The sequence below is a fragment of the Bradysia coprophila genome, unplaced genomic scaffold (assembly GCF_014529535.1).
Source record: "Bradysia coprophila strain Holo2 unplaced genomic scaffold, BU_Bcop_v1 contig_138, whole genome shotgun sequence".
Classification (NCBI taxonomy): domain Eukaryota; kingdom Metazoa; phylum Arthropoda; class Insecta; order Diptera; family Sciaridae; genus Bradysia; species Bradysia coprophila.
In genome coordinates, this window is record NW_023503409.1 from 8,987,501 (window position 1) to 9,048,448 (window position 60,948).

At 37.9% G+C, this 60,948-nt stretch overlaps 4 protein-coding genes and 1 long non-coding RNA gene across 8 annotated transcripts; 2 read left to right on the forward strand and 3 right to left on the reverse strand.

Annotated features, from left to right (window-relative positions):
• Window positions 1–18,794: 18,794 nt before the first annotated feature.
• On the reverse strand, window positions 18,795–21,481 carry LOC119073963 (caspase-like). Its single transcript, XM_037179867.1, has 5 exons — window positions 21,281–21,481; window positions 20,954–21,210; window positions 20,570–20,878; window positions 19,972–20,109; window positions 18,795–19,900 (listed from the first exon to the last, which is right to left on the reverse strand). The coding sequence occupies exons 1-5, from the start codon at window positions 21,328–21,330 to the stop codon at window positions 19,803–19,805; spliced, it is 852 nt and encodes a 283-aa protein (XP_037035762.1). The 5' UTR covers window positions 21,331–21,481; the 3' UTR covers window positions 18,795–19,802.
• A 3,530-nt stretch (window positions 21,482–25,011) lies between these two features.
• LOC119073964 (lipid storage droplets surface-binding protein 1) lies at window positions 25,012–27,278 on the forward strand. Of its 2 annotated transcripts, none has more exons than XM_037179868.1 (6): window positions 25,012–25,165; window positions 25,222–25,343; window positions 26,211–26,393; window positions 26,456–26,645; window positions 26,704–26,879; window positions 27,036–27,278. In XM_037179868.1, exons 1-6 carry the CDS (start codon window positions 25,162–25,164, stop codon window positions 27,252–27,254), a joined length of 894 nt encoding a protein of 297 aa, XP_037035763.1. In that variant the 5' UTR covers window positions 25,012–25,161; the 3' UTR covers window positions 27,255–27,278. The 2 variants fall into 2 exon arrangements, with proteins under 2 accessions (XP_037035763.1, XP_037035764.1); XM_037179869.1 differs by having other exon boundaries at window positions 26,456–26,639.
• A 6,672-nt stretch (window positions 27,279–33,950) lies between these two features.
• Window positions 33,951–36,022, reverse strand: LOC119073966. Its single transcript, XM_037179870.1, has 2 exons — window positions 35,948–36,022; window positions 33,951–35,584 (listed from the first exon to the last, which is right to left on the reverse strand). Exons 1-2 carry the CDS (start codon window positions 36,005–36,007, stop codon window positions 34,052–34,054), a joined length of 1,593 nt encoding a protein of 530 aa, XP_037035765.1. The 5' UTR covers window positions 36,008–36,022; the 3' UTR covers window positions 33,951–34,051.
• An 8,171-nt stretch (window positions 36,023–44,193) lies between these two features.
• Window positions 44,194–59,897, reverse strand: LOC119073967 (ATP-binding cassette sub-family A member 3). 3 transcript variants are annotated; one of them, XM_037179873.1, is made up of 24 exons: window positions 59,619–59,897; window positions 51,928–52,048; window positions 51,559–51,863; window positions 51,339–51,488; window positions 50,795–51,170; window positions 50,549–50,727; window positions 50,264–50,474; window positions 50,024–50,199; window positions 49,793–49,947; window positions 49,410–49,728; window positions 49,192–49,343; window positions 49,055–49,131; window positions 48,883–48,995; window positions 48,583–48,820; window positions 48,296–48,524; window positions 47,965–48,230; window positions 47,777–47,902; window positions 47,543–47,707; window positions 47,362–47,477; window positions 46,034–46,423; window positions 45,745–45,972; window positions 45,340–45,684; window positions 45,093–45,233; window positions 44,194–45,029 (listed from the first exon to the last, which is right to left on the reverse strand). In XM_037179873.1, the coding sequence occupies exons 1-24, from the start codon at window positions 59,799–59,801 to the stop codon at window positions 44,976–44,978; spliced, it is 4,815 nt and encodes a 1,604-aa protein (XP_037035768.1). In that variant the 5' UTR covers window positions 59,802–59,897; the 3' UTR covers window positions 44,194–44,975. The 3 variants fall into 3 exon arrangements, with proteins under 3 accessions (XP_037035768.1, XP_037035767.1, XP_037035766.1); XM_037179872.1 differs by having other exon boundaries at window positions 44,194–45,233; window positions 48,883–48,992; XM_037179871.1 differs by having other exon boundaries at window positions 44,194–45,233.
• LOC119073972 lies at window positions 46,609–47,197 on the forward strand. The gene is made up of 2 exons (XR_005087125.1): window positions 46,609–46,757; window positions 46,812–47,197. It is a non-coding gene; the product is annotated as an uncharacterized LOC119073972 (long non-coding RNA).
• Window positions 59,898–60,948: the final 1,051 nt, after the last annotated feature.

The window sequence follows — 60,948 nt, forward strand, 5'->3', positions numbered from 1 at the left end:
GAAAGATGTTTTTCTGTAATAGTGAGAGTGTGTTGGTGCATTCCTTCCCAACCGTTACTTTCCTTCTCGACCGTTTGCTTTCCCTACCGACCGATTCATATCATAGCTCACCAATACACTCTCACGTATACAGAAAAATTAATTAATTAAGCATGTTGTTTTAAAACGCATTCACAACAAAAAAAACAGAGAATCCTTTATTTACTTACTCACACACATACTATCCACCTCAACATTTCGTTCAAATAACATCATTCCGACTACTCTGATTATTTGATCGATGTAGAAGTGACTAACGAACCACTACCGACACCAATTGCATCGCGTTATGTGATTTGTTGGCGTAGTGGTCAGCATGTTTGGTTGATATGCTGCTGGTCCCGTGTTCGCTTCCGCCGTTCGGCGATTTTTTTTTTTTTTCAAATATGTAGATGGAAAGTAAATTTACCCTAGGTGGGTTATGTGTGAATTATCCAATCGTATAGGCTGTGGTTATGTATGTGTTTGTGTTTATATGCAGAAACGCGTAATGTATGAAATATCAGCTTGCAGGAGATAAATTGTTTTTGTGCGCAACCCGGACAACCCGCACGAGTTGTGGTTGACTACTTGGTTATTTGATGTTCATCGAAGTGATTGATTTATTTGAGTGTTTGTCTATTCTAGTTGACCTGTACACAAAACGTTGTTTGTACCTCGACAGGAAAGTGATTTTTTCAGTACATGTCCTAAATTTCCTCAACCAGGAAAACTTAAGACTGGTACTTAAACAATTGACTATTCCTTTCTTGGTACAAAAGGTACTATTCTCACTTGATTTTCGTGTACGTCGGTCACTTCTAGTAAACTTTATACGGCTCAATCCGTTCCAAATGAGTTCGCAAACGAACACAATTACGCTCGCAATCCAGCCGCCCCAAACAATAGTAGGCACAGAAAAATCATCCGCTTCCAATTCGTCGTTACAATCCAATTGAGCACTCAATTTCCGTTTCCATAGGTCCTGTGTCTTTATTTCCACGTCGTCTCTCGTCCACTTATCGAACAGTCCTCCATCGTTCAGCCGGAGAATGACATCGGTCATTTGTGCCATAAATGGGAACGCTGGATACATGTAGTACGATGTCAGATATTTAGCAAACGTTACATCCTTCACAACATGATACACTTCTAATCCCAAGCGTTTCTGCACTTTTATTAGACTGCGTGCTAGCTCTTCTCTCACAAAGAATGCAATTGAATTGTTGAACGTCTCGATTATGTTACGCAAAGTCGTTACAGCGTGAACTTTGTCATTCCATCCGCCGTAATTTGTCATATTTTCCATTATTCTAACATACAAATGATTCGTGTACGCCATTGAGAGAATAGGAACGGAGGACGTGTACAAGTCTTCGATTGTATTGATTTGCCGCTGGTAAATTGGCGATGTTAGATAACTCTGAAACAGGGACACGATGCCATTCATGACAATCAACCCTGTGAATGTTAACGGCACGATGATACTGATGTCTGCCCAACGAAGGTTTCGATATTTGATGCCGGCGTTATCGTTCATCAAGAGATTGAGTACATCAACCACACATTCGAGTGGCAAAATTTTCTTTCCTTGTTGTAAATACCGCGACACTGTGAGTAGAAGCGACGACATCACAATAACGATGGAAGTGAAAACGAAGATTTGCGTCCATGTTCCATTTTTTATATATGCCACGAAGTCAGTATATGGTTGGGCATGGGGAACAATCAGAACTCGCACTGTCTGCCCATGTGGGTACACTGGATATTCATCAGACATACGAAGTTCAGTATACGCATAATTAAATAAGTCTTCGTCTATCTTATCGATCTCAGGATTCATGATTCCAGTTCTCTTCATGCCGTCCGGCATCGTTGCATTAAAGACGGAAAGCAGAATGGGCCAAAATTGAGCTTCAATAACATCTAACGAGCTTCCCACGACATAGGATCGAAATCGTGTTCCACAATGGTTGGGCACTTTATCTGTAAAATAGTTCTGAACTGATTCACTGCCAGTCACATTAATCAAGCGAAATGTTATGAAAGGATTAAATTTGAAGACGTTGAATGACGATGAGTTACCGTCGCCATTATTCAAATAAAATGCGCAAAATATGTTAAAAATGCGACCGTCTTCCCAAATCCAATTTAGCAACTGTTTTACATCGGCCAAAGATGTGACATTTTGCATGATAAACAGTCCAACTTTCATATTGACGACTTTGTGAAGGACCCTAACGTGGTAAGACGTATGCGGAATACTTAACCGGTCGACGACAACAATCATAAATGGATTTTTGTCGGCATTCTCAATCAATGTTTTCCGCATCGAAATATCATTGGAAGTGTGAACAGTTCGCTGCTTAAAGTTCACTAGTTCAGTGTTGGATGACGCCGTTGGCAACCACCTACTCAAATCGACTGTGGAGTCAACAAGATAGTGGTGAAGATCGAAGTGAAAAAATTCATCCAGACGATTGATGAGATGTACACCGTCCGGATACTGATCAAGCGAAAGTATCACCTTCGACAGAACAACGATTGGCGTTATGGCGAGAACCATTTTGCTGTAAAACATAAAACTGTTAAAAGAGAACTGCCACAATGTCCGATTTAAATCAAGCACAGCACCATAGCATTGAACACTTCTTCGACCAATGTCCGAATTGGAGGTTTTTGTTATAAGACCTATACCGCTTCACTGAGTGCTGTGATTTGATCAGCCTCCAAATATTTCCTATGTTCAAGGAGCAGATCTGTGACAGCACCTTTCACTTGCAAGTTCTACGAGAATATACGGATCTTTGGGGAAGCATCAGTTTATCCAATGGACAGTTGTGAATTTGTATCTGAATCTTTTCGAGAAGTACCACACAGCGGTACAAGTAACTGAAACAAGAAATTGACTACAGAAAAATCTTAATAAAACGACGTCGACAGGCGGTAGGAATCAAAGAGAAATCTACGAACGTTGTCTATGAATGAGTAAATCGTACAAATTGTCCCGTTTCGTTCACGGTTGATTGACATAATTAAGCGCTTGGGGTTAATGGTAAAAATTTTATTGAAATGAATTATGCAGTAATCGCGTGTTGACTTTATGATTATACGATTTTCAGCCGTGACTGATTCGTTTAACTGATTTAGGTTTGAAGTTTTTAGCCCCGTACGAAGTACAAAGGGGCTTATAGGATTACGATGCCGTGTGTAATTGATGGAATTCGAAGCAGACGGTAAGGGCAAAGTGTTTGCCTATGTTCATAGATGACGAATCTGCAATAAAAATTTTGTCTGTCCGTCTGTCCGTCTGTCCGTCTGTCACGTCGATATCTTGAGTAAATCAAATCCGATTTCAAAAAAAAAAAATTTCCCTGAAAGATAGTCGAAATAGTGAGGCTAAGTTCGAAGATGGGCATATTCGGGTCGGCCCTTCGTGAGTTAGGGCCACCTAAGTGATTTAAGGTCTTTTGGTGATATTTATGGCAAAATAAACGATGGAAATGTAAATGACACGGCAAATGATAGGTATTGTCAATACCAATCCAGGAAAAAAAAAGTTTTTTAAAATCGGTTGAGTGAACCGTGAGTAAGGGCCTTAGAAGTGAAATGCTACTAGGGCCCTATGTGTATTTTACATAGAACTCGAGTAAATTTCATTCGTTTTTCGTAATTTTTGTTTGATTTGGAAGGTAATCGAATGCCGAATAGAATGTTGTTGAAAAAAAATTAAATTTGGGTCCTTGGCCTAAGGCCGCTACTAGGGCCCTGTGTGTATTTCACATATAACTCGAGTATATTTCATCCGTTTTTCGTAATTTTTGTTTCATTTGGAAGGTAATCAAAGGCCGAATAGAATGTTGTTGAAAAAAAAATTAAATTTGGGTCCTCGGACTGAGGCCGATACTAGGGCCCTATGTGTATTTTACATATAGCTCGAGCAAATTTCATCCGTTTTTCGTAATTTTTGTTTCATTTGGAAGGTAATCAAAGGCCGAATAGAATGTAGTTGAAAAAATTTTTAAATTTGGGTCCTCGGACTGAGGCCGATACTAGGCCCTTCAAAAAAATAAAAGTTTAGGGCGATTTGAAATTTTTGTTTCATTTGAAAGGAACGTCGTACGGGGCGTCGTAATTGCGCTATGCGCAATTTGTAAGATGTACATATTACATAATAATTTTACTTTAACTACATTAACCGGCGCAATAGGCTTACGGTCAAAGTAGGGTGACAGACGCACTAGGGTCACGTACGCAATAGATATACGGGTTTGTACGGGGCTCAGTCGCAGCAAACGCTCCGACTGTTCTGATGGCTCGTTTTTATTGATTTTGGTAGAGGGGTAGGGTGTGAGTCAATAATTTGCTTTGATGAGTAGATACTGTAATGCTCCAGCCCCTTACCGACTATACTAGGCGCCACCGTGTTGAGCTGAACTTTCGAGAGCGTTGATCATTAAGGTGGTATATGAAAGAAGCTTAAAGCTCTCGATCGAAGGGTCTTCTTTCATTCATTATCGCCATATAATGAATTCAGAGTTGAGATTTTAAACGGCTGACATATCCATTCATCATTGGCATTTCCTACAGTTATGGCAGCCTTATAGTGAAATGAAAGATGCTCCTGTATGCCTGCATCGGACCTAATCGGTTACGCCAGAGTCACAAGCAGTTTTAATTAGCAACCTGCTAGTTATTTTGCGGAATGTTCGGACAAACTGTTCGCTAAAGATATCAGACACTTTAAATTCGATCACCACAGTACCCAACAAATCTGTTTTCTCACATCGCGCCATTTGCAACGAAATATTCTCAAAGAAAATTATAACAAAAAAAAAAAAATTGCGTCAACAAGTGGCAGATGATTCGGCTTTCTTCCGTTTGAATTCCATTCTTTAAAGCAATATATTTCACAATTTAACGTTTGCAATTTGTTCTTTTGTATTGAGATTGATGTATATGCACCATACGATAAATAACAATTTCACAATTTTAAAAATTTTCCTTCCTCAACATCTGTAACTTATGACGCAATTTTTTTTGTTATAATCTTCTTTCTAAAATTTTTCTGGTAATAGTAGATTACGTTGGATGCTGCGAAAGTAATTCATTACACAAGGACACAATTTTGTGATACGAGCAAACTCACGAGTAAGTTTTTGAGCAACAAGCTTCGGTAACTATTTTCGAGGCAAGTGTAGAGTTTGCATATCCGAGCCGAAGGCGGGAAAACAGTTACCGAAGCTCGTTGCTCAAAAACACGAGTGAGTTTGCGAGTTCTACAAAATTGTGTCCGAGAGCAATGAATTACGTCGCAGCATCCAACGTATTCTGGTTTATTGCCTGCTCATGCGAAAATTGACTATTACACGGCTGTTTTGCAGAAATTCTACATCAATTCAGTATCTCAATAAACCAAAACCAACAAAACAAAAATAAATCTGTTCTTGCGGTAAAACGTTTACAAACAAATCTAGTGTACTGACGAAATCGGCTCACACGCTACACGTCTCCTAAAAAATTGATCCCGAAAACAGCACTCATGTTACATTAGTATTGTCGCAACAGTAGTTACAATTGCGTTGGTGACATGTTGACATTGAATAGTTTTTCGCAGTTAGTATCGATGAAGACGCATTGTTTGTGCAATTATTTTGTTAGTCCTTTTTAATGTTTTCAAAAAAATGTGCAACAAAGTGTAGTGTTTGTACTAAAAGCAAAAGCATTTAGTGTTACAAGTGAAAAATACAACGAAATGTGTGGCCAGTGTTACTTCGGAACATCAAAATTATTGTTACAATAAATATGGCCGACAATTCTGTGTTGCGAATTCTTCTAAAAGTATGTTGTAACCAGATTACTTGCGTAACAAGTTTTTCTGAAATAACTGTGTTCATCGATCAATATTTTTATCAAAAAAATGTTTTTTTAGCGACATTTCTTACATTCTTTTTCGATCGATCGATTCATTCAACAAAAAATATAAAATGAAATCAAGGCACATTTTACTTGAAAGAACTGTCAACTTGAAATAAACCCCAAATATCCCTAGTGTAATGGATCACTTTCGCAGGGGGTAAACAGCCGTGTAATAGTCAATTCTCGCATGGGCAGGCAATAAAATTTTTGTTGATCAAACTTTTGCGTGCTTCACAAGAAGCACATTTCGACACAAAATCTGTAATTATTCACATCGAAATCACCGAAATTATTTCAATTTTCACAACCGACACTAAATTTTTGTGTTGGTGATTTGACGTTTCAAAAACAATACTCATGTTACGATTTACGACTTTAACGACGATTTTCTTCGTTAAACCATATTTGACTATGTAAGTTCAGAGTGGATGTGATTTGGGTGTGAAATTGAGTGGGAAGTGCTATTTTCATCGATTTTCTTTTTGTAAAATCTTTTAAATGAGACAATATTTTGAGAATGCCCGATATATGAGTTTCTTATTTTTCGTGTTTTTGCTAATATGTGACAAAAAATCACGAAAAAAAATCGATCCGTCCCTTCCTTATTATAATTAACGGTGAATTTCGCACTAAATTATTTCACCAGAAACGTACTGGTATTTAAATTATAGTCACGTGTCACAATGAACGACAATCTTGTCATTTTTTTACATGATTGGCCACCATTTTTTTTCATTTCGGTGGCTTTGACCACTTCAACCAGTGGTCAGCTGCAGCTGCTGCAGCAGAAAGTACTCTATTTTACATGAAAATATTTTTACGGTGTTTTACGTTTGTGTCTTACACTGTCTACTTTCAGTACTGTATTAAGAGTACCACTTATGCTTGAACTTAAAGTGCGTTGCTTTCTAAGTTCAGGACAAAGGTGATATGCGTGTGGTATTGAGTGGAAAGTGCTATGTCATTAGCTTTTCTTTTTGTAAAATCTTTTAAACATTTTATGAACTCGTTATTGGTTTATATTTTGTGTTTCCGTTGATATCTCAGAAAAATTATGATCCCCGTCCCTTCCTAATTGAGTACTTTTCACTGTATGGACCTTTCGACAAATTTTATTTCATTTCTTCACTTCTCACCTGCAGATTCATTCATCTTACCGACGTTTCATTAAGAAAAACGCTTTAGCTTGAGAAAGAGCGATTTTCTGTCATCATTTTTATTTCTCAAAAAATTTACAAGAAAAAAATTAATTTTTTTTACGTGGACATTAGGCAGAATCGAAATGCAGCTGATCAGCCGTCAGCTGATTAACATTTCTGTAAATGCATTGAACTGACCTCGGATATGACCATATCTATACGGATGTGCTACGCTAATACGGTATGCATGAGTCCATATAAGTTCGAATTAATGCATTCATAGAAATGACAACCATAACTGACATAGCAGGAAAACAGCTGAAATAAATTTCATGTAAAGTTTCGCTCTATTTAACTTACAAATACATTTTGTGTGTAGAAAAATAAATTGCTCTTAAAATATAATTTGTTCAACTTGCGGTAAGAAATGGCCACCGAATAGAATTTATAGTATTTTATTGCTATGTGAGACAAAATCGAGAATTACTTCGTATGTACATATTGTATATAACAAGTGAGCGAAGCGAACGCGTGTGTATACAATATGTACATAAGAAGTGATTCGAGATTTTTCTCACATAGCAATACGATATTTTATCTTCCATGTGTGACTATTTCATACATTCAGCGTTTCTGTATATAAACTCGAAGACATACAAACACCACTGAAAGGTTTGGCTTATGTGTATACAAAAGCATCATGTGTGACAATTAAACAAAATCATGGCAACAAATCGAAGCATCGTCGTGAATCTCGGTGGCTGAATCGGCTAGAGCGCGTCAGTTTTATGCATATGATCGTGAGTTCTATCCTCATAACAAACATTTTTTTCCATTTTTTTTTTTCATTTTCTATCACAAAAAATAGTAAATAAACTGATCTCCAGTATAGTAGCTATATTTTTAATCGAAGAAATATCTGCTGTGCTAATATCTACCATATTTGCAATGACACATTTCTCGGCAGATATTTGTCCAATCGAATAACTAATTGCGTTACCGAAATCCTGAGATAAAACACTACACAACGTAATTTTGAATAACAAGAATCCATTTAGTCAAAATTTGATTATTTTTCGTTCTAAATAAATTATGCGAGTCACACATACACTCGCGACATTTTGTCGTGCATGTTAAATACTTATGTACTTTTTAAAATGATCAGACTACCTGCGACAGAGTCACTAACACATATATGGTCATTGCTTATGTTCTACATACATGCGGGGTTTCATGACAACAAAATCAAATGTAATCATGAGTCTCAATGGCCGAATCGGCTAGAGCGTGAACTTTTTATGCATAAGATCGTGAGTTCTCTTCCCGCAACAAACATTTTTTGTTTTTTTTTTGTTTTTGTTTTATCAAAATAAATTGCAAAGAAAGTATTCTGATCTCTTTATCGTAAGTAAACTTCCAATCGAACGAATATCTGCTGCGCACTGAGACCTTACGCTTTTTTACATATTGATACACCACGTATGCAATGGCATATTTCTCAGCAGATATTTGTCCAATTGAAAAACTAATTACGAAAGACATCCTTCGGTAAAACACAAAACAATGAAGTTTTGAATCTAAACGAAAAAAAAAACACACATGGCGTCGACACACACACACACACGAAATTTTGTAGTACATGTTGCTTATGTACTTTATAAATTGAGTCCCACGCTGCAACATTAGAGTATGCATATCTGGTATATTAGAAGACTCGGTGATGTAATGGTTAGCGTAGTTTGTTGATATGCAGGAGGTTCGGAGTTCGAATCTCCGTCGGGTCATTGGTTTTTTTCTTCAAAATAAAAAACGGAAATAAAATTTACCCTAGAAGAGTAATAAAATTATATCCCTAGACAACCAGAATAACGTATGGCTTAGAGTTTATATACAGAAACGAGTAATGTATGAAATAGTCACACATGGAAGATAAAATTCACAAATGCGCGCAAAAATAGATCGGGACACAAATTATTCCCTAAACCATATTCAATGTTCCTTGAATATACAATTCTATAAAAGTAGAAAAATAATCCGTTAATACATTGAGTTAAAGATGTAAAGAATACACAGACAAAAATATGGAATTAGAATTTTTAGGTCCGAGTGGATTAAGGTAACTGATTGAAAGGTGACCTAGTAGAAAAGTGATCTTAAGTTGTCCGTGTAAATTTGTATGGACAACTCACGATTCAATGTGTTTAAATGTGAAATAGGACCACTCACGATTCATATAGGTCAACTCTGCATTTTTATTAATTCATTAACTTTGTTAGACGAAATCGGCAATAATTAATAAAATTTATATTAATTAAGTAAACCAAAGATAAATCTTTAAATCAAAAGTGGTTCCATGTAACACAGTTCCAAAATCGCTGAGAAATTCAAGTTCAAAGTTGAGATTTGTCAAATTAGGTCAACTTTCAATCAGTTACCTTACTTTAAAAAAGTAATTTTTTCGGAATTAGATTTTTAATCTTCGCCAGAAATTGAAAAAATGTAATTCCATCAGGGATTAAAAGTAGATCTAAACAATAATATTGGGGATTGAATGATGATACTACTGCTTATTATTTTCTGTTTATAATTTGATTGTCTTGAAATCACACTTTTGAGTTAATTGAGTTCGAACACGATTTACGAGCAAGATACGGTTTTGTGAGAAAAGCTAATTTGGTCTTAAAATGTTGCAATGGGACTACTATTCTGCCTTACCAGGCTTAGAATAAAAATTTTAAGTCGGTTTGTAAAGATACTACCAGATTCAATAAATCATTAAATCAATGTAAACATTACAAAGATAGTATAGATATAGAGAAATTCTAGATCGAAATTGGCAGGAAGGCCAATTTTAGCCGCGAACTATCCCCATTACCACGGGAAACCAGACATTTTTGAATTTGAATGGTTATAGTAGATTACAGCAGAGCCTATGTACATGAGTAATACATGTGTGCGATGTTTGTGGCGTGTGAGCCGAAGGCGAACCGCCTAATTTCGCACACATGTATTACTCATTCACATAGGCTCTCCTGTACTGTTCTTTAATGTGTAGGCATCCTGTGTGTTATATTTACATTGTCTAAGATGAAAACTACGAAACAATTTTGCATAAAACAGCATTTCGGAACCTTTCTACTTCTAACCATTTTGAAGTAAAATTTTATTTTCATTTAGTAGGCATCGGTCGTGCCTGCCATTTCAACGATACTTATTTTACTTCTTTGTTGTTGTCATTCTCAGTTTCAGTGAATTTTTTTTGATTTTGTTGTTTCAAATTGTAACTTCAGTGGTGATTTTAGTGTTTTCTTAATGTTATCGATGGCACGTGTACCAAAAAATAGTTTTGCCTGTGTAAATTCCAATTTATATCGTGGTTTGTGAGAAGTGAAAATATAAACAAAATCATCGAAAAATTTCCGACCAGTGCATGTAAATGATCGCGCATAGCATGTAAATCATCGAAAAACCAACATGTAAGTTTCATTTACATTCTCATCGCAGACAATGTAAATACAACGTACAGGATGCGATGATTTTGTTTATGCTTGCACTTCACACAAAACACGATATTAATTAGAATTTACACAGGCACAACTATTTTTTGGTGCACTTGCCACCGATACAATTAAAAAAACACTAAAATCACCACTGAATTTACAATTTTAAACAACAAAATCAAAAATTTTTCACTGAAACTGAGAATGACAACAACGAAGAAGTCAAATAAATATCGCCGAAATGGCGTGCACCACCGATGCCTACTAAATGAAAATTAAATTTTAGTGCAAAATGGTTAGAAGTGGAAAGGTTCCGAAATGCTATTTTTATGCAAAATTGTTTCGTAGTTTTCATCTTTGACAATGTAAATACAACGCACAGGATGCCTACACATTAAAGAACAGTACAGAAGAGCCTATGTGAATGAGTAATACATGTGTGCGAAATTAGGCGGCTCGCCTTCGGCTCTCCCGCCGCAAACATCGCACACATGAATTACTCATTTACATAGGCTCTGCTGTAATCTACTATAAATAGTAAGAAAACTTCAGAAGAATATAAAAATGAAAATCATGAAAAGATATTGAGGTTTGAAGTGACGATCTTTGAATTTTAATCCCACGAGGAATTAGTTTCTTTGAAACAACGGTACACAATAAGCCACGTTGGGATTAAGAACAAATTGCAGCAGTGGTAAGATCGTAAACTGAAGTGCAGGAGGTCCCGGGTTCAAATCTCGTCAGGTAAATAAAAAAAATAATTTCTGTTTAATAAAAACATTTCTCATTCCAGATTCACAAAAAAGCTTCTTCTCATATCAGACATTTAGATAAAAACTATAATATCACAATATTCGTAAAAATCGTTTTTTTAATTTTTTTTTCCTGAAGTAAAAATAGGAAGGGTTAGAATATTTTTTTATTGCATTACAAATAACATTTAGATCAGATTAAAATGAGTAAACTAATAAACAAGCGTCAAACGTCAAGGCCTAAAAGATTAAAATTTAATTCCTCTAAGGATTACTCATTTGGGGATAAGTTCAAGTAATCCCTGAGGGGATTAAATTTAAATTCTAAAAAAGATTCGGTCGCGTACTGTTAATCCCAAAAAAGATTTAGATCTAGGTCCATTTTTTTATCTGTGTAAATGTTTAAGCATCCTTGAAACATGAATAAAGGCATCACATCAGCCTTACAATTCGAATTGTTCTAACCAAATTGTCATCTAATTTCCTCTCGTCTACTATCGGAATAAAGACCGATATATTGATGATGTAAAATCGACTTCATCGACACAATATATTAAACTGGCAAGATGTCATTACACATCCCGATAACAACATGAGCCTTTAAAATACTAGGAGAGATCCGATGTATCCAACACTTTGACTTTAAAATTAACATTAATTTTTCACAAGGGAGAAAAACTTTTGATACAGTTATTCTTACATTGTAAACAACAGCCCTATCAATACAACCAAATCAATAAATCACTCTTCAGCAGAATGAGTTGCTAGACTACAATATTTCTTCAAGTGCTTACCGTGTTAAGCTAGACAAACTGATCAACAATAAAACACATCCAAGAAAATAATGGAACGAAAATCGGTGCGGCTTTTCAATGTTTAATTCAACAACCTATTACTCATTTGACGTGTGATAAATTGTTTTTATGCGCAACCCGGACAACCCGCACGAGTTGTGGTTGACTACTTGGTTATTTGATGTTCATCGACGTGATTTATTGATTTATTTGGGTGTTTGTCTATTCCAGTTGGCCTGTACACAAAACGTTGTTTGTACCTCGACAGGAAAGTGATTTTTTCAGTACACGTCCTAAATTTCCTTACCCAGGAAAACTTAAAACTGGTACTTAACCAATTGACTGTTCCTTTCTTGGTACAAAAGGTACTATTCTCACTTGGTTTTCGTGTACGTCGGTCACTTCTAGTAAACTTTATACGGCTCAGTCCGTTCCAAATAAGTTCGCAAACGAACACAATTACGCTCGCAATCCAGCCACACCAAACAATAGTAGGCACAGAAAAATCATCCGCTTTCAATTCGTCGCCGGAATCCGATTGAGCACCCAATTTCCGCTTCCATAAGTCCTGCGTTTTTATTTCCACGTCGTCTCTCGTCCACTTATCGAACAGTCCTCCATCGTTCAGCCGGAGAATGACATCGGTCATTTGTGCCATAAATGGGAACGCTGGATACATGTAGTACGATGTCACATATTTAGCAAACGTTACATCCTTCACAACATGATACACTTCTAATCCCAAGCGTTTCTGCACTTTTATTAGACTGCGTGCTAGCTCTTCTCTCACAAAGAATGCAATTGAATTGTTGAACGTCTCTATTTTGTCACGCAAAGTCGTTACAGCGTGAACTTTGTCATTCCATCCGCCGTAATTTGTCATATTTTCCATTATTCTAACATAAAAATGATTCGTGTACCCCATTGAGAGTATCGGAACGGAGGACGTGTACAAGTCTTCGATTGTATCGATTTGCCGCTGGTAAATTGGCGATGTTAGATAACTCTGAAACAGTGATACGATGCCATTCATGACAATCAACCCTGTGAAGGTTAAAGGTACGATGATACTGATGTCTGCCCAACGAAGGTTTCCATATTTGATGCCTGCGTTATCGTTCATCAAGAGATTGAGTACATCAACGACACATTCGAGCGGTAAAATTTTCTTTCCTTGTTGCAAATAGCGCGACACTGTGAGTAGAAGCGACGACATCACAATAACGATGGAAGTGAAAACGAAGATTTGCGTCCATGTTCCATTTTTTATATATGCCACGAAGTCAGTATATGGTTGGGCATGGGGAACAATCAGAACTCGCACTGTCTGCCCATGTGGGTACACTGGATAGTCGGACGTACGAATTTCAGAATACGCATAATTAAATAAGTCTTCGTCTATCTTATCAACGTCATATCCGACTCCAGTTCTCTTCATGTCGGTCATCGTTGCATTAAAGACGGAAAGCAGAGTGGGCCAAAATTGAGCTTCAATAACATCTAACGAGCTTCCCACGACATAGGATCGAAATCGTGTTCCGCAATGGTTGGGCACTTTATCTGTAAAATAGTCCTGAACTGATTCACTGCCTGTCACATTAATCAAGCGAAATGTTATGAAAGGATTAAATTTGAAAACGTTGAATGACGATGAGTTACCGTCGCCATTATTCAAATAAAATGCGCAAAATATGTTAAAAACGCGACCGTATTCCCAAATCGAGTTTAGCAAAGATTTTACATCGGCCAAAGATGTGATTTTTTGCATGATAAACAGTCCAATTTTCATATTTACGACTTTGTGAAGGGCGTTAACATGGTACGACGTATCCATGTAAATTAACCGGTCGACGACAACAATCATAAATGGATTTTTGTCGGCATTCTCAATCAATACTTTCCGCATCGAAATATCATTGGAAGTGTGGACAGTCCGCTGCTTAAAGTTCACTAGTTCAGTGTTGGATGACGACGTTGGCAACCACCTACTCAAATCGACTGTGGAGTCAACAAGATAGTGGTGAAGATCGAAGTGAAAAAATTCATCCAGACGATTGATGAGATGTACACCGTCCGGATACTGATCAAGCGAAAGTATCACCTTCGACAGAACAACGATTGGCGTTATGGCGAGAACCATTTTGCTGTAAAACATAAAACTGTTAAAAGAGAACTGCCACAATGTCCGATTTAAATCAAGCACAGCACCATAGCATTGAACACTTCTTCGACCAATGTCCGAATTGGAGGTTTTTGTTATAAGACCTATACCGCTTCACTGAGTGCTGTGATTTGATCAGCCTCCGAATATTTCCTATGTTCAAGGAGCAGATCTGTGACAGCACCTTTCACTTGCAAGTTCTACGAGAATATACGGATCTTTGAGGAAGCATCAGTTTATCCAATGGACAGTTGTGAATTTGTATCTGAATCTTTTCGAGAAGTACCACACAGCGATACAAGTAACTAAAACAAGAAATTGACCACAGAAAAATCTTAATAAAACGACGTCGACAGGCGGTAGGAATCAAAGAGAAATCTACGAACGTTGTCTATGAATGAGTAAATCGTACAGATTGTCCCGTTTCGTTCACGGTTTATTGACATAATTAAGCGCTTGGGGTTAATGGTACAAATTTTATTGAAATGAATTATGCAGTAATCGCGTGTTGACTTTATGATTATACGATTTTCAGCTGTGACTGATTCGTTTAACTGATTTAGGTTTGAAGTTTTTAGCCCCGTACGAAGTACAAAGGGGCTTATAGGATTACGATGCCGTGTGTAATTGATGGAATTCGAAGCAGACGGTAAGGGCAAAGTGTTTGCCTATGTTCATAGATGACGAATCTGCAATAAAAATTTTGTCTGTCCGTCTGTCCGTCTGTCCGTCTGTCACGTCGATATCTTGAGTAAATCAAATCCGATTTCAAAAAAAAAAAATTTCCCTGAAAGATAGTCGAAATAGTGAGGCTAAGTTCGAAGATGGGCATATTCGGGTCGGCCCTTCGTGAGTTAGGGCCACCTAAGTGATTTAAGGTCTTTTGGTGATATTTATGGCAAAATAAACGATGGAAATGTAAATGACACGGCAAATGATAGGTATTGTCAATACCAATCCAGGAAAAAAAAAGTTTTTTAAAATCGGTTGAGTGAACCGTGAGTAAGGGCCTTAGAAGTGAAATGCTACTAGGGCCCTATGTGTATTTTACATAGAACTCGAGTAAATTTCATTCGTTTTTCGTAATTTTTGTTTGATTTGGAAGGTAATCGAATGCCGAATAGAATGTTGTTGAAAAAAAATTAAATTTGGGTCCTTGGCCTAAGGCCGCTACTAGGGCCCTGTGTGTATTTCACATATAACTCGAGTATATTTCATCCGTTTTTCGTAATTTTTGTTTCATTTGGAAGGTAATCAAAGGCCGAATAGAATGTTGTTGAAAAAAAAATTAAATTTGGGTCCTCGGACTGAGGCCGATACTAGGGCCCTATGTGTATTTTACATATAGCTCGAGCAAATTTCATCCGTTTTTCGTAATTTTTGTTTCATTTGGAAGGTAATCAAAGGCCGAATAGAATGTAGTTGAAAAAATTTTTAAATTTGGGTCCTCGGACTGAGGCCGATACTAGGCCCTTCAAAAAAATAAAAGTTTAGGGCGATTTGAAATTTTTGTTTCATTTGAAAGGAACGTCGTACGGGGCGTCGTAATTGCGCTATGCGCAATTTGTAAGATGTACATATTACATAATAATTTTACTTTAACTACATTAACCGGCGCAATAGGCTTACGGTCAAAGTAGGGTGACAGACGCACTAGGGTCACGTACGCAATAGATATACGGGTTTGTACGGGGCTCAGTCGCAGCAAACGCTCCGACTGTTCTGATGGCTCGTTTTTATTGATTTTGGTAGAGGGGTAGGGTGTGAGTCAATAATTTGCTTTGATGAGTAGATACTGTATTGCTCCAGCCCCTTACCGACTATACTAGGCGCCACCGTGTTGAGCTGAACTTTCGAGAGCTTTGATCATTAAGGTGGTATATGAAAGAAGCTTAAAGCTCTCGATCGAAGGGTCTTCTTTCATTCATTATCGCCATATAATGAATTCAGAGTTGAGATTTTAAACGGCTGACATATCCATTCATCATTGGCATTTCCTACAGTTATAGTTATGGCAGCCTTATAGTGAAATGAAAGATGCTCCTGTATGCCTGCATCGGACCTAATCGGTTACGCCAGAGTCACAAGCAGTTTTAATTAGCAACCTGCTAGTTATTTTGCGGAATGTTCGGACAAACTGTTCGCTAAAGATATCAGACACTTTAAATTCGATCACCACAGTACCCAACAAATCTGTTTTCTCACATCGCGCCATTTGCAACGAAATATTCTCAAAGAAAATTATAACAAAAAAAAAATTTGCGTCAACAAGTGGCAGATGATTCGGCTTTCTTCCGTTTGAATTCCATTCTTTAAAGCAATATATTTCACAATTTAACGTTTGCAATTTGTTCTTTTGTATTGAGATTGATGTATATGCACCATACGATAAATAACAATTTCACAATTTTAAAAATTTTCCTTCCTCAACATCTGTAACTTATGCCGCAATTTTTTTTGTTATAATTTTCTTTCTAAAATTTTTCTGGTAATAGTAGATTACGTTAGATGCTGCGAAAGTAATTCATTACACAAGGACACAATTTTGTGATACGAGCAAACTCACGAGTAAGTTTTTGAGCAACAAGCTTCGGTAACTATTTTCGAGGCAAGTGTAGAGTTTGCATATCCGAGCCGAAGGCGAGAAAACAGTTACCGAAGCTCGTTGCTCAAAAACACGAGTGAGTTTGCGAGTTCTACAAAATTGTGTCCGAGAGCAATGAATTACGTCGCAGCATCCAACGTATTCTGGTTTATTGCCTGCTCATGCGAAAATTGACTATTACACGGCTGTTCTGCAGAAATTCTACATCAATTCAGTATCTCAATAAACCAAAACCAACAAAACAAAAATAAATCTGTTCTTGCGGTAAAACGTTTACAAACAAATCTAGTGTACTGACGAAATCGGCTCACACGCTACACGTCTCCTAAAAAATTGATCCCGAAAACAGCACTCATGTTACATTAGTATTGTCGCAACAGTAGTTACAATTGCGTTGGTGACATGTTGACATTGAATAGTTTTTCGCAGTTAGTATCGATGAAGACGCATTGTTTGTGCAATTATTTTGTTAGTCCTTTTTAATGTTTTCAAAAAAATGTGCAACAAAGTGTAGTGTTTGTACTAAAAGCAAAAGCATTTAGTGTTACAAGTGAAAAATACAACGAAATGTGTGGCCAGTGTTACTTCGGAACATCAAAATTATTGTTACAATAAATATGGCCGACAATTCTGTGTTGCGAATTCTTCTAAAAGTATGTTGTAACCAGATTACTTGCGTAACAAGTTTTTCTGAAATAACTGTGTTCATCGATCAATATTTTTATCAAAAAAATGTTTTTTTAGCGACATTTCTTACATTCTTTTTCGATCGATCGATTCATTCAACAAAAAATATAAAATGAAAGCAGGGCAAATTTTACTTGAAAGAACTGTCAACTTGAAATAAACCGCAAATATCCCTAGTGTAATGGATCACTTTCGCAGGGGGTAAACAGCCGTGTAATAGTCAATTCTCGCATGGGGCAGGCAATAAAATTTTTGTTGATCAAACTTTTGCGTGCTTCACAAGAAGCACATTTCGACACAAAATCTGTAATTATTCACATCGAAATCACCGAAATTATTTCAATTTTCACAACCGACACTAAATTTTTGTGTTGGTGATTTGACGTTTCAAAAACAATACTCATGTTACGATTTACGACTTTAACGACGATTTTCTTCGTTAAACCATATTTGACTATGTAAGTTCAGATTGGATGTGATTTGGGTGTGAAATTGAGTAGGAAGTGCTATTTTCATAGATTTTCTTTTTGTAAAATCTTTTAAATGAGACAATATTTTGAGAATGCCCGATATGCGAGTTTCTTATTTTTCGTGTTTCTGCTGATATGTGACAAAAAATCACGGAAAAAATCGATCCGTCCCTTCCTTATTATAATTAACGGTGAATTTCTCACCAGAAACGTACTAACATTTAAATTGTAGTCACGTGTCACACTGAACGACAATCTTGTCATTTGTTTACATGATTGGCCACCATTTTTTTTTTCATTTCGGTGGCTTTGACCACTTCAACCAGTGGTCAGCTGCAGCTGCTGCAGCAGAAAGTACTCTATTTTACATGAAAATGTTTTTACGGTGTTTTACGTTTGTGTCTTACACTATCCACTTTCAGTACTCTATTAAGAGTACCACTTATGCTTGAACTTAAAGTGCGTTGCTTTCTAAGTTCAGGACAAAGGTGATATGCGTGTGGTATTGAGTGGAAAGTGCTATGTCATTAGCTTTTCTTTTTGTAAAATCTTTTAAACATTTTATGAACTCGTTATTGGTTTATATTTTGTGTTTCCGTTGATATCTCAGAAAAATTATGATCCCCGTCCCTTCCTAATTGAGTACTTTTCACTGTATGGACCTTTCGACAAATTTTATTTCATTTCTTCACTTCTCACCTGTAGATTCATTCATCTTACCAACGTTTCATTAAGAAAAACGCTTTAGCTTGAGAAAGAGCGATTTTCTGTCATCATTTTTATTTCTCAAAAAATTTACAAGAACAAATTTTTTGTTTTAAGTGGACATTAGGCAGAATCGAAATGCAGCTGATCAGCCGTCAGCTGATCAACATTTCTGTAAATGCATTGAACTGACCTCGGATATGACCATATCTATACGGATGTGCTACGCTAATACGGTATGCATGAGTCCGTATAAGTACAAATCAATGCATTCATAGAAATGGCAACCATAACTGACTTAGCGGGAAAACAGCTGAAATAAATTTCATGTAAAGTTTCGCTCTATTTAACTTACAAATACATTTTGTGTGTAGAAAAATAAATTGCTCTTAAAATATAATTTGTTCAACTTGCGGTAAGAAATGGCCACCGAATAGAATTTAGATTCACAAATGCGCGCAAAAATAGATCGGGACACAAATTATTCCCTAAACCATATTCAATGTTCCTTGAATATATACAATTCTATAAAAGTAGAAAAATCAAAATGCAAATTGAAAACGATCCGTTAATACATTGAGTTAAAAATGTAAAGAATAAATGTGTAAGCATCCTTGAAACGTGAATAAAGGCAATCACATCCGCGCATCAGCCTTACAATTCAAATTGTTCTAATTTCCTCTTGTCTACTATCGGAATAAAGACCGATAAATTGATGATGTAAAATCGACTTCATCGACACAATATATTAAACTGACAAGATGTCAATACGCATCCCGATAGTAATATGAGCCTTTAAAATACTAGGAGAGATCCGAGACACTTTGACTTTAAAATTAAAATTAATTTTAAAAAAAAGATTTTTTGTAAGTAAAATTAAGAAAACGCTCAGTACGTTCTTACATAAGTAGTAGAAGGATGGATTGGCCTATTTTATCAAAAGAAAACCTTATCTTAATAGCTAGAGTCAATAAATTTTTGTAGAAAACGTTGATCATCGTTGGAAAAAATGTTTGTGCTGAAGAAGATGTGGACCGAAGGTGGACCAACATTTACTTATCGGTGAATCGCAAAATTCGTGTCAGCATCGTGGTGATGCAAGGAATTTGCTTCTGTTGATGCATATTCGGGTTGTCCGGTGAGTTGGATTCTTTGAAATGGAATCGACGTGGTGTGGTTAGCAAAACGATTTACAGAAAAATTTGGAAAATCTCAACCTACCGAAATCAACAGCAACTCTTTGGCATACGAATGTTAGCAGGGTCAAAATGTCGTATTTCTTTCCATTTTTATTCAGTTCATGGCACAAACTTTGCATGAACCACGAGCCCTTTGTTGTATTGCGCCACGAATAAAATCCTGAAACGGGAAACGAGTAATTGGTCAAACCGACTGAGGATAAACGTCTGACATCAGTGGAGAAACATTTCACATTTCAAGACCTTAGTCTCAACAACGTGAACAATTTCGAAATTCATTCCATTGCCGAATTTCATGTTCATTGGAACAATTGTTTCGTTGCATTTCTGGCCTATAGCAACACCAATTTTATTCGTTATTGCGACGATAAAGCTAATCTCTAAATAGATAAAGAACCGGTGTGTTGCAATGACTATATTTTTAGAATGTTTATGAATAATACAAAGCATAGGCTGGGTCGGAAAGGTGTAATGCAACTTTGGCTATTCACCTTCAACGAATTGTCTGTCGAAAAGATGTTCTCAGATGGGCATTGACATTCGTATCAGTATGAGATCAGAAATTTCTCGTTTATACGACCATCGACAAAATTAACCAAATCCCTTCAAGTCAAACTTACCTGGAATGGTCGAGTAGGCAATCAAAAAATCGGCGTGAATCGGAATTTTGTAACTCATCGCATAGTCGCCGCTATCGGTTTCGGTTCGATTGATCAATGTTACGCCAGCGTCTAACTGATCACCTTGACAGGCTTGAATGAAGAATAGCTTTGGTTTGCCTGCCAGTGTCGGACATTGTGTAGCCGTAAAGTAGCCCCAAATGTTATCCAATTTATATTGGCAGTCACGAGCGTAAATGTATCCCATTTCACCGTGCGATAAAATGGCTATAAGAATGCAGTCCTCATCGCTGTGATCCCATTTCGACACTGAATGCGGAAAAGCAAACGAATTCGAATTGAAATCAATATACAAATGTCCGTTTATGGTTTAATTATGACAACCTTCCTCGATACGTTGCATCATATCTCTCAATCGCAAGTCCTTGTACAGTTTCACATCGAAATGAATTTGAGCCAAGGCCTTGCACAAATTATCACAATCGACGTTCGTTCCAGCTCTTGGTTTCAACGATGGTATTTCGAAGATTTCGTGATTGAAAATCATCGCAATGCCCCGTTTCGAATGATTCATATTATATTCGGACGCATATCGTTCAACAGGCATACGTGCAACCTTTGTTTGTTGCACACCTCGATCCCTAGTGTCAAGGATGAAAACAATGCGAACATTTTGTTGAAATATTTCAACCAATTGCCGTTTGTACTTACCCAATCGTACCCCAAGCATCAGCAGTATCATTTGAGTTGTTTTCAGTCATTTTCCTCACTTATTTCACAGCCAAAATGTTAAAAAATCTAACTAAAAATCGTTTAATATTTTGAAAGCGCGTCTTTATCTGTCTGATTACACGAGTTTTTTGTCATTTGCTTTGTTTGGGTAGGGTGTTCGGTTTTCATTCGTCGTTTCAGTTCGATTGTCGATAAGTTTACAGAAACGTTTTACATAAGGAGAATGTACTAGTCGCATCTTATTCATTGTACTTTGTACAAACTGCAATGCAATTTTCGCGGGAACCATTTTTGGCCCCGTACGAAGTACGGAATTCGATGTATAAACAGTAAAAGGGCGAAGCATTATTATATTTTGACAGAAAGTTGTGTAATTGACGATGTAGTTATTTATGATAACGAGTTCGAAGTACTTTCTTAGGCTCTACTTTACGTCAATTTTCAAGGACGAAGTATTTGAAAAATAGCCAAAATTACTTGCAAACCAGGTCGTTGTTTATTTGATAATGAAAAGTGATGTTAGGACATCGGTGTTGAGGAATTTCGCGCCGTGACATTTTCCTTATACAAAATGTGTCATTTTGTCAATTATTGTGAATGACGTGGCGCGAAATTCCTAGCAGCCAGGACATCTTACTTTATATAAGTGTGAAATCATCCAGAGGAAGTATTTTCCAACTCTTATCGTGTATCGACACCTACTTTGTCCAGGCAGCGCTTGTCAAAGATCATATTCATAGTCTAATTCATATTCTTAGTGCTAAACCTCATGCAGGTGACGAGCGACACTAGAAAAAATTATTCCTTTGACTGAAAGTCATGGGTCTTACGGATGATAAACACTCTAAAATGTTTGTCACACAATGTTCACTATACTATCTTATGACAGTATTTATTTACTCAAAATTACTATATGACAATTAATCATATTCCGTTTGTGTATTTATATTAAATTAATCTCCTCCAACCCAGAGGCGTATGGGACTGTGCCCAAAATCGATGCAGCATTCCCTCTTTGTATTGAAATTCCAAGTCTTTGGATCAGGTAACTTCTGGATTTCTTCTCTCCAGTAGTGTCGATTAAAATTTTGCCAATTTTATTTACTAAATTTCGACCTTCTTCTGACCAGCTTCCCAAAGTTTCGACGGCAATCGGAACGAAATGGAAATATTCATTTAACGGTTCACATAATGTTTTCTTATAGTTTTCTCTCATCCTAGCTGCTTCACCAGCTTTTTTGCTAGTTGCTTTTACATAAGATTTGGCCAAAGTGTCTGCGCACGTAAAATCCCAGACTAAAGGCTTACCTTTATGCCAAGGTATCAAAGTTAGCCCGTCCGGTTATTTTCCATCAGATCGGTTGCATCCAACCGGTTCGCGAGTAGCCGGAAACCCACCAGTAACGAGGGATCGCTTTATCAAATCGTTAAACATTTCATGTCTAGCTCTTCGACCCGCGCTCAATTTACAACAAAGACCGTGGTAGCCAAATTTATCAGCCTCAGAACAACATCGACAAGTATGAGCTTGAATTGCGGGAATACCCAGGCGAAGTGAAATTGATATGCGAAAGCTCTGATTATCCATCAATGTACCCAGTGACGTACAAGGGAACGCATTAAGCCAGGCGCTGGATTCTTTTGATGAAACCGCTAAAAGTCTTGCCTTGTCGGTTAAAGTGGAAGCAAATTCCAGTAGTTCCTCGTGAATTTTCTGGCACACGACCTCATCCCAGTTCTTCTGGAAATTCGACTCCGGTGATTCCAAAGGAAATTCGTCCGTATACTATGATTCCTATGATTGAAAATGCATGAGAGAGGAATTCTTCTTAAAAACAAAAGACCGAAATCGGACGCATTTTCTATTGGAATTTTTTTATATATGCTCAGTAAGGTATTCGACCCCAGAACCCAAAATCACTTTCAAAACGAGCCGTCAGAACAGTCGGAGCGTTTGCTGCGACTGAGCCCCGTACAAACCCGTGCATCTATTGCGCACGTGACCCTACTTCGTCCGTCGCCCTACTCTTACCGTAAGCCTATTGCGCCCGTAAACGTCGTAAAATTCTTATGCAATGTGTACGTCTTAAAAATTGCGCATAGCGCAATTACGAAGCCCCGTACGACGTTCCTTTCAAAAGTAACACAAACTACACTTCCCACTGATCAGTGATTTTGGAATTATCATTTTCACCTATTTATATTGATTTTACAAAAATCCAAAATGGCGGCCGACGGCCATTTTGTTAGGAGGTGGAAAGTACAACGGCTGCTTTACATTCGTTAGTACCTTTCAAACAAAAAAAAATTCATGAAATTCGGTTAAATTTTACTCGAGATATTAACAAAAAACACCACGTTCACTGTACGGCCGAGTAGCCACATATAAGCTCACTCCAAGAGACCTAGCTCACGCTCCGGTAAACCGAATTTCAAAAACTTTTTTTTCCCTGATTGGTACGGTCAATGCCTATCTAATAAATCAAAATCCATCTAAATCCGTTCAAATTTGACAAACCTACAAGCAAAAACGGCTTGCCGCCCTGTACCTAGTTCACACCAAGGGGTCTAACTCACGAGTCGGTCATCCAATTTCCATAAACTTTTTTTTTGTGGATAGGTATTGTAAATACCTTTCATTTGATGTATCACTTACAAGTGTAGCCTTTAAATGGCCAGAGAAATCTTTGGAAAACGTTAAAGCACTTATGGGGCCCCAGCTCTGGAAGGGTCGACCCAAAATCGCCCATCTTCGAACTTAGCCTCACTATTTCAACTACCTTTCAGGAAAAAAAAAAATTTGAAATCGGATTTGATTTACTCAAGATATCGACGTGACAGACGGACAGACGGACAGACAAAATTTTTATTGCGGATTCGTTATCTATGAACATAGGCAAACACTTTGCCCTTACCGTCTGCTTCGAATTCCATCAATTACACACGGCATCGTAATCCTATAAGCCCCTTCGTACTTCGTACGGGGTTAAAAATTCTTCGAAGATTGTGTGCCTGGTAAGAGGTCATCAAAAACCGAAAACTTGCACTTTTCTTACAAAAATTTCTCCAGTTACACGAGCCGTACAGTTTCGTGTGGGGTGTCATTAGAAACGTAATTGCATGCACTTCCAGGGCAAATACGATCTTATTGGGTTTAAAATTCATTCACACTGAGATATGTACAGTTGAAGTTTTCAACAGAAAAAAGACTGAAAACTTACACTTTTCTTACAGAAATTTCTCGAGATACACGAAACGTACATGGTCGTGTGGGGTGTCATTAGAAAGGTAATAACAAGTTGACGACCCACATCAATTCATAGCAATAGGATTTAATAGGAAAAGTATTATTGAAATCTACTACTCCCTTTGTTTAAGGTATCGCTACCTTCTACTTTGCGTCCATACATTTTGTTAAATGAGATGAAACAAGACTGAATACTGAATGCTCTGTTAGGCTGCAGAACATTCCTAAGTGATATTGAAAATTAGAATTAACTTCATCACATTTCCAAGTATTTCTTTCTACTTTATCGCCTTTATCTTACAATGAGTACGAGGTTCAAAATTTCGTCCAGACGTAACATTTAATGTATGATGCATGATGCGACCAACGAAAAGAAGAAAAAATCTTTTTTTCTAAATAAATGATAAGCCAGTGTTATGATCGAGCGGTCAGCGATGAAATGTTGAATGTTTTTTTGTATCGCGAAGAGATTATTTAACCAACTAAAGATCATGAACGACACTCAGAGCATCGGTTTAAAATTTCTATTAATGTAATCGGCGTATCAGTCGACATTCGATTGTGCAGTGGGAAAGTTGCTTCTCTGTAATTTTGTTCAGTGCGTTGAGTCATTATGTGTAAGCGTTTTCTTTTGCTCGTTGAAATATTATAAATTTGAAATACAATTCTCCAGGTGAACCGCACCCGAAGTTCCGTAATTTATTTCCACAAATGGAATCAGTTGTAAGAGTTTCCAATATACCGGTCATAGAAAATGGTTTGAAATTCTCCGGAAAATTGTACACTAAACTAAAGGTATTTCAATGTAAAACGAATACTAATTCTACACAGCCCGGTCAGTTGGTGTGATAACATTATTCCTGGAGAGGGAGGAACCCAAAATCCATGTTATATCTGTCTTATGTAAAGGGAAAAAATGGAAATGGAACTGTTTACGCTCAAAGAAGTAAAAAGTTGACCTTGACAAAAAACTGATAAAACAAGAACTCAAAATAAACATACAACGCCTCTAGCCGACAGACGTCATTCCCAATCCGTTCATGTTTACAAATTTTACTGCGTCAAACGTAGTAATAGCTCGCAGTGTTTCAGAACTTTTTCTTTTAAAATTCATAGCTTGAAAGGGGGGACTAGAAACCAGACGTTATTGCTGCGTTAATTGAAAAATATTTAGCGAAATTTTGTGATTGTATCGGACAGAGACCAAGTTTAAATTAAAGAAAGGAACAGTAAATCATTGGATTGCAGTTCTCAGTAAAATCATTCCCAACATTGTAAGTTTTGAGAAACAGTGGAAACGCGCACATGCGATAAGTTCGTAGCACTCAAGCTTTCACATAAACAACTGGACAAATAGTCTACAAGATCTTTTTAACGTTAGGCTAGAGTGCTATGGAAAGGTGCATAAACCACCAGAAGATGCTTTTTTGACTGATTCTGCAGTCAACGCACTCCAAGGCACAAGAACAGTGGCCTATACCAACATAAAAAGACTGAATTTATATGAGAATTTTGGACTAATGCGTCGTGGAGGCCTTTTAATTAAATTTTGTTCTCGTGCCTGTTCTCGGAGTGCGTTGCTGCAGTTCATATGGAACAGTAGCAGCAAAATCATCTACGATAATATGTTTGTGTCACTAACCGTTTTTATGATTGATATAGAAAAATCCTGTGCTCAATTGGCCTTTAAGCTCAGCCGAGTCGTTGTTTTTTTCATCAGCCGAACTGATTAAGCCACTATTCGATCTGATTCAAGAGCCGGTTACCAAAGTCGATAACCTTTTATGCAAAACATTGGATTTTGTCGAACTCAAAATACCATCGGTCTACCTACCGCCGGAAATGGTTAGAACTTTTGTCGACAAAGCAACAGCGATCAAGTGAAAATCGTCTTTTTGATCTTTCAGATTTATCTGAACACGAAAGAGTATATGTCGGATCACATTGTGCGTCCAGTTTTGAAGCGGGCAAATTCCGTTAAACAAATCGGAACTGTGGCATCGTGCTACGCAACTGATCGAATTGACGGTGCTATCGACGTTGCGGACCTATATGTGGACAAGTATTTGCCTAGCGAGGATGCAACCGATAGTAATCGTAAAATTTGATTCATTATCAATTGCTAAAATGCTGAATTGCGTTTCTTGATTCATAGCATGTGATTCGCCAAACAATGAGGACATGTCTAAAGCTGTGCACACATTTCAGAAGGGAAAACAATTTTCGAGAAAATTGAAACGACGATTAACACAACGTACTGTTGCCGAAGCTAAAGCGTTGAAAAAACAGAGTAAAGAAGCCATTCACATATTGGTCTATGCGACTGAATTGGTGAGTGCGTAGCTCGTTAAAAATTCAAAGTGATTATTCGCAAGCGACTGCCCATAGCATTAATATTGATGACTATTCGCAGTCAACTGCAAATAGCAGCGGCCTTTAAAATTCTCAGCCTTCGAAATTAGCAACAACAATTTTTCTGAATTGTAGGTGCTGACCAACCCGAAGCAGGCTATAATTGAAGTGAGGAAGTTATGGAATTACCTGAGTGATGACGAACCGGAAAACCAAGCGCGCCCACAAACATTGGAACAATTAATTGTACTGTTAACCAGGGAATCGGCACGTAAATTGGTGCATGTAACGAATTATTTATGTCGTTCGATTGGAAATGTAATTTTTAAGCGAAGTTACACGAAACAGAATTAAATTTTCTTCGGAAAGTAAAAGCCACTGGGTGACAAAATAATTTACTCTCTCGACTAAAAATTTCCCAGCGGTATGGGCAGGATCCCCAAGAGTAACCATAGGTTAATTCGCTTCTGTTTCAAATCAAAGACCAATTTGAAGGCCTTTATGGCTAAATTTCGGAAATGATGAAATCTTCTACAAACTTAAATTTCTGAATTTCTTTGACTAACGAAGACAATACCAATGGTTCACTTGAATTCACACATTTTAGCAAAACCAATACTCTCTCTAGCATCCAAACTCTCTCAAAAAATCGACTTAGGGGGGAAAATAAGTTTGAGAAACGCTGATTTTTAATATGGCTTAAACACAACAACAACAACACGAGCGAACAAAGTAGCAGTGATTCATAAACGTATCTACCACCTTAATTGTAGTTTGGTTGCTAAAAAGGGTATTGGCAAAACTGTTCATTACAAATAAAATGTAAGTGACATACAGTGTTCAAAACCGTTATTTCCACTATCATAAATCTATTTTGTATGCTTGCTAAGAGGACCGAAAGTAAAGCTGTCAATTCGCGGGGCGAAAGCTTTCGCTTTCGCCCCTTGAATTGACATTTCTTTACTTTCGGTCCTGTTAGCAAGCATACAAAACTTAATACGTAACTCTTTCGGCCTACTCAATCGATACGTAAATAACTATTTTATGCCAAATACTGCGAAAGTTTGTATTTTCGGTCCTCAAATGGTGACCGAAAGTAAAAAAATTCAGGCCTTGGTCCGAAAGTAAATGTCACTGTCATCATTTTACTTTCGCCCCGTGGGCTTGCGTATTTGCGGGCCGAAAGTAAATGTCACTGTCATCATTTTACTTTCGGTCCTCATATGTCACGAAAGCACATGTTCACTTGATTGAAAGTACGCATTGAGTGTAGTGTTGTGTTGACGATAACCAAATGTTTTATTAGCAAGTGAATGTGTGTTTAATGTAATTTTATCTGTTAAATCATTTTTATACCAGGAGGCTGCCGCCCCCTGGACCCCCGCGCTTTTCGTCATTTTACAGTTTTTACATCAAACTTTGTTGAGAACTCAACAGTTTCATTAAATTTATGTTTTGTTTCGTACCGAAAATACAAATCTTCCGCAGTATTTGGCATAAAAAATAGTATGCATCACTCGGGGCAAAAGTAAAAAAAATCAAATCGTGTGATTGCCGCCCTTGCCTGCGGCGCGGGCTGCAAACTTCACACGTTTGAATTTTTTTACTTTCGCCCCTTGTTATGCAAAATACTATTTCACATCAGTATGTCAATTTACGACCTCTTCATGTACCTAATTACCCTACAGTAACAGTAGACTTTCGAAAAATCAAGATTTTTTTTTTCGTTTTTTGTGTTTGGGAGCCCGTTTTCGCCTTGGGGTTTGTAAATTTTCCTTGTTAAATATAAAAATCCTCAGGACTTTGCAACTTGCATTGAGACACCTCAAGCTTATGGTATTTTCTAAGTTCCCAAACCTTCCTGCTCACCAATCGCTGCAAAACAGATCTCTTTATCCACATTTTCATCACTAACCAAAGAATTTCAAAAGAGCCTCTAACATTTCTACAGCAGTAAGTGAAGGCAAAAGTTGGGTGAATATAGAAAAGACCACTAGGAGTATGTTTGAGGTGTCTTAATGCAAGTTGCAACGTCGTTAGGATTTTTATATTTAACAAGGAAAATGTCAAGAATAACAAATTCTTCTTTGTTCGTCGGCCGCTGCATCGATGGTTCCACTGTTTCTACTTGTACTGGAGGGATATTCTCCCCAACACGCATGTGCCAGTACATCTACTATGAGAGAAACTCGTTACTTAGGGCATGTTGTCCGTTCAGTAGTTGTGTTTATTCTGATCCTTCTTCCATACAAAACCTTGTATTTATACTGATTTCAAGGCTTATGTGACCAATTTTAATTTAAAGGAATACTTTGATGACTTTTTCCTACTGTTTTGACTAGAGTGAAATCACTCTCCATAATATTTTTGACAGAAAATATACAAACCCCTCATGGGGAAAATGGGCTTCAAAGCCCAAAAAGCGAAGAAAATTTCTTGATTTTTCGAAAGTCTACTGTTACTGTAGGGGAATTAGAAACAATAAGAGGTCGCAAAGTGACATACTGATGTGAAAAATAGATTTATGATAGTGGAAATAACGGTTTTGAACACTATCATATGACAGCACACTGACAAAAACGAGTTGAAAATCTTACGTGTTGTAGGTAACTTTCTCTCCAGGTAACCCACAATAGCTGCCACGGCTGCAACTCTCCATACAAAAATACAGCTGTAGCAGATAAGATAGATTATCTGGTGACAAATTTACCTGCAACAGACAAGATTTTCAACTCTTTTCTGTCAGTGTCCAGTTATCGTATGAAGTTTGTAGATCCGAGGCGAAGCCGAGGTCAACAATAACACGAAAACGTGTTTTTTAGCCCCGTACGAAGTACGAAGGGGCTTATAGGATTACGATGCCGTGTGTAATTGATGGAATTCGAAGCAGAGGGTAAGGGCAAAGTGTTTGCCTATGTTCATAGATGACGAATCCGCAATAAAAATTTGGTCCGTCTGTCCGTCTGTCTGTCACGTCGATATCTTGAGTAAATCAAATCCGATATCAAAATTTTTTTTTTCCCTGAAAGATAGTCAAAATAGTGAGGCTAAGTTCGAAGATGGACATATTCGGGTCGGCCCTTCGTGAGTTAGGGCCACCTAAGTGATTTAAGGTCTTTTGGTGATATTTATGGCAAAATAAACGATGGAAATGTAAATGACACGGCAAATGATAGGTATTGTCAATTCCAATCCAGGAAAAAAAAGTTTTTAGCCCCGTACGAAGTACGAAGGGGCTTATAGGATTACGATGCCGTGTGTAATTGATGGAATTCGAAGCAGACGGTAAGGGCAAAGTGTTTGCCTATGTTCATAGATAACGAATCCGCAATAAAAATTTTGTCTGTCCGTCTGTCCGTCTGTCCGTCTGTCCGTCTGTCACGTCGATATCTTGAGTAAATCAAATCCGATTTCAAATTTTTTTTTTTCCCTGAAAGGTAGTTGAAATAGTGAGGCTAAGTTCGAAGATGGGCGATTTTGGGTCGACCCCTCCAGAGCTGGGGCCCCATAAGTGCTTTAACGTTTTCCAAAGATTTCTCTGGCCATTTAAAGGCTACATCAAATGAAAGGTATTTACAATACCTATCCACAAAAAAAAAGTTTATGGAAATTGGATGACCGACTCGTGAGTTAGACCCCTTGGTGTGAACTAGGTACAGGGCGGCAAGCCGTTTTTGCTTGTAGGTTAGTCAATTTTGAACGGATTTAGATGGATTTTGATTTATTAGATAGGTATTGACCGTACCAATCAGGGAAAAAAAAGTTTATGAAATTCGGTTTACCGGAGCGTGAGCTAGGTCTCTTGGAGTGAGCTTATATGTGGCTACTCGGCCGTACAGTGAAGGTGGTGTTTTTTGTTAATATCTCGAGTAAAATTTAACCGAATTTCATGAATTTTTTTTTGTTTGAAAGGTACTAACGAATGTAAAGCAGCCGTTGTACTTTCCACCTCCTAACAAAATGGCCGTCGACCGCCATTTTGGATTTTTGTAAAATCAATATAAATAGGTGAAAATGATAATTCCAAAATCACTGATCAGTGGGAAGTGTAGTTTGTGTTACTTTTGAAAGGAACGTCGTACGGGGCTTCGTAATTGCGCTATGCGCAATTTTTAAGACGTACACATTGCATAAGAATTTTACGACGTTTACGGGCGCAATAGGCTTACGGTAAGAGTAGGGCGACGGACGAAGTAGGGTCACGTGCGCAATAGATGTACAGGTTTGTACGGGGCTCAGTCGCAGCAAACGCTCCGACTGTTCTGACGGCTCTTTTTAAATCGGGTGAGTGGACCGTGAGTTAGGGCCTTAGAAGTGAAAAGCTGCTAGGGCCCTATGTGTATTTTACATAGAACTCAAGTAAATTTAATCCGTTTTTCGTAATTTTTGTTTCATTTGGAAGGTAATCAAAGGCCGAATAGAATGTTGTTGAAAAAAAAAATTAAATTTGGGTCCTCGGACTAAGGCCGCTACTAGGGCCCTATGTGTATTTTACATATAACTCGAGCAAATTTCATCCGTTTTTCGTAATTTTTGTTTCATTTGGAAGGTAATCAAAGGCCGAATAGAATGTAGTTGAAAAATAAATTAAATTTGGGTCCTTGGACTAAGGCCGCTACTAGGGCCCTATGTGTATTTTACATATAACTCGAGCAAATTTCATCCGTTTCTCGTAATTTTTGTTTCATTTGGAAGGTAATCAAAGGCCGAATAGAATGTTGTTGAAAAAAAATTAAATTTGGGTCCTCGGACTAAGGCCGCTACTAGGGCCCTATGTGTATTTTACATATAACTCGAGCAAATTTCATCCGTTTTTCGTAATTTTTGTTTCATTTGGAAGGTAATCAAAGGCCGAATAGAATGTAGTGGAAAAATAAATTAAATTTGGATCCTCGGACTGAGGCCGATACTAGGCCCTATGTGTATTTATACTCAATAAATTAAAATTTTAGGGCTATTTGAAATTTTGGTTTTATTTGAAAGGAACGTCGTACGGGGCTTCGTAATTGCGCTATGTGCAATTTCTAAGATGTACACATTACATAATAATTTTACTTTAACATAGGCTTACGGTCAAAGTAGGGTGACAGACGCACTAGGGTCACGTACGCAATAGATATACGGGTTTGTACGGGGCTCAGTCGCAGCAAACGCTCCGACTGTTCTGATGGCTCGTTTTTTAAATCGGGTGAGTGGACCGTGAGTTAGGGCCTTAGAAGTGAAAAGCTACTAGGGCCCTATGTGTATTTTACATAGAACTCAAGTAAATTTCATTCGTTTTTCGTAATTTTTGTGTCATTTGGAAGGTAATCAAAAGCCGAATAGAATGTTGTTGAAAAAAAAATAAATTTGGGTCCTCGGACTAAGGCCGCTACTAGGGCCCTATGCGTATTTTACATACAACTCGAGTAAATTTCATCCGTTTTTCGTAATTTTTGTTTCATTTGAAAGATAATCGAACACCGAATAGAATGTTGTTGAAAAAAAAAATTAAATTTGGGTCCTTGGACTAAGGCCGCTACTAGGGCCCTATGTGTATTTTACATATAACTCGAGCAAATTTCATCCGTTTTTCGTAATTTTTGTTTCATTTGGGAGGTAATCAAAGGCCGAATAGAATGTAGTTGAAAAAAAATTAAATTTGGGTCCTTGGACTAAGGCCACTACTAGGGCCCTATGTGTATTTTACATTGAACTCGAGTAAATTTCATCCGTTTTTCGTAATTTTTGTTTCATTTGAAAGATAATCGAACACCGAATAGAATGTTGTTGAAAAAAAATTAAATTTGGGTCCTCGGACTAAGGCCGCTACTAGGGCCCTATGTGTATTTTACATATAACTCGATCAAATTTCATCCGTTTTCCGTAATTTTTGTTTCATTTGGAAGGTAATCAAAGGCCGAATAGAATGTAGTTGAAAAAAATTAAATTTGGATCCTCAGACTGAGGCCGATACTAGGCCCTATGTGTATTTATACTCAAGAAATTAAAATTTTAGGGCTATTTGAAATTTTTGTTTTATTTGAAAGGAACGTCGTACGGGGCTTCGTAATTGCGCTATGCGCAATTTCTAAGATGTACACATTACATAATAATTTTACTTTAACTACTTTAACCGGCGCATAGGCTTACGGTCAAAGTAGGGTGACAGACGCACTAGGGTCACGTACGCAATAGATATACGGGTTTGTACGGGGCTCAGTCGCAGCAAACGCTCCGACTGTTCTGATGGCTCGTTCATTTTTATCCCGAGTTTTGTAATGGAACTCTCAAACCAATTCTATTGTTAGCCAGTTTCGCCTCAGGACAAAATAAAAGTATGAAAAGTATGGGATATCAAATTTTTTTTCGGACGATCGATTTAATTAGCGCATATCTCATCTCATCTAGAATAACTTTAAATAATTATCTTTCTCACCTTCAATACTTTTATAGAAAAAACTACAAGACTTTGACCTAACTAGTATTAAGTCAGCAAGGAGAACGCATACGGATTTCTGATTGTTTTCAGATGAACACATTGAGGTTTTAAGTTATCTCAGACACGTACAAGTGGAGAAAGCACGAATGACGTTGTTTGTCTCGTGACAAATGTCAAAATACGCAAAAATACGAAAAATACGCGAAAATTTCAAACAGAGTTGATTGCTTATATTATTTTCTTTGCAGGTGCCAACAACAGATCGTACATAGTCGCATAGCCGTCTCCAAAAATGCTTCAGTAGGGAAGTGGATTTTCTATTTCACTCTTATCAAGAAACAAAGAAATTCATTTTTTTGAGTTTTGAATTTTATTTTAATTCACGACAATAAGTTGATGAATGTGTGTTTTTTCATAAGAAGTCAAGTGAATAAGAACGGACAAGAGTCTATCGAGAAAAAAAAACGCAAGACACACATCCACTTAATCACACCGACGATGTGTATTATAGGTTTCGTCCAAGCAACGGTTTTGCCGAACAAAATGAACCGAACACTAACCGACTGCGAACCGATGTCGTCCATAGAACCATAACCACAACTTTTTTCTTTTGTTATTTTGACATTTTCATTGTTAATAATGTTGAGGTTATGCTTCTATGGATGACGGTTTGACATTCCATTTCACCTTGGAAGAAACCTATTATCCCCATTATAATCTCAGACAACCGTTAAACTGTAAATCCACAGGGAGGATATGATTTATATTTGAAACGTTTAAGCAGAACATTAACATATTTTACATTATTGCAATAAACTTTCGAATCAATATTTATTGAGAAGTGTTTCGTCAACCAAATTGTCAGCTGACGTTCATTTGATCTACTCCGAACAGCACTCACAATTTCCAAATACTGTTTAGTGTCCAACTTATGCTCTAATTCTATTACCTGGCCAACATGGAAATCGGTAAGTTTACTACCGGCACTAATAATTTTTTTGATAAGATCTAAAGTGATCAAATGTTTTGTGAGTACAAGCGCAGATAGACGAGGTAAACGTCCAACCAGTTCAGGCAGACCCTCAAGTGAAAGTGGCTTGGTACTTTTTATCCGAAGCAATTTCAATTGATTAAAGTTGCTAATGCTGTGGGAAAGCTCATAGTTCCATCGACGACAAGATAGAGTTAAACATTCGACAACAACGTTCAATTCGTTGATAGCATTCAAAATCTCGATAGGAGGATCAGTTAGTGAGAGATTCAGTATCTTCAAATTACGCATTTTCCTTAACGGCTGTATGTTATCGATGCTGGGATTGAAAAAACTCACAGTATATATACTTAGAACCTCAAGCTGAGGTGCATATTGTAATAAATCATCAATTTTATATAACTCATATGGAAACTGGCCAACCTTTGGCCATTGCCATCCGTAAATAGTAATTTCTTTAATTTGTGGACTCAATTGCAAAAGTTGCGCAATTTTAGTGAGAGAATAAACATTTATGGCCCTGATAACGATTTTCTGTAAATTTGCATTGATTACATCAGATGTTTCAGATAAACAGTCACCATCGTACAGACAATTTAAACTCAATATCCTCAAATTGGGAGGAAGTCGTGGAAACGCAAATTTCCATGTGTTGTAAGATAGTCCTTCCAAATATGAAAATACTGAAAACAAATCTTCCAGTTCAGCTTTAGAAAGATGGCTAAAATGATTCGCATGTTCTCTAGAATTACGCCAGTATGAAATCCGTTTGTTTGAGAAAATCAAATATTTCAAAACATTGTTGGGGCTAATTTTTTTGAGAGATGCTAAGATATAAGTGAAATGCTGTCTGTCTTCGGCATTAATTTCTAATCTAGTAATTGAATGTAGAAAGCATTGGAAAAGGCGTACATCTGCCTGCATTCGCATCTTCATTGCGAAACGTATGCCCCTTTTTGAAAACTCTCCTTCGAACGTCAATGTGGCAGCGTCTTTCAATGTAGTACACACTTCCGTGACGCTACACAAATCATCAATGGTATTCAACAGCCACTTGCAGATCACTTTCAAACAAAACAGAGGCAGATCCAAAATGTGCATTTCCCGTCGCATGCGCACTCGATGCCCATCGATTTCATGGCAGCGATTAAACCAATTCATAGGCACACCATCGGCTTCAATCATACGAATATCAAGTCCATTACGACTTTTTTCACATGACACGATTGGTCCAAAATTTTCAACGTACGAGTACACGGTGGATACGTTGACCTGTAAATATGAAATTGTAAAACAATTTTTAGATTGGGTATATTGAAAGAGGAAAATGATTTTCTCGGCCTTAGACATGTCGCATCAATATGAAAGTACGAATATCACACTTATCTCTCTGTTCTTGGCAGATAATAACTCAAAATTTCAATTCTAATTGTAAAGAATAGTACAGTAATAGAAAGAGGGAAATAATTTGATATCTCGTATCCAGATGAGTAAAAGAATCCTCGGCTTCAGGTACTTTTACTTTTACTCATCGTGATACGAGATATCAAATTATTTCCCGAATGCAGTATAGTGCTTTACCTTACGAGCGAGTAAGGTAAAAAAAATAAACAAATAACTCTGAGATGCTCTCACCTTTTGTAATTCACCGTCTACAGGGAATATTACTTCCAATTGTCGAACATTTCTTTCCATTGCAGTCTTAAGTAAATATCTGCGATAAGAAATGGGAAACTATTTTTGTGATCGCCCAAAAATAAAAAGATCTTGATACATTTTGAAACATTTTTTTGCCCCTGACATTTCAAACTTCACTAATCCCACCGTTATATGTACCATTAATTGAATCTCCGTCCTAGACCAGCCTTTTACAAAAACTTTTCAGGTCACTTGCGGCCGCCTAGAGGCTTTTTAAAATTAATGGATTGTCAATAGTTACTTACATGACAAGTGCCAAAAAGTTGAGGTCAACAATCACACGAAAACGTGACTTTTCATTTTTATCCCGAGATTTGTAATGGATTTTGTGAACTCCCAAACCGATTGTCTTATTCGGCACTTTCGACTCTGGGCCAAATAAAAGAATGTAAAAAACCTTTTCTGGGATATCAAAATCTTTTTTCGGGCGTTCGACTTAATCAGCTCATATGTCATCGATCTAGAATAACTTTAAATAATTATCTTTCTCACCTTCAATACTTTTATAAAAAAAACTATGAGACTTGGACCTATCTAGTAATAAGTCAGCAAGGAGAACATATAAGGATTTCTGATTGTTTTTAGGTGAGGTTTTAAATTATCTCAGACACGTACAAGTGGAGAAAGCACGAATGACATTGTTAAAAACGTGACAAATGTCAAAATACGCAAAAAGAGAGAAGGTTGGTACTATTGACATACGCTAAATGTAAACAAATAAAATGTCCGTCGTCGTGTCTTCTGAAAAATGAATAATGAATGGGCCGATCAGCCATATCTCGTTCTCGTTCGTAGAAAGTAAATACGAAAATATTTCTGCATAAAAATGATATTCTTTTGTTGAAAAAATCGTTTTATATTTTCAAATATCGTATAGAACAAGGTTCTGAAATAACAGATTAAGACACCCACGAGGGCGGGTGACACCGAAATCGATAAACGCACTCAGTACAGATTGTGTGTGAAATCAGCGTGAAGAAAATGTTTTTTTAGGAAAATTCGGAATTTTGATTTTCATATAAACTTCGCCGCCGCTGAACTCAATTTGTGTGTTCGTGATCAACTCAGAGTTGTCTTAATCTGGTTCTTTCAGAACCTTGGTATAGAATAGGTATGGCCGATGAACCGGTTCGACCTTAAACGCACTCACGATTTATGTCAAAATAACACAAAAATGAGTGCTTTAACCCAAGGTTCTGAAAGAACAGGTTAAGACATTTACGAAGGCGGTCTGAAACACAAATCTTGACAATTCAGACATGTATATTGTTTGAAAAGTTAACTTAAAAATATTTATTTTTGTTAAGTTAAAATCGTCATATAAAATTTTTCAAACCTAGTTGGCGCCACAGGAAAATTTTGATCACACCGACTTCGTGATCAACCCGAAAGTGTCTTAACCTGTTCTTTCAGAACCTTGCGTTAACCAGCGTTAACCGAATCGTTATGTCCTCCGGGCGAAAGATATCAATGAACGTATAAACCAGGTATGGTCCATACACGCAAAAAAAATATTTCCATTCGGTTACCAAAAATGTGGCAAAAAATTACTGGAACAAAATTACATAATACTACCGTTTGCAGTCGAGACGTTAGGCCCATGGTGTTCCGAAGCAATACAATTCATCGATACTTGAGGAAATTTGATCCAGTAACGAACTAGTGAAAGCAGATCAAAAATGTACCTGAAACAGCGAATAGGTATAGCAATACAACGCACGAACGCTGCCAGAGTTATGGGCACTTTCGGTGAAGATTATAAAGGGTTGGATGAAATATTTTGTATTTTACAAAATATTTCAGAATAATGTTGTAAATGGAAATCAATTCAAATAAAAGAAATAAACTAATGAAGACATTTATTTTGCACTAATACAATCTGATTGCAATTTTGTGATATCAGATGGTACAATACAACCAATTCGGTTTTTAGATACCATTCGGTTGTGTAGTATGTCACCACTTTCTTCTCAATTGTTTTAGTACAAAATAAATGTCTTGTCACCTTTTTGGTAACGAAATGGTAATATACTAAATCCGTGAAAATGATACTTACAAAGTTACTGATCAGTGGGAAGTGATTGGTGATTTTGCTGATAACATTAGTACAAAGCTTCAACAATTACGACAAGCTCGGCCAGGCGACACTCCTCCCGAATGGCTATCGGTGAGTGATGTGATTAAGCAGGAAGCAATCGACACCTTAGGATATCAGAGGCCTAATGATTTTAAGACCTGGTTTGACGCAGAATGTGCTGATGTTACAGATCGTAAAAATGCTGCACGAATTGAGAAGGAATCGGCGAGAACTAGAGAACGGAAAACGGAAGCGGATCAGCGCTACAAAGATCTGAGGAGGGAGGAAAAGCGCTTGCACCGGCGCAAGAAAAAGGAACTTGAAGAAATGACGCTTCTTCAGTTGGAAAGATTATGTAGTGCAAACGAATCACGGAAGTTCTACAAACGAATAAACAACCAAAGAAGAGGCTTCAATTCTCGAATGACTATCTGCAGAGCAGTCGACGGCACTTTGCTTACAGCAAAACATGATGTCCTGGAACGATTCAAGGAACATTTCAGTGCTCTGTTAAACGGGGATGTTGAAGACGGCAATGCTACCGATGATTCTTTTCTCAACGACGACGGTCGTATAGTGTCAGCACCAACATTGGAGGAAGTCTCAGCAGCAATCTCCTCACTCAAAAACAACAAAGCTTCAGGTCCGGATAATATACCAGCGGAACTGCTGAAAATGGGTGGTCAGGAATTGGCTAAGGTGATTTATGAATTAGTCGAGCGAATATGGAACAACGAATCGTTACCGGATCAGTGGTTAGAGGGTGCCATTTTACCTCTGCACAAGAAAGGTGACAGGATGATTTGCGAAAACTACCGTGGTATTGCTTTGCTTAACACGGCGTACAAGGTTTTTGCTCGAGTGCTATTCGTTAGACTAAATCCACGGGCTGAGGCAGTCATTGGAGATTATCAAGGCGGATTCAGACGAGATCGCTCAACAACTGACCAAATATTCAACCTTCGTCTGATTCTGCAAAAAGGCAGGGAATTTCAAGTCCGGACTTACCATCTTTTCATCAACTTCAAGCAAGCCTACGATAGGACCAAGCGTAGGGAATTGTATGTTGCGATGAAGGAGCTGGGCTTCGAAACAAAACTGATTCGTCTTGTGAAAGCGACATCGGAGGGCACCAGATGTCGTGTCAAGGTGCAAAATGACTTGTCTGACGTTTTTGCTGTAAGGGAAGGGCTGAAACAGGGCGACGCACTGTCTTGCCTGCTCTTCAATTTGGCTTTGGAAATCGCAATGAGACGTGCTGGTATCCAAACCAACAAAACACTGGTGAATGGATCAGATCAAGTTCTGGGCTTTGGAGATGACTTGGATCTTGCCAGTCGTACACATGCAGCAGCGGTAGACACTTTCACAAATCTGAAAATCCAAGCGGAGAGAATGGGTTTGATGATCAACGAATCGAAATCCAAGTACATGATGGCCGAGCCCAATACGGTTGCCAATCAACAAGGGGACGTGATAAGCATTGGAGAGTACAACCTCGAGGTAGTCGAAGAATTCATCTACCTTGGAGCGCTGATTCGTTCGGATGGCGATAATACACCTGAAATCCAAAGACGAATCATGGCGGCAAGCAGATGCTATTACGGTCTAATCAAACATTTACGCTCAAAGTTGATATCGAAGAAAACGAAGTGCCAAGTTTACAAAACGCTCATTCGTCCAGTTCTGATCTATGGATGCGAATCTTGGACGGTGAAGAGAAGTGATGAACAGTTGCTCCTAACGTTCGAGCGTAAGGTCCTTCGTAATATTTTCGGAGCGATGCGTGAAGGCGAAAGGTGGCGGCGACGATACAACTTTGAATTGAAACGTGATTTTGGCGAGCCGGATATTGTGGCAGTGGTGAAAGTCCAACGGTTGAGGTGGGCAGGACATGTTGCACGCATGGACAGGAACAGAGCCCCCTCAATGTTATTCCGAAATTATCCAGAAGGGCGAAGAGGAGTAGGACGCCCTAAAATGCGATGGATAGATGGCGTCGAATCAGATCTTCGGGCGCTGGGAATAAGAGGTTGGCAAAGTGCAGCGAATGACCGGGCACGCTGGAACCGGATTCTCGACCAAGTTAAGGCCCACAAGTGGCTGTAGCGCCGGTAAAGTAAGTAAAGTAAGGGAAGTGATTGGTGACAGCTATATTGAGCTATATAACGGTATAGAGAGTTATTTTGAGCTATACTACACTAGCATATTTATCAGTAAATTGTTTATTTATAGGTAAATATAGGTTAATATAGGACTGAGGAAATTTTGGGTCAGTTTGAAATTTGTGTTACATTTGAAAGGAACGTCGTACGGGGCTTCGTAATTGCGCTATTTTTTGTAATGTAAAATTTTTGAAAAATAAGCGTATTAATTGCATACTCAAAAATTCACGTAAATATGGCGATACACACTCCTAGTAGTTTCCACTTAAATATTTTCACCGTAAGAGAGCGCCGTGAAGAATTCCTATTATACTGGTTCACATTTTTTTTCTCTGTTTCCTACAGAAATAGCGATTTTATCTCATTCAAAAATTCGAAAAGGAAGTGGCTTATCTCTTCGCGAGCGCTTTTTTCTTTCTCTGCATTTCGCGTATTTATGCAATATTTTGTATAAAAAAAGATGAATCCGAACGATCCGAACGACCCGAACATTATCGGTGCATAACAGTCCTGGGAGGTGAACAGTGGCGATAGATTGATCAATAATAATTAAACTTAAAATTTTGTGTGTGAAATAACGAGAAAAATGAATAGAAATTATTCGAATTCAGTGACGATAAATAATTCTAAGATGCAAAGCGTACACACATGGCTAGTGTTCAAAACGGGAGAACATTTTTCGTTCAATCCACCCAATTTGAAGTGTGCTGTTTCTTGTGACTGCAATGGAATATTGGAAAGTGACGAAATTGTTCGAAAAAGAATCCCAGATGGAACGAAGATAATCGACATAACAAAACAACAGTTTGAAACAATGATGGACAAAGTATTGGAATTTTATTCTAATCAACATACTTACGCTCTGATACCTCTTCAAATGGGCGAATATAACTGTGTCAGTGCATCTCGAGTTGTCTTACAAGCTGGAGGAATACATTTCCTCGATGATGTTATCACACCAATGGGAGTCTCGTCTAAGATAAGAGGCAGTCCATTGTATTTGGATGACGATCGGATCTGGCAGATGAATGGCACAATACCTAGAATCACAGACATTGCCGTTACATCGGTAACAGGAAGAGGATTATCAGAAGGCGGGCCTGCTTCCTGGATCCTCGGTGCCGCTTTTGGTTTTGGCTTAATATATCTGTTTTCCTACAGACACTGAGCTTTATTGGAATAAATGGATCATGATGAATCACCTTGCGTGTAACTTCATTAATTGAGTCAATAAAAACCTTATTTGACATAATTTGTAACTTTCAGAGAAATGATGACAGATGGCGCTGCGCCGGCGAAGCGAATGCAACGCCTTCTGTTATAGATTTAAAACAAATGTTTCTTTTTTGAATAAATATTTTTTTGTAAATTTATTGTTCGTGCTTTGTTGAGTGTACAAAAATATTTGTAAAAAAAACGACATTTGATTCGTCTAACATTTGGTTTTCGTATTTTTCTAACGCATAAGAACCTTTCACGATCAGCATACAAAAAGGTGCAGTGAAACAAATTGCTTTGCAATAAATAAAATTAAAAAAAATTCATGTTAGTACTAAGTACTTCAGCATTGCATATATACGGTCAAATATTGAATATTTGATATTCAGACAATTTTGGTAATCTTTATGAGTGCCCCTTAGCCATATTTACGTCAATTAATTTTTTTTTAAAGTTGAGCATTCGGAATGAACGTTCTTCTGAATGTTCTTAAAAGTTTGAAACGGAGAACAAACACTCGCAATTTTTTTTAAAAGATAACTGTCGCTTAGATGCTATTTTCAACGATTCAATTTTCTGTAAACATTGAAGAGACCACTTGTTCAGACAGGGCCTACAATTGTGAAAATACTTTCCCGATTCATAATCATGAAAATTCACGAAAATGGCGAAAATATGTTCACGATCGTAGGTCACGAATTTCTATTATGTTGTGAATTGTGGGATGTTTTACTCTTTCGTTCTTTTCATCCCATGTACTCATTACATCCTGGTTTTAGTTTTCGTTCATTCTCTTAACCTGTTACATACGGCAAGCATATAGACCAGTATTATTATCGGGTCTATTACTTCCATTGATCAAAGTATGTTTCATCTGTTGATTTCAAATCTAGTACTTCAATTTTTTGACACGAATTTTACTGTATATAAAGGACCATATTACCCACAGCTTGTCATTATTTTTGTCATCGTTATCGATAACAGATGAATAGCCGTATGTGACATTGACGTCCCATGTTTTGGATGAAATATTGTGAAAATTTGAATGTTTCTTCCAATCGTGCTAGTTTGACGGATAAATGTAAGTTTTTCGGTTAAACCACTGAAACGTTCTAACGTTTTTGAATAACCATCACACAACATTACCCTCACCTCAATATAGTTAGCAATAATGTCTTTAATGGTTTCTCTCAAATTCCAACCATTCAACTTTTAACAACATCAGAGTTCCCACGGCTTAGGAAGGCTCCTAAAATTAGGAATTTTAGGAAATTTTAAAGGCAATTTTAGGAGTATTTTAGGAGATTTGTAAGGTAATTTTAGGAGAATTTTAGGAGGAATTTTTTAAAATGTGGGAAAGGTTGTATAAGTAATTTCCGGAGGAATTTTTGCTCTGTTTCCCTGTTTCTCATACACTTCGTAAAATACTAAAAATGTTTGAGAAAATTGACAAAAAGTTATTTTTTTTTGTCAAAACATATTTTTCCTTATGTAGTTTAATAATTGAAACTTTTGTTATTTCCTCTTTTCTGACGCCAGTCTCGACTAGCCAGCAACTGATCCTTTATCAGGTTTTTCTTGTCGACTGTGCCTTTCGAATTAACAAGATTCACCATAATTTTGTTTCCATCATTTATCAGCTCTTGTGCACTAAAAAGTTTTTTTCTACTGGATCTGGAGAGATTTCTCGATATCGGAAAGTTTTACTGAACTCGATTTTTTTTTTGTGAAGATGCTTTATTGAGATTATCTTCCGCCTCTTTATTCTTAAGAAGTAGTACCTTCTCGACTTTTTGTTGTTCGAGAAAAGTAAAGTACGTTGGAGCACATCTGGAAAATACGTCGATTCATTAGGAAGTCAGTGACGTTTATATTAATCAATGTGTCCGTAAACGTTCGAAGTGACACGATAGTCGTTCGAAGTGACACGATAGTCGCATCTTCTAACAAACTGCGATCCTCGATAATGTATTTATTTTCGCTAAATCCACGTTCAGGATCGCTATTTGCATGACTCAAAGAAAGGAGTGTTTTCGCAAGTTGAGTCAGGTTCATACAGAAGTTCAAATTCATTGCCGCATAATTTTGCTGTTTTTACCGTTTTTAGTTTTTCAGTATTATTAAAAAAATTCTTCGAGAGTGTGAGCTCATTTTAGGAATTTTAGGAGTTTTAGAAGATTTTAGTAGATTTTAGGAGGATTTGGTCCATTTTATGAATTTTATGAATTTTAGGAGGAGTGGGAACTCTGCAACATGCTCTACACCGACACTCTGTGCACATTACGCCAGTTGATACACTGTACATCTGCCCATGTAAGCAATAAATCCGAGCATGTAAAGCGTGTGGATTTTGGATCGTCTGGGACTAAGAAAAACAGCATGGCTATTGCTAATTACTTTAAGGTGAGTGTGGATAAACAAATTGAAACGAATGTGGCCAATAAATGTAATGAATGAGCAATAGGCTCAGTGCACTGAGCTGGATGAAATTAAGATTAACAAAAGCCATCACCGAAATATGGAATCTATTCGGATGAATTACACGCGGACGTCATTTTTTGTCTTACAGTCAGATTTGAAGTGCAATGCTCCAATAATTTTAGTTTAAAATATTATTTTTAAATTACTGGAGCATTGGCCTTGCAGTAATTAACTATCACGGTCAAGGGAAAGTTAGGAAAGACAACAATTAGTCGAAGCTAACCAGAAAATTATTATTTTTAAAATGCGAGGCCTGTTCGCCGCCCCGTTAACTTTTACGAGAATCGAAAGGTCAATTTTGTTTTAAATTTCAGCGAAATGAATATGATCTTGGCCAGACATCGGTCTGTGAGAGAGATAGAACCAATGTGCCGTGTCCAATACTCCATCCGCTTCTGAATTACAGAGAATTTGTAAATGTGGACTGAAGCGAAAATGAGTTCTTTCGGTGACTAGAAAAGATGACTTTGCAAATTAAATGTTGTCAACAACTCATTCATTGAACAATGCCATTGGGTACGGTCTATTCGGATATAGGATTTTAACATTCGGAAAATGTTTAAACTTTAAAAGTATCAAAATCGTTAGCACATCCGTTTGAACAGGGAATTTGGCAAATTTTAAATTCGTCAGAAGTACCTACACACTCACACTGGATTTACTTGTCACAACCATCTCAATATGAGAGATTAGGAACGAAATCTGATTTACTCAAACGAATATTTCACAGACGACTGCGCTCATTCCATCGTTAATCGGTTAACATTTAATCCAAAAATATTCAAAACGTTTCTGCCCCATGTGGACGTTTCAGTTCACCATGCGTACAACGATTGAATGAAGTCATGTCTGTCATGTAAATATTCGGATTGAAATTTTGCTCAAATTTACTTACTAAATCAGTGCAGTACCGGTACTGTTGCTATATCACAGGAAACTTAATAGTATTCGATTACCCACAAAAAACCGTAGAATTGATTCGGAGTAAGGCCATTACCGGCCGGTTGAACAAAGATTATTTCAATTATATGCTGCTGACCGTGATTTCTGTCTCTGGTGACGTCTTTCTAGCTATTTGATTAGTAGCAGTACCACTAGCTGATCCTTTGCCACTTCCGCCGCTTACACTACGCGAAAAATGTAGAAAAATGTCCTCAAGTGATGTCTCCAGAACGGATATATCGTACACAATGGTTTTGAATGTCAGTAAGAACGTCTGTAGTTTATTGAACACTTGCGACCATTTGTATTTGCTATTGTTGACAATGTAGCTCAGTTTTCCCTGCAAATTCAAGAAAATTGAAATCAGCAATCTGCGTCTGACATCATACGCAATGGTCTGGCCACTCTAGTGATCTCAAACAATCAAAGAAAGGTGTCGTACATACCGCATACTCCTCCCGCAAAATGCAGTCAAACGAGTCCGTCATATAAGATTTGACTCTCGAAACATCCAGCGGCTCACAGTCAGCATTGATCATTACAATGAGTAGAAATCCTTTTCCGTAACGATTTTTCAAATGCTGAACCGAGCCAATGCATTCCAATTGACCGTGTGCCATAATGGCTAACCGGTTGCAAAGGTACTCGCATTCGTCCATGCTGTGCGATGTCAAAACGATATTTTTGTTATTCTTTTGAAAGTCCTGAATGCACGACCACATAAAGCGTCGAGACGTCGGATCGACACCGGTGGTTGGTTCATCCAAAAATACGAGTGACGGATGTGTGATCTGTTTGGGAATGGGCCGTTAAGAAATTTTGGAATATGAAATGGGTCTCATTGTACGCACCATTGCCAATGCGGTGTTGAGTTTACGTTTCGTACCACCGGAGTATTCGCTGACTCGAACATTAGCATATTTCGTTAAATCGGTCTTTTCCATTATCAGTTTGACTTCCTTGTCAATTCTATCGCCGTCAAGGCCACGCATCAATGCCATAAACTTAAGACTCTCGTATGCCGTCATGAAATCATCTAAGGCGTCCACTTGCGGACAGTATCCAAACACGTTGTTCGCCTAAATATAATGCCGGAGTTATTGAAACGTATAAAATTTGCTGGTCGTCTCCAACACCCACCTGACCGTTGGTCTTATTGCAACCGATGCCATTGAAATATATCTCACCGTTGCTCATCGTTATGTCTCTGGTCATCATTTTGAAAGTTGTAGTCTTACCAGCACCGTTCATGCCCAGCAAACCGAAGCATTCACCCTTCTTCACAGTAAAGTTGATTCCATTGACTGCATTTACATCGCCGTAACATTTCTGTAAATTCGATACGACGATCGGATACTCCTCGATTTGATTCTCCTTGACAACTAGCTCGGTCAGTTTGTGTTCTTCTTTCACATCGTCATCAGTTACATCAACAGAGGCCTTGCTACCTTTGCGGCACTGTGTACACTTCAAGACATTCAGAATGCGTTCCTTGATGTAAATGTTTTCAAGTACCAACAACAGGAACAGCTGAAAAAGAAGGGGTGTCTGTTAGACCACCTGAACGAGTGGACTTTACAAAAAAAATGCCATTGCCTCCGCGACAGAAATTGCTACTCTGGTTGCCCTAAGAATATCGCCTGGGTTACACACGCGTACTGTAAAATCGGTGTGGTGAACTGTTAAACGTTTCATTTAATTTGCGTCTGGCTTTGTTTACAAAGTGTGTCTCCTACTGACTGAGTATCGAAGTTTTAAGCCTTAAAACCAATTAATCCAACAACACCAACCGGCGTCAACGCACACCTCAGTCAACATGAAACGATTCTTTCGAATATTTTTTTTCGTTATTGTACTGGGACTGGTATGTACGTTGAAGACGTGTAACAAGCGATAGAAATAACGGCCTCTGTTTTAGGCAAACAGCATAGCAATAAGCCAAGATCGAGTGAATGCAGCACGGACAATCTGTGGTAATCGAATTTCGACAGACCCCAAACCATCGAATGCACTACCCGCAATGAATAAATTTGAATTTGTTGGTCGAGCTAGGGATTTAAATCGAGCATCAGTACCAGGTTCCCAAACTGGCACAGCGAAACCGGTTGCATTTGCAATTCAAATGAACAAATCGGAATTTGTTGGCGGTCGACACAATTCGGATGAGTCAGGAATGCAGCAAATAGACAAAAGGATTGTCGTAGCACCACAAATGAATAAGGCGGAATTGGTAGGAGCTTGAAATTAGTGTCCCTTTGCTCAAATCAATAAAGAAGTTCGTACTGCGTCAAAGAAGACACTCCTTGTGCTCACGTCTGTCTTTTAATTTATTTTTTTCTGTAACCCGTCGCGTCGACAGCTTTACAGTTGTTTCCTTCCGTCTTCGGGCTTCGTTAGATGTGGCGCAAAAGAATGAACTTACGTCGGACATACAAAACATCCAATAAAGTAAAAAATGACAAACTTACCAGGCCACAAATGGCAACCACGGTAAAGTAAACGTAGACTTTCTTCAGATCCATTGGACTGCTAGCATCAAAATATGACGATGTTTCCGGCAAAAATTCCACCTTGGAGTAATGCTCTAAAATTGAAATCACAGAGGTCAGAACGGACTCGACATCGAAAACACCAATCTCATTCCACTACCGAAATGTGAACTTTGCTTCGCAATCTGAGCTTTTGTGTAGACGATGAACATGGCATTCATGGCATGTCTTAGCGTGAAATCCGGGAACAACAGCAACAGATGTATGTACGTCTCGTATTTGATCATATTGTCCTCACTACTCGACATGAATGACGAACAGATGCCTGCAATAGTGCAATAGAACACAGCAATTAGACTCGAAAGTGATTGATTTTCGCGTTGTTTTCACTCACTGAATATCAGGAAGAAGTAGCACAAGAACGAAAACAGACTCGACATTGATCCAAACGATTGGCCAATGATGTAGAGCAGCGGTATGTAAGCGATGCCGTAAAACAACAACAACGTTGCGAGTGTAACTGAAACAATAGGTGGTGGAAGTGAAGGACCGTATCGAAATTTAACATCAAAATATCCTCACGGTAGTCTTCCTGTTCGAATATGTCATGCGTATCCCATAGTATGAGCACTATGTAGACAATGCCAGTGAAAACGACGTGGATGAGCAAATCGACTACATAATTCGTCAGCCAAAACCAAGCCGCCGGCATATTTTGAAGCTTTCGAAATTCGGTTACTTCCTCGCTGAACGGCAGCATCACATAAAACAGCATGTACATGAACATTGCGAACGGTATCAGAAACACGAACACATCCAAATCACTCTTATTCACCGACAGCTTATCTCTGAAAATTCATCAAATTTCGTGAAGCCACAAGAATCGCACAACGCACGTCCGGTTAGAACAAACCTCATCAACGGATTGTTGTTGACATGAATTTCATATTGACCGCGTGTGGCCTTGTGAAGGAGCACATTCGAAACGAGGTTGACCGCGACGGGTGAACTGTGCAGAAAATTTCCCGAATACAAAATGTTCACCAGATAGGTGCCTACTTGCTTGTCAAACTGCATAGCGATACCGCAGGCCAGTCTTTCGTTGTAGTACGTGATGTTGGACATTTCGATGGCCAGCATTTCTGTGCGATCAAAAATTGTTAGAATTTTGTCTCGTCTTGTCTGGTAATCGAACCGCACCTTGTTTAACCGATTTTACCGATGAGTCCAGTAGCCGCATCGACGAATTGTAATTTTCCACAATCTCTTCCAAAGCACGTTGATGCAACAGCGGGTCTCGATGGTTCATGAGCAACAAAACATCAGGGTGATTAATGTGCGCCAAGTCCAATTGAATTGATTCGGTTGGTGCTCTGTATGTTATGCTGGAATGAATGGTTCCGAAGCATATGATCAATGCGATAATTGGACACAAAAACTGGAAGAAAATTGAAATTGAAACATTGGTCGATTGTTTGAACAACAGAAGTGGCAACCAACCAATAAGAACCAATAGCACCACTGTTCTCTCATGTAAATTAGCTTTTTGTAGAAAATGGCCCACGATTGTCGTTGTTTGATGCGGTAGTCTGCCTTCGGATCGATAGGTACTGCTGAAAAGGTTAGCTGTTAGAAAACATGGAAGGTTTTAAGAAGACTAAAGGACACGTACCATCTAAGGGAAAGTATGCCGTAGAATCAACCTCATCCGCAGAGTCATTACATTGCGTCATTATACGAGGATCACAACTAGGGAAGCAATTTTCTTGTGTAAAATCAAAATCTGACCAGGCGATCGGTAGTTCTCACCTTAAAAACACTTCTTCCAGCGAGGCGTTAGTGATACTGATGGATGAGATTCCCAGTCCCGCCAAATGATTTTCCAGATCTTCCAGCATCGTTTCATATTTGTTGAAATCGCTTCGTGGCAAGGTCACACTTAACGTCGGTGTATTGAATCCCTGTAACATTGTTTTGCATTGCATAAAATGACATCACATGAACCGTTGGGAGTGCAAACAACAAACCTTAATTTTGGCATCTGGAATGTATCTGTTTATCAAATTCATTGTTTCCATGGTCTTGTCATCATTAAATGACTCATTCGTCAGTAGCTTCAAGATGTAGCCGACCGAATATTTCTTCTTCAGTTCAATTGAAGTGCCGCTGCACAACGGTTCACCGTAAGCGATGATAAATATTTTGTCGGCCAATGTTTCAGCCTCTTCCATGTAATGGGTTGTTAAAAGGATCGTGTGATCTTTTCGTAAATCCAACAGAATTGTCCACAATTGGCGTCGTGATTCGGGGTCCAAACCGGACGATGGTTCATCTAAAATAGCAATTCTGACGACGGAATTCGGAATTAGGTTTTTTGTTGTCGTTGATGCATTAAGGTCAATCATCTCACTGAGTATTTCCAACGATCGCATTTCCCAGGCATAATCGACGCTTCATTCCACCGGATAAATTGTTTCCGTATTCGTTGGCTTTGTCCATCAGATGCAATTTGTAGAGCAATTGTTTCACTTGGCTCTCGGCATCCTGTTTATTAAGCCCACGCAGCTGAATCGATGGCAAGAGACAAGTTGATTACTCGAAGTCGCTTTGCAGTTTAATATGCGAATCAAATAGTACTCACAGCAGCGAAGAACATCAAATGGCCCTTAACGGTGAAGTATCGCATGAACGCATTATGCTGCGGACAATAGCCAATCATATGTCTGTATCGGTTGATGTCTTCTTCGCCATTCACAGAAATGGTTCCGCTCGTTTTCGATATTATTCCACTGATCATGGACATTGTGGTCGTTTTACCTAAACATTTCCGAAAAACATTAGCCACACGATCCGATGTACTGAATAGTTCTGAACGTCTCACCTGCACCATTATGACCGAGCAGCACTGTAATTTGATTCTTTGGTATATCCATCGTTAGTCGATTTACAGCTACCCTACTCTTACGACCGAACGAAGACCGAAAGACTTTTGTTAGCCCGTGAATGCGAACGGCCACATCCGGTGAAGTATTTAGTCCCTCTTCTGCCGATGTAATTGATTTCGCTCCGGATTTTTTCCAACAGCGCAACGACTATACGACGAAAGAATTTTGATTTTAATTTTGTGTTTGCTGAGCGACATAAGCAGACGAAGAAAATTTGTTACCGTGAAAGGAAAGTAGAATGGTCGTGCCGTACCATAAACGCCAGGAAATATTTGCGAGAAGTAGTAGTAGACAGCCAAATACAAAATGGTGTCCATCAAAAAGAATCCGAGAGTCTCCCCGAGACTATAGTAATCTTCAAAGTGATCATTAGCATTGCGCCCTATCTTGAATGTAAGACCTGTGAAACGATCCGATTACAATTTTATGGAATTCGATTCCTGCATTCGGTAGTCTGTTTTCCTTACCTCGTTTTCCGTATGAATCGATCATACTGAACGTGTCAACGATCATAGCATTGTTAAAAAACGGCATTAGCCACCTTGTCTTTTCGCGGTTTAGCCAACAAACCAGAAATGACAAAGAGAATGCCAACATTGAACCGACCTTTGCGTAAAAGACAGATGGAAACATCACAGATACCATGAACGTAAACGACACCGATGACAACAGATAGCACACGGCTATCACAAAGACACTGCACACATCAACATGACCAATAAAACGATAACCTATGGCCGATACGTAAACAATTATCCATAAAAGCATGCAGACAGCTAACGAGAGGATAAACAATGTAAAGTTGTTCAGATAGCTGTATGATGTGGCGATGCGAAGAAATTCCTGGAAGAGATATGGAAAGAAAATTTCAACATTTTTGTGCAAACGATTTTATCTTTACGTTTGAGCAGTGGACTTATTTCATCACAACAGAAATACTGACGAAGCTTGATGAGTCATCGAACTATGACGACATTGCGAAGAAGTCTTACATTTTATGGCACAACAAACCTTTACTCCGTTCTCCTTTTCTTGTACCAGAGGAATTAACAGCATCACAATCAGCACGAACGAGGTGCACACCAAGAGCATGAAACCAATCTGTTCCAATCCAACGAACATAGCATTACGAGCGTTGAACGGAAATTTTTGATATTCAAACTGAGTCAGGAGGAAAGACGAAATGTTATTGGTGCAACGGCCATCAACGATTCGAAATCCGGATAATTACCTCATACGATGACAAGTCAACGCCAGCATATTCCAGATAACATCGGTCCAAACTTTGTTGCAGTGCCAGAAATCCGCTATCGATGTATTCGTCGATATCTTTCATGGCAACTTCAAAAACATCGTTCACATAGATGTCACTTGTCCGAAAATGGTTGTTTCTGGTTCGGATGGTGTAGTTGAGTTTCTTCGGTGCTTCCTTGTCGTCATTTTCGCTGGGCTCGAAAACTATAGCGAAATCTCGGTTCGTGCGATGTTTTTCGAAATAATGAAGAAGCATGTCTTCGTCGGGAAATGCAATAACTCCTGCAAATTAACCGATGAAGTAATATGTAGGAAAACTATCACTTTACGCTATCCGAACACTTACTTTCTTCAATAATTTGCAATTTGTGCCGAAGACATTCGATCAAATTATCATTGAACGTTGAATTTGGTGTGTACATTAAATTGTCCTCTTGACCAGATGGGAAAAACGTAAGCATATCGCTCTGAAAATCGAAATTTCTACAATTTAACTGGCTGATTGTGAAAACTTTAAACTTGTATCAATTCTTGAGCTGAGTCCTTCTGAGGATTTGTGGCAACAGCTGCGAATGTCAGCGAAATATCAAGACAATTAAGGGGAACTTTATGCGTGTAAAACCTAACGCTTCTTGAAGACAGATTCACATTGAAAGCGAGGACTTAGTAGGATTCAAAGGCTGTGTGATTTTCAATTTCTTAACGAATAATTCTGTGTTGAAAGACTAAAGAACTGAAAGTAGAATCGGTTTTTATCGGCATATCGGCCAATCTCTTTAAATCGATCAATATTAAATCTCAAAAATCGATCAAATCAATGATATGGGTCCGCCACTTCGTAATCCTTAAGGGCGGCTAAAGGTTTCGAAGTTTAGACAAACTTATTTTTTAAAAAAATCGGAGCATTTCAGAGGTACATCGGAGAACAATTTTCTCCTTAGAATTACGTTTGTTGTAGGCCTGGCCTAATTCTAATCGAACTGCACCACTGGCGTTTTTTAAATTTTAAAGTTTGGAGTGCGATTGCGATATACATTTACAGGACATTTGACCGGGACAATTTAAATAGAAAATGCGAGAATTAGGAACATCTGATGCGTTGGATCATTGAATACCGACAATGTATTGGAGGTCCAATGTCTTCTCGAAATAAGGATCTTATCGGGAGCGACTTTAAAAGAGATCTTATTCGGTTGAACAGTTTATTCGAATTGAATATTTTATTTTACACAAGAATCGATGACTACTTGAGTCAGGTTACTACATTAATTTGGAATAAGTATTTCTTAGTGATCTTTGATTCCAACATCCCTCCTCAAAGATTACTACATCTTGAAATCGCCAAGTCCAACGAGTTGAGTGAGTTTACGTAACTTGACTGACTCCAACGGTTTTGTAAGCATATCGGCAATCATATTTTCGGATGGACAATACTGAAAGTTCACGAGATTCCTTTTCTTGAGATCTTTAGCAAAATGGTATCGTATCTCAATGTGTTTGGATTTGCTACTGAATTTTTCGCTACTCAAAGACGTTAAGCAACTTTGATTATCCTCGTACATAACGTTCTTCTTGTTTGCCAAATGAAAATCCTTCAACAAGTTCTGTAGCCAAATCAGTTCTTGACATGCTTCGGATAGTGATATGTATTCAGCCTCTTTCGATGAAAGGCTGACGCAGTCTTGCTTTTTACTGGACCAGCTGACTGTACCACCATAAATTTTGAAACATTGACCACTCGTTGACTTGCGGTCTTTTGTATCTCCTCCCCAGTCGGCATCTGCATAACCAACTATGTTCGCTTCGTTTAATTGTTCTTCGTCTCCTCCAAGCTTCAATTTGTAATCCATTGTACCTTTAAGATATCGGATCACTCGCTTCAATTCCACCCAATCGGATTCAGATGGATTCGTAACTTTTCTTCCAAGAATTGAAGTGCTCACAGCGATGTCTGGTCGTGTATTAACGGATAAGAAAAGCAGTGTACCAATTGCAGATCGATAAATGTCAGGTCGTTTCATCGCATCATGAATTTCAACTCTTTTGCCATGCCCTGGATCCAATGGAATTTTCGATACCTTGCAATCCTCCAATCGAAATTTCTTTAGAATGTTCAAGATATATTGCTTCTGGCTGATATAAAATATTCCATTTTCATCCCTTTCGATTGCAACACCCAGGTAAAATTGCAAATCGCCCATCAATTGGATTTCGACAGACTCTCCAATTTTCTTCTCGACTTCATCCATTAATTGTTCGTTTTCGCATGCCATGATAATGTCGTCAATGAAAATTAGAAGGTAAATGATCGTACCATTCACGAACTTCGTGTATAAGCAATTGTCGGCTTCGCCTCGTTTGAATTCAAAGTCTAACAAAATTTGATTGATTTTCTCGTTCCAAGCGCGGGCTGACTGCTTCAAACCATACAAAGTTTTCATTAAATGACAAACCAAATGTTCTTTACCTTCTTCCGCGAAACCCTCAGGTTGATTCATAAATATGTCTTCGTTCAAGTCACCATTTAAGAACGCAGTTTTCACGTCGTAATGGCGAACTTTCAAATTTTGTTTTCCAGCAATGGCAAGTAATGTTCGAATTGTAGTATGTTTCACCACCGGAGCGAATACTTCATCGTAGTCCTCTCCATATTTCTGTGAAAAGCCTTGTGCTACCAATCTGGACTTGTAGCGCGTTATCTGACCATTTGACCCCTTCTTGATTTTGAATGTCCATTTGCATCCAACGGCTTTTCGTCCTTGCGGAAGTTCGGTCAGTTTCCAAGTTTCATTGCTCAGCAATGAGTCCATTTCGCTTTTAATGGCTTCTTTCCATTTTTCCTTGTCTTTGCATGTTACGGCTTCTTTAAACGTTTTCGGTTCGTCGACATCGGTTGTAACTTTGTTCGCCTTGAATCGTTCAGGGGGAACACCTTTCGTTGTTCGTATCGATCTACGAGCATCCGGAATGTCTTCTGTGTTTTCGCCGTTTTCTTCATTCTGTAAATTGATAACCGGTGCGTTACCTTTACTTTCAATTTCGGTATCTGACTCCAAAAGTTCATTGAAATCGATTTCGCTTGATTCACCATCGTCTTCTTCTTCGGAGTTTGACCATTCTTGTTCGATAATTTCGAGTGATTCGTTCGCTTCGCTGGCTTCGTAATTTTCTTCGATGAATCTTACATCACGACTGATAGTAATCTTACCCGTTTTCGGATCCAATAATCGGTAAGCTTTTGATTCGTTCGAATATCCAACCATTACCAGTTTCATTGACTTACTGTCCAATTTTCGTCGGTTGGCCTTCGGTATATGAGCATATGCAGTACATCCAAAAATGCGTAAATGATCAACAATCGGCTTCTTGTTGTACAATATTTCGAACGGAGTTTTATCAGTTGATCTTGTTGGTAAACGGTTTTGCAGGTAGTTTGCTGTGTTTATTGCCTCACCCCAGTACCGTAAATTCAATTTCGAGTCGATCAACATACACCTTCCCATTTCGATCAAGTACCGATTCTTACGTTCTGCGACACCGTTTTGTTCTGGTGTTTTTGAAGCTGCACATTGTATTTCTATGCCTTCGTTCACTAAGAACTCCCGAAATTTCTTACCAATGTATTCTCCGCCCTTGTCTGAACGAAAAATTTTGATTTTCTTCTGAAATTGGGTTTTAACGCCTTCGTGGTATTCCTTGAATTTCTCGAATGCTTCGCTTTTATGTCCAAGTAAAAATATTTTCGTGTAATGACTAAAATCGTCGATGAGAGTCATCACGTACTTCTTATTTCCAGGTGTAGTCACTTGTGGTATTGAACATACATCTGAGTGTACGAGATCAAAAATTTCTTTCGTTTTCGTTGTACTCTCTGGGAATGGTAGACGGGTCATTTTGCCTAGAACACAGCATTCGCATATTGATTTCGTTTTGCATGAATTCAGTTTCATTCCTTCGACCATATCGTGATTAATCAATTTCTTTACTGCATCCACGTCTCTATGGCCGAATCGTCGGTGCCATTTGTGAATACAGTTCGATAGGTCATTACACTGGACCTTGCATAATTTCTCTTTCGTATTCAGTCGGTACAAGTTGCTCTGATCAATTGATCCTGTAGCGATCGTTGTATTATCCTCGCAAATAGTACAGTTGTTACCGCTGAAGTTCACTTTGAAACCGAGTGATGTTAGCTTACGTACGGATAATAAATTCGTGTCTAATTCGGGTACGTAGAGCACATTCTTCATCAGAATTTCGTGAGTTTCTCCTTTATCGTTGATGCATGTGATGAAACCTTCTCCAATGCCCGTAGCCAGAATGTTTCTGCCATCAGGTAATTCGACCGGGTGATTGGTTCCCATTTGGATTTTTACGAAGAATTTCAGGTTATTGCACATATGACTGGATGCACCTGAATCTATGTACCAATCATCCACATACTTCGTTGCTTTCGGTGTATTCTTAACCATGAAACATTTGTATTTCCCTGGAGCTGGTTCGTCATCGGATTCGTTACTATCGTTCGTAAGAATTTTCTTCGCCTTTTCGTTCTTCGATTGTTCGGTTTTCGGTTTCTCTGAATTCTTCTCCAGTGATTTCTTGTATGAATAGCAATCTCGTTGGAAATGTCCTTTCTTATTACAGAAATGACATGTGAACTTTGTGTACGCAGCTTTACCTTTCGTGATCTTCAAAGCACTTTCCTTTTCTTGTGATGAACTAGAACAAGTACCAGCATCGTTGTTTCTTTTGTACTCATTGATCAGCTTTCCCTTAACCATTTCCAGTGTAAGGTCCTTTTCATCACGGCTTTCGAGTGCGGTAATTAACGGATTGTAACTGTCGGGTAAACTACACAGCAATAAAGCGACCACCAAGTGATCCGCTAATTTCTCCCCTAGAGCTTCCAACTGATTGACTAGATCAAGTAGACTGTTAACGTGATCTTCCATATTGCCATTTGAAGGCATTTGCATCCTGCACAATCGTTTTAGGACAAAAATCTTGTTCGTTAACGTAGATTTTTCGTGGTGAGCCTTTAGTGCTTGCCATGCGCCTGCAGCACTTTCTTCCTTTCGAATGTGGCACAATTGATTATCATCAACCATGAGACCAATTCGTGCGAAAGCCTTTCCGTCCTTTTTTAACCATTCTGCATTTGGTGCGGCTGGACGTGGTTCAGATATTGTGTCCCACACTTCCTTGTCGGTGAGCAGCATCTGCATTTTGAATTTCCATATTTGGTAATTCGTTCCGTTCAATTTCGTGAATTGTAATTTCTCCATTTTTCGATTAAAATTCTGAATCCGATAAAATTCAATATTCACGAGTAGTGTGGAAGGCCCATAACCTATTGGAGGTCCAATGTCTTCTCGAAATAAGGATCTTATCGGGAGCGACTTTAAAAGAGATCTTATTCGGTTGAACAGTTTATTCGAATTGAATATTTTATTTTACACAAGAATCGATGACTACTTGAGTCAGGTTACTACATTAATTTGGAATAAGTATTTCTTAGTGATCTTTGATTCCAACACAATGTTGGTACATAAATAAAACGATCATTCAGTGAAAGTCGTGTCGTATCCAAATAACCAAATACGTTCCTTTGTATCTCAAGTACATTGATCTTCCTAAATTGTCACTAAATGAAAAAGAATTGCTTTACGTGCCCTACGCGTGCAAAGATGAGTACGTCTTCAAAAACATCTTAAGTTACTAATTGGTCGATAGACATAGTTAGATAAAGACAATTGCCAAAATTCTTAGAACTTGCCGTTAGATTATGACATTTCTACGGAAAATCAGCAAACAAAGATGAGCAGCTGAAGGTTATCTTATCTATATGCACAAGATGATAGCCAATTTGCTCATATAAATTGAAAGGAAACTGGTTGGGACATGATTCTACAAAACGCACCTCGAGTATCGAAAAATCAAAATAAAAGAAATGATTTCGCATAGACTGTCATTTTTCGTGGCGCTGCTTGTGTTCACTCAACGCATCGATTCGATCTGGGCTTGTGTCCACGGAGAGTGTATCCGAATGTCGAACACTGTCGCTTATTCTATCAGTGTTCTCATGGCGAATTAATTGGGCTTGAATGTCCCGTTGGACTGTATTTCAATCCTTCCTTGAACGTTTGTGATTATCCGGAAAATGTCAACTGCGATCCAGAACTCACAACAACTGATCAAACCACAACAGAGAAAACCATAACTACCCCCTCTCTTCAAGAATGCCAATGGGAGTTGGGACAGGAGATACATATGGGAAATCGTTGTACCGTCCCGAGTGGATATTTTCAATTTGAATTTGATGGAAATGCTGTTATATATGATAGCAATGACGTAGCCCGTTGGTCCACGAACACCGGCAACGGACAGGGACACAAATTTGTGTTTGAAGCGGACGGTAATCTGGTGATGTACACCGAATCGGGCTCTGTGCTTTGGCAGAGCTCAACACAAAATCGAGGTGCCTTCATACTGATTTTCCTTGAAAACCGTAATCTGGCTGGGTCAAACATATTTTCATTACCATTCCTGGCAAAGATTCAATAGAAGTTAGGGTCTCTCTCTCTCTCTCTCTCTGTCTCTCTCTGTCTCTCTCTCTCTCTCTCTCTCTCTCTCTCTCTCTCTCTCTCTCTCTCTCTCTCTCTCTCTCTCTCTCTCTCTCTCTCTCTCTCTCTCTCTCTCTCTCTCTCTCTCTCTCTCTCTCTCTCTCTCTCTTGTTGTTGACATTTTAGGCTTAGAACGACCGCCCATATTTATAGCCAGTTGATGAAAAATGATGAAAGTTTTCGAAAATAGAACGCTACAGCCACAATCACTGACGTTCAGTGCTCATACTCTTACTCTTTTTTAACCGGTTCCTATACGTTGACATGACCAGATCGAAGTGTACGTAGTTATTCCACGATGTTCTAACGCCTATCTTTTCTTCATCAAGTGGTTGCACTTAAGTACTCGATCTAAGCCATAGGATCCTGTGGTCTTTCCGAGTGTGTTGGAACGTTGAATCACTAACAGTGGAATGACCCACTTGAATCTTCATTTTGGTCCTCCTTGTTCGACACTTTGATACTCTGTATTGTACAGTGATAAATCAACAATGTGGGTCCGTCACTTCGTAATTCTTTTAAGTCGGCTGAAAGTTTCGAAGTTTAGACTAACTCATTTTTTTAAAAATCAATCGGAGCATTTTAGAGGTACACCGCAGAATAACGTTTTCCGTCGATCAAAAATAACTCGTCGAAATAGCCTGGCCTAAACTGATTGTTTGATGAACTGCACCACTGGCGTTTTTTAAATTTTAAAGTTTGGGGTGCGATGAACATTTATGGGACATTTGAAACAGTAAAGATAAACCCGGGACAATTTAAAAAGATAATTCGATAATTAGGAACATATGATTCGCTGGATCATTGAATAGCGACAACGTTGGTACATAAATAAAACGATTGTTCAGAGAAAGTCTTGTCGTATCCAACGAACCAAATACGTTCCTTTGTATGTCAAGTGCATTGACCTTCAAGTTATGGAAGAGGATAAAGACTTAAGTATAAAGATAAACTAGAAGAAAGGCTTGCTTCAAATTGAAACAACAATTATCTTATTGCATGTACATACAATACCAAAGATGCAATTGCTTCTAATAAATGATCGGTTTCGCAACAGAATCACTCATTGTTTCAATGAAAGTTATATTTTTAAAGCGATGAATCAACGTTTTTTTATCCAAGCAGAACAGAATAATAAACATATTGCATTGTGAGTGACGTGACCGGAATTAATAATTCAAATGATTTATGGTAACGTTGGAGATAACTGATAACAATAAATAAACGAAATGTTTTTTTTCATATCGAAAATATGAAACCGCAGCACAATCACAAATTTCAAAACCCAAACCGAATGTAAAAATGATTGGAGCGAGGGCTCATGATTATTGTTTCTCGTTTGTAAACATAAGCTAAGGAATGTCTTTGTATAGATAAACAAAATGTTGAATGGGTTAGGAATTTGACTTACCTCTGGGAGCGAAACAAATGTTTTCTCTTGTTCCACACCTTTGTCAAACATAAATATTGGTATCCAGCATAGCACAAGCGAGGCAACTATCGTAAACACAACACTTTTCCACATAAACATCCAACATTTATAGTGTTTCACGAGAAATGTGTAGAAAGTATTCATAAATAGAAAGTTCGCCATTGTGCAATGTAAACAATTTGCGAACGAACGCACAGTCCTTCCAAAATATTAAATAATGTCCAATTCGATTCCTGTTGATATGACGACTTACACACAAATAATAAAATGAATGTCACAACGAATACAGCAAACGTCATCGAATCGACTGTGTATGTACTAGAGTCGATTCGACTCTGTTTTGATTGCTGAACAACTACAGTGTTGAACAAGAAAACATCATTTTTAAGATTTCGATATAATTTCATGGATAAGACACGATTCATAAAGCAGATGCTAAAAATTCTTGCAGTTCGAAAATTAGTGTGAAATTACGTAAAACGGATTAACGGATTATGTTGAATATTCCATCCCAACAAAAATCTCTTCGAGAAAAGTGTGACGCAGTCTTTGAAATACAATTTCTAAAATGAATGATATCGCTAGAGTTGACGCTTTCAGCTTCGTTACGCAAAAATTAAATTTTACACCCAATTAGTTCAAACAAGCTGGCTTAGGTTTTCTCATCATCTGCCGAATAATTTTTACAAAAAAAAATTTAGACTGGAAACAACCAAAATTTTACCAAAAAAATCTGCGTCGCAAAGTTTCAGATGTTCAGGAACAGACCAGCAAGAAAATTTATCTGCCACATGCGACGCAGATTTTTTTGGTAAAATTTTGGTTGTTTCCAGTCTAAATTTTTTTTTGTAAAAATTATTCGGCAGATGATGAGAAAACCTAAGCCAGCTTGTTTGAACTAATTGGGTGTAAAATTTAATTTTTGCGTAACGAAGCTGAAAGCATCAACTCTAGCGATATCATTCATTTTAGAAATTGTATTTCAAAGACTGCGTCACACTTTTCTCGAAGAGATTTTTGTTGGGATATCAGTCGTTTTAGAAGTGTACTCAACACTGCTTTTTATAACAGTTTACAGTTTTAATTCAAAAATTTTACGAAAATCGAAAATTTGACGAAATTTGAAAATTTGACGAAATTCGAAAATTTGACGAAACTCGAAAATTTGACGAAATTTGACGAAATTTGAAAATTTGACGAAATTCGAAAATTTGACGAAATTTGACGAAATTTGACGAATTCGAAAATTTGACGAAATTCGAAAATTTGACGAAATTTGACGACGAAAATTTGACGAAATTTGACGAAA

Coding starts and splice junctions, on each gene's coding strand:
- LOC119073963 (XM_037179867.1), bottom strand. CDS start 21,330: ATGACTGAAAACAACTCAAATGATACTGCTGATGCTTGGGGTACGATT. Junction 21,211..21,280: donor GATGCTTGGGGTACGATTGG/GTAAGTACAAAC, acceptor CCTTGACACTAG/GGATCGAGGTGTGCAACAAA. Junction 20,110..20,569: donor TGCCTACTCGACCATTCCAG/GTAAGTTTGACT, acceptor TTCCCGTTTCAG/GATTTTATTCGTGGCGCAAT.
- LOC119073964 (XM_037179868.1), top strand. Junction 25,344..26,210: donor AATTGTACACTAAACTAAAG/GTATTTCAATGT, acceptor TGATTGATATAG/AAAAATCCTGTGCTCAATTG. Junction 26,394..26,455: donor TCTACCTACCGCCGGAAATG/GTTAGAACTTTT, acceptor TTGATCTTTCAG/ATTTATCTGAACACGAAAGA.
- LOC119073966 (XM_037179870.1), bottom strand. CDS start 36,007: ATGGAAAGAAATGTTCGACAATTGGAAGTAATATTCCCTGTAGACGGT. Junction 35,585..35,947: donor TAGACGGTGAATTACAAAAG/GTGAGAGCATCT, acceptor TCATATTTACAG/GTCAACGTATCCACCGTGTA.
- LOC119073967 (XM_037179871.1), bottom strand. CDS start 59,801: ATGGCGAACTTTCTATTTATGAATACTTTCTACACATTTCTCGTGAAA. Junction 50,475..50,548: donor CATTCTACTTTCCTTTCACG/GTAACAAATTTT, acceptor TTCGTCGTATAG/TCGTTGCGCTGTTGGAAAAA. Junction 50,200..50,263: donor GCTCGGTCATAATGGTGCAG/GTGAGACGTTCA, acceptor GGAAATGTTTAG/GTAAAACGACCACAATGTCC.